Source organism: Hyperolius riggenbachi, chromosome 10, assembly GCF_040937935.1.
Source record: "Hyperolius riggenbachi isolate aHypRig1 chromosome 10, aHypRig1.pri, whole genome shotgun sequence".
NCBI lineage: Eukaryota > Metazoa > Chordata > Amphibia > Anura > Hyperoliidae > Hyperolius > Hyperolius riggenbachi.
In genome coordinates, this window is record NC_090655.1 from 184,959,896 (window position 1) to 185,031,984 (window position 72,089).

General features: G+C 46.8%; 1 protein-coding gene across 1 annotated transcript; it reads right to left on the reverse strand.

Moving 5' to 3' along the window:
- Positions 1 to 7,004: 7,004 nt before the first annotated feature.
- On the reverse strand, positions 7,005 to 56,704 carry LOC137536762 (dual specificity protein phosphatase 13A-like). Its single transcript, XM_068258970.1, has 5 exons — positions 56,664 to 56,704; positions 54,513 to 54,680; positions 10,012 to 10,229; positions 7,183 to 7,435; positions 7,005 to 7,075 (listed from the first exon to the last, which is right to left on the reverse strand). The coding sequence occupies exons 1-4, from the start codon at positions 56,702 to 56,704 to the stop codon at positions 7,218 to 7,220; spliced, it is 645 nt and encodes a 214-aa protein (XP_068115071.1). The 3' UTR covers positions 7,005 to 7,075; positions 7,183 to 7,217.
- Positions 56,705 to 72,089: the final 15,385 nt, after the last annotated feature.

Consider the following 72,089-nt stretch of genomic DNA (forward strand, 5'->3'; position numbering starts at 1 on the left):
GGGGAATCTGTCCATAGGACAACTATTAGTCGTGCACTGCACAAAGTTGGCCTTTACGGAAGAGTGGCAAGAAGAAAGCCATTGTCAACAGAAAAGCATAAGAAGTCCCGCTTGCAGTTTGCCACAAGCCATGTGGGGGACACAGCAAACATGTGGAAGAAGGTGCTCTGGTCCTTGGAGACCAAAATGGAACTTTTTGGCCAAAATGCAAAACGCTATGTGTGGCAGAAAACTAACACTGCACATAAGTCTGTACACACCATCCCCACTGTCAAATATAGTGGTGGCAGCATCATGCTCTGGGGGTGCTTCTCTCCAGCAGGGACAGGGAAGCTGGTCAGAGTTGATGGAGAGATGGATGGAGCCAAATTCAGGGCAATCTTGGAAGAAAACCTTTTGGAGTCTGCAAAATACTTGAGACTGGGGTGGAGGTTCACCTTCCAGCAGGACAACGACCCTAAACATAAAGCCAGGGCAACAATGGAATGGTTTAAAACAAAACATATTCATGTGTTAGAATGGCCCAGACAAAGTCCAGATCTAAATCCAATCGAGAATCTGTGGCAAGATCTAGGTGGAAATTGCAACAACATTTACAAAAATACTTTAAAACTAACATGATCGTTCAGACCTGGTTGCTCATCAGCCAATCATTTTCAGATGCATTTTGCTTCAATCTGGTATAATTTTTTTATCTATATTACCTCCTCGAATGTTAGGGTGTATTCTCTCTAATACTGCAAACTTAATTACCTTTTTATTTCCACCATGATGTTCTATAATATGTCTAGCTATAGCTGATTTTTCACCTTTTTTTTTATCAACGTCATGTAGATGTTCATACATTCGCTCTCTAAGTTCTCTCTTTATCTTACCCACACTATGGCCTCGATTCATAAAAAGCAGTGCGATAAAAACATCTTGTCTGGAAAATACCGCACTCGGTATTTTCCCCGTCTGTGTGCTAATTCATAAAGATTTCCACAGCTGCCCTTGGAGGTCGGTAAATTACCGCAGCCCATTAAGTGGTAGAGTAGAGCAGTGTCTCGATTCTCTCTTTGCCCTGCAGAAATGACTCACACAGACGGCTCTCTCCACTGATGACTCAGACAGATGAGTCACACAGTCTTTCCCTGCCTGCTCAAATGACTCACACAGACGGCTCTCTGGCTCTCTCCACTGATGACTCAGACAGATGAGTCACACAGTCTTGCCCTGCCTGCTCAAATGACTCACACAGACGGCTCTCTGGCTCTCTCCACTGATGACTCAAACAGACTTCGGCTCTCTGCACTTTGCATTCATCAGAGCTGTCAGAGCTGTCGGTAACTTGTTAACGCCTCACTAGAGGTGTCGGTAACTACCGCCAGGTTTACCGCTTGTTGCAGGCTTTATGAATTTACATTTGCTGACAATTTACTGACATGTGTTGGCGATAACTACAGCCAAGTCGGTAATTTATCTCCCTGGTCGGTAATATTAGCTTCTCATACGGTAACAGCCTTTATGAATTGACACTTTGCTAAGTGGTCGGGGAAAGTCTGCTGTTTTCAGCATTACCGCATGAGGTAATGCTTTATGAATCGAGGCCATAGAATGCATTACAAGTGCATATGGCTATTTAGACTACAGCTTCCGTTCCACTATTCGTATAATGTCGCAGATGTAAGATTTGACTTCTAGACTTGACCTCCACAGTATGTCCGCTATGTATAAATTGGCAATAGGGGCAGCCCCCACATCCATATGTCCCTTTGGTCTTACATGGTTCTCCCCGCTGGGCTCCTTGGTAATGACTATTCATAATATAGTTGCCTGTAGTTTTAGCCCTTCTGTATACCACCCGGGAGGTTTGCACCAAGGTCAGCCGCAGCGCAGCAGTGAGTGCCTGCCCAAATGACCTACCTTGCACCTGCCTCCCTCACCCAGCACCCTAACCTGACTTCCTCCACTCAGCACCCTCAACTGCCTCCACTTACCCAGCACCCTCACCTGCCTCCCCCCACTCATCACTTTCGCCCCCCCCCCCTTACCCAGCACCTTCACCTGCCTCCCCCCACCCAGCACCCTGAACTTCCTCCCCCCAAATCAGCTGTTGCTCTGTGTCTGGAGAAGGGCAAAAGTTATGAGCAGGCTGGACATATAGATCAGAGGGGGATACAGAAGGGACTAGGAGAGTGGAGGGAGACACAGAGGTGACATGCAGAGGGGACAATCAGAGAAGAGGGTACAGAGATAAGTGGAGGGGACACAGGTGTCCCCTTCCGCTCGTCACCTTTATCCCCCTATGTTTTCTGTGTTAACGCTGCTCATCACCTCTGTGTCCCCCTCTGCGGCAGCCTCCGCTCTCCGTTTCAACTCCGCTTGTTCCCTCTGTACTCCTCTGCTCCGATTTAACTGTTCATTAAATAATAATTAGTTTGAAGTCTGGGGTACTTTGATGGACCTGAATTGTGATAGCTGGTATTTGGGTTAAAAAAAGTTTAGAAATACTGGCCTAGAGGACACCCACAGAAAAACTGAATAAATATACAAACGCCATGCAGATAGTTTTTTTTTTTTTGTGAGAAATCAAACCTGAGACTATGGTTGGGGCTAGCCATCAGGTAGAGGGAGGGCTCATGTGAAAATAGGGTTAGGTTTAGAGATAGTAAAATATTGGTACAATTTACATATTCTACTAGCAATTCAGATATTCTACTAGCAGCTATCTCCTGCGCCCAAATTACTATGGCGCCCTTTTTACATGTACTCATCACTAGTGATGATCGTAGTGTTAATCACAATGTCACAAAATTTTGTGTTATTTTCGTAAACATGATTACAATCGGAATGAAAAAATCCTATTCATGTAAAATTATGCAACATTTAATGTAATTATGACCATACGAAAAAAGGTTTGTAATTACGGTTGTTTTCATAAGGAAGTTTTCCTAATTCTCACAGAATAGGAAAACTTTTTGGGACAATATGGGTTATGAGTGAGATGTGGCAGCTTCTGTGTGGTAACTAGAGAGTGCAGGCTTCACAAGCCTAGGAAAGGACAGATAATCTCTGATGATTCTGATGCTTTCATTTAGCTAGTTTTATAATAATAAGAAAATGGTAGCCAAGAATGCAATTGGTATGTTGTGGACACATCAAACACTCTGCACTGGGAGATATCAACAATACAAACAGTTTATAGGAATAAAAAAATAGCAACTATCTTCTGGTTAATATAATAGAGACAGTATGAACTAAACAGTTTATTTCTTTTACAGATTTGGAGGGATTTAGTCCACAAATGTCCCGTTTGCACTTGAGTGATTAGCGGGTGATTCCCTTTTTAAAGCGCTAGCGCAGTAGAAAGTATATGGCAGTTTTGCGATTAGCGCCAATCACAAAACATGTGACATGCAGCATTTTGCCGCGATTCTGGATTAATTGTGATACAGTGTTTTAAAAAGCGCTGATAGTGATCGCTCTGAATCGCGGAAGTGTGAGCAATGATTTTTACCGTGCTAATCGCTGTAAAATCACCTGCGCAAAACGGTAGTGCTAAGCGCTACCATTTTGTGATTTATAGTGTGAATGGGACCTTAGGGCTGGTGCACCCTACAAGAGCTTTTTATATGCTAGTGATTTTAAAAAGCTCTTGCTAATGCAATGCTTTGGGGGATTTTTACAAAATCACATCGCTCCAGTGTGGTGTGAACACACACATAGGATAACATTAGCAAGAGCTTTTAAAATCACAAAGCGCTCTTGTTCACACTATAAGAGCTTTTCTAAGCACTTTGTGATTTTAAAAGCTCTTGCTAGTGTTATCCTATGTGTGTGTTCACAGTGGAGCAATGTGATTTTGTAAAAATCCCCAATAGCATTGCATTAGCAAAAGCTTTTCAAAATCACTAGCCCTTAAAAAGCTGTTGTAGTGTGAACAAGGCTGGTGCATACCTCCCAATATTTTCACATCAGAAAGCGTGACACAGGCCACACCCCTAACCACATCCCCAACACACACCCTAGTCACGCCCACCCCCCAAAAATGTAAGAAACATTTTTTTTAATTATTACTCCCTCAAACTAACTAACTAATTAACTGTGGGGAGGAGGGTGAAGATGCCCGTGGGTGGGGAGGAGGCGAAAACAAAATGATCGAGGTGCAAGCTGCGCTGATGTGGGATGCGGGTCGGCATTACATTCCTCACTCTCCTAATGTACCCCTGCTTGCAGAGTAAAGTGCGCAGCGGAGCGGGCTGTCATCTTACCGTCCATCCTTGTGTACCGGCATCTTGCTCTTCTCTGCTTCCTGTGACATCACAGGAAGTAGAGTGAAGCCAGATGCCGGTACACAAGGATCAATGGTAAGATTAGATGACAGCCCGCTCTGCTGCACATTTTACTCTGCAAGCAGGGGGACACTGGGGGGGCACATTAGGAGGAAGGGAGGGAGGAATGTAATGGTGGCCACCCATCCCGCATACCTCATTAGTGCAGCTGGCGCCTTGGTCATTTTTCCCCCCTCTCTGCCCAGCCGGCCGGGACACTGGGGGGGCATAACGGGATAGTGGGAGAGCCCTCCCCAAATCGGGACAGTCCCGCAGAATTCGGGACAGTTGGGGGGTTTGCTGGTGCACACCAAAGGAGCTTTTCTTGAGTGCTTTGTGATTATAAAAGCTCCTGCTAATGTTAGCCATAGTGTCTATTCTCACTGGAATGGTGTGATTTTGTAAAAATCCCCCATAGCATTGCATTAGCAAGAGCTTTTAAATCTCCAGCATTTAAAAAGCTCTTGTAGTGTAGTGTGCACCAGCCCGTAGGGTGAACAAACACTAAAGGACAACTGAAGTGAGAGGGATATGGAGGCTGACATATTTATTTCCTTTTAAACAATACCAGTTGCCTGGAATAACACCAGAAACAAGCATGCAGCTAATCTAGTCAGATCTGACAATAATGTCAGAAACATCTGATCTGCAAATGCTTGTTCTGGTTGTATGGCTAAAGGCAGAGGATCAACAGGAAAGCCAAGCAACTGGTATTGCTTAAAAGGAAATAAATATGGCGGGCCCCCATATCCTTCTCGCTTCAGTTGTCCTTCCAAGAATGCAATAAGCTATAGATAACCTCTTTTTCAAACACTCAGGATTCAGTTTTCACACGTTGGCCTCAATTCTGGGAGTTATGTGAGGTAAGTATTTTTTTTGTAGGTAAGATACCTCATGATGTATTTTCCTCTTTTTTTAGCAATTCTGAAAGATTTTTCTCCATTTCCGAACATGAGGTAAAACATGAGAAATTTCAGCGGTAAGCATGCAGTAAATAAATAATAGTAGTCTTTATTTGCCTTCCGTAAGTTAGGATAGTCTTTGGAAGATGTTTTGGTTTTTTTTGAGTGGGGAAGGTGTATTTGATTATGTAGCAACCTATGAAAAGTATATTTATAGGCATCCCTTATAAAAAAAAATCCAGTAAATATTTGGAGTTTTATTTCTACTATTCTTTTCTATTACACAACCTGAATAGGAAAGACACTAAAACAGCAATAGGAATTCCACTAAAAACAGCAAAATGCATACAAATTTACCTCCAGGTACAGGCAGGTCCAAAACTGATCGGTAAGTTATTTGCTAACATGCCCCCTAATTTCCATGAGAATAGCTATTTTGGTAAATTACCTCATGAATTACCTCATAATTTACCTCATGAGGTAAAGCATGACTAAAACTTACCAGAATTGCTAAATGTTTCATGAGGTAAATTACTTCACATGAGGTAATTTGTTTGAAAACCCTACCAGAATTGAGGCCATTATTATGACTGACCTTTTTGAGTTCTTGCAGGAAATTACACCCACTTCGGGTGCTTTTCCACTTGGTGCTGTCTGGATTGCAGCCGTTCTGCTGATCGCAATCGCAGGGCTTCTTTTTTTATTAGTGTAATTCATTTTTGCTTAAATAGCAATCACAGGCCTGCTAGATTTTCAGTGCAATCGCTTTTCCAAGTGATACATGCTCCCTGTGATTGGTACAAGAGCGGGGTTTTCGGCACCAATAGCAGCATCTGCAGGCATAGGGGGTTACCATTGGAGGGATCATGTGAATGCCCTTTATGGTGATTGGCTTACTGCTCCCCATTGGTTGATGATTAGTGGGAACTCTGCTTCTTTGTCCCACCCAGCATCAAAGCCACTAGCGGAGGGAAACTAGTGGCTGAAATCTGATTGGCTCATGTGCTGCCTGATCACAAGCCATCAGCTGGGCTTTGAACAACGGCATGGTATATATAACTTACATTACACAGCAATGGTACCATCACCCCTACAGTGCAGAACTACTGCACAAACCTGTTTTCTTGTAATTCATTTAGCAACTATGAACTTCTTAATAAAGCTGACAATGCTTCTCTGATGTACTGACTTTAACATATCTGCGGGGAGGCTCAGGACTATAACTTGTCATGAGACAGAATACGGGTACATTCACACTATAAAGCTGGCCACTAACGGTCCAATTTCTAGCGAAAAATCGTTCGAGCGATCGGAAATTCTGATCGGATTGGTTGTAAATAATCTCCATTGGTGGACTTAATCGATTATGAACGAGTGAAAAAAATGTCGCCCGAATGAATTTTCGTCGAACGAAAATTTGGATTTTCTAGGTGGTCGTGATAGATAGGAAGCAATGATTGATTAGTTGATGGTGTAGTGAACGATTTTTCGTCCGATCAGAATTTCTGATCGCTCGAACGATTTTTCGCTAGAAATTGGACCGTTAGTGGCCAGCTTAAGACGCACCACTTTTGGGGGAGAAAAAGTGCATCTTATAGTCCGAAAAATATGGTATGTTTAATGGTATAAGTTAGTGTATTTCCTGACCATCGCATACTTAAAAACGTATGTGGAGTGCAAACCAGTTCACAAGACAGAAATTTCCGATGAGTACAAGATTTACGAGGGACAAAAACATAACAGCCGTTTGCTTTTATCTACCATGCAAGGTATTATTTCTGTGTAATGTGTACTTGCATCTGTCAGATTAATCTCTTCTCTACCTGCAACGCTTGCCATGTGACGCCAGAATGCCTGTAACTGAAATGTGGAAAGTGAGTAAATAAACATTCAGAAAAAAGCTAATTAAATAATAGTAAACATTTGTTTTACACAAAATATTGATTGCAACATAGATGTCAACTAACTTTATCAATATTGATGAAGTGTGTTCCATTCACTACTATTCTTGCCCTTCAGAACATTTATTCCTCGCTGGCTGCAACTTTTCATCAAGGTGTAATAACTGTCGGAGGAAACCTCTGTTGGGGCAGATCCAGCGATTCTCTTGCACCTTTTGTATGGCTTGTGTTAATGAGAACTGGTGTTGAATCATTAGGTAAGCAAGAACCAAAGTGGCTGACCTGCTGACACCAACAGCACAGTGCACCAGTACTCTGTCTGAGAAAAAGAACACAGTATTGTTATCACAGAAACTCCCTAGAGGGTACCTGAATTAACATAAATATGTGAAATGGCCATACCTGGTTGTACATATTAGTACGCCACCTGGTCAGTTCGGTGCAGGGCGAGCCGAATTATTGCTCTTCCTGCTGCCACTAAATCATTAGGCACTTTAAATACTAATCCCCCACCGAGTTGTAGAAACTCGGAGGGAGAAGTAATTCAGGGTCCAGCAAGCCCAGAATTATGCTTACATGGGACGCGAACTATGGCATTGCATCTATTGCTGCGCTGTCATCTAGTGCTACCCACCTCCATAAATGCACCCAGATGACCCGCATACCTGGGGCTTCTACAGTGCTCTCATAAACTCCATGACCCCTCCGTTTTGCCTTCCTCCCCTTGGACTCAGAAATATGCTCCCCAGTTAGAGCAAAAGGCACATGCTCTGTACTCTCTGCATCATGCCTTTACAATCGCGTTGCCGGGAGCATTTGTAATCATGTATCCAAAGAACACTCCTGGCCAAGGCTCCCTCACACAGCCATCAGAGAGCGTGTAGAAAGTGGTATGCAAGTTTCAAGACCAAGGGTAGGCCAGCGAAGCTGAAGGGACATGGAGTTTATCGGGGCACTGAAGGAGCACCAGCAAGGCTGTTTCTGTCTTTTTCTTTTAGCATCGCAGGCAAGAAATCCTGTGACACCAAGCACCCCCCCCCCCCCAAAAAAAAACAAAAAAAAAACACACACACACTCATGCACTGGAGAATAAAAATATGTGCTCACCCCCTTCCTTCACTCCCCCAGCCCAGATAATAAATGCAGAGTATAGCGCAGCAGAAGCTGTGCTCCCACCTCTCCATCAGAGTTCAGCACTGTTACGCATGGTGTTTGCGGTAGCGCAATGCTGCCCTTGTGTTGACTTAGATACATCCGGCACACATCAACGGACCGCAATAAGTCTGAAAGTCTCCATAGACTTTCATTGCTTTAGTGGCCCATTGTGGTAGAATAGGGTAACGCAATACAGGTTTAATCTGCAAGTGTACAAAGGCCCTCATACTGCAGGCAGTGCTTGACTGCAAAAAATAAGCATGTGCATATAAACATATAGAGGTAAGTTACTTCAAACAGACTGTCTAAACACAGTTACTTAGACTAAGGAGGCCCATCAGAAAACCGTTTATTTACATAATCATAAGAGTGAATAACTATTGTAGATCCTGTAATTGAGTTCGTTGTAGTCAACATATTTTGCTTGTTTCCTTTCGATCAGTATTACTTAACATATGATTGCATTTTTTTTTTAAATCCTAGAACAAGAGCCCTGTGGGATACACTTACTGCGTATTTAGAACCTAGGCTTTTAAGTACACTCCAAAATTACTGTAACAAAGCACAGCATACCTATTTACATTTTTTTCTTAATACATAATATGCAAATTATATGATTAATATTTAATGGGCCTGATGCAATTGTCAGACTCGCCAGCGTTAAACCCTGGTGAGTCCGATAATCAGGCGACAATAAAGTCGCCTGATCCAATTGCATTTAGCCCTAGGCAGGGTGTTAAAAAAACTCGCTTGGGCGATGATATTGCCCAGCAATTTCCTTACACCCTATCCTATTGCACTTTGCATGCCTCCGGGAAGCGATGCTTCCCGGCAGACATGAGCATTAGCTTAGACCTGCAAAAAGCAGATCTTAACATGCTAACACACGTCATCGCCACTGCATCTCGGGGTCTACTTTAATAAGGAGACCCCCAGAGCTCCCCGCCGGCCACCGCTAGACAGTGCAACCCCCCATGTAGCTGCAAAGATACTTGGAAGCAATTTCCCTTCCGCCGCTTAACACCCGTCGCAAGTTCCGCCGTGTAATTACAGTGTATGAGTCACTGTAATTACTTTCTCTTTGAATCAGCCGCCGGGGCTCCCCATTGGTTCACAGTCTGAGCCATTTTCATTGGTCCAGACTGTGAACCAATGGAGAGCCCCGGCGGCTGATTCAAAGATGGTTTGCTGGAACTCTGCTATAGAGAAAGTAATTACAGTGACTCATACACTTTAGTTACATGGCGGAACTTGTGTTAAGCAGCGGTAGGGAAATTGCTTCCAAGTATCTTTACAGCTACGTGGGGGGTTGCACAGAGTAGCGGCGGCCGGCGGGGAGCTCTGGGGGTCTTCTTATTAAAGGAGACCTCCAGATGCAGCGGCGCAAGATGGCGGTGGATGTTCGGCGGGTGTGCGCATGTGTGGGGAGCGAGGCCGTGGTTCTGATGGACAACACCACAGGGTAAAATCCCATAGCCTGTGACAAGGGAGCATCACTCAGGCTTTTGCCTGAGTAATGCTCCCTAACGATTGGCCATCGCACGAGTGAAACTGGCAATAGTATTTGCCGGTAATCCTCGTGCGATGGCAAGGTGATAAGTAGCTCGCATCTGCAAGCTACTTATCACCTTGAATAGCATCAAGGCCAATATGCGTTTAGCCAAAATACAAAGCTTGTTGGGAATGCAGCTAAAACATTGTAATTGGTGACAGAAAAGGAATGAACCATATGTATTTTACCTCCTGGAGAGCTCAGTGCTTTGTGAATAAATTCTGAAGCAGAATAGAAATATTTGCTGATGTCAAACTTCGGAGAATCATTGGCCGGAACTCCATGATATGTTATACTGGCACCATAAAAGCCATGGCTGCCCTGAGAATGCCTATTTCCATGCGCTGCATTCAGGATATGTGTGATGCCCAGTTTCCAAACCTCATATCTGTCATTGGCTATGCACCTGCAGGAGGAAAGAAAGGTGATGCATGTCAACATTCCTTCTCAAGTCAGTTATTTCTCATACATATAAACTTAATAAATATCATATTGATGAAAACAGCACATAAAACAGCACATAATGTCAAAGGTTATATTTATACTGTGTATACTTAAGCCCAACTGCTCACAAAAATGTTATCAAATCAAATCAAAGATCGCTTTATTGGCATGACCAAGATTCATGCAGGTATTGCCAAAGCAGGGGGAAAAGGGGGGGCATGGAAGGCGGTTGGGTAGGGGGACAATGGCTACGCAGTCTGTGGACATTTTTAGGTTTACAGTTCCGCTATGCTCCTCTGTCTGTGGCATACTGTGACATAGTGTGCAGCAATTGTCACTGTGGATTCCTCTTCTCCCAGTAAAATATATGTTGTTCTTTCATCTTGTAATGTGAGAAAGTCTGGGAATAGTTCCATCAATTTCTTAAAGTAAGTGTCCCTGGTTGCAGTATATTTGGTGCAGTGCAGCAGGAAGTGCCTTTCATTCTCAAGGGTCTTCTGCTCACAGTGTTGGCATAGTCTCTCCTCCCTGGGTTTGTATGTCTGTCTGTGTCTCCCGGACTCTATTTCGAGGTTGTGAGCACTCAGTCTGTAGACAATCAGGATTTTCCTCTCGAGATTTTTGGAGCTTTTCCAGGTATGGGGCCATTTTATATTCTCTCTGAAGAGACTGGTATATGGTTAGCTTTTGTGTTTAATTTCACGCATCCATTTTTCCACATAGTCCTCTTTGCTCTTGGCTGTGGTGTGTTTTATCTGGACTCTTGTTATGACCCGTGGATCGGGGGTTGGAGGGAGAATAGAGCTGACCACTACTTTCAGTGCACATGGCTTTTCTTGGTCTTCATTGTGCAACATGGCTTTGTAGTGGGGTGGGTCAGAGCTGCTGCTCTGTAGGTGGGCCCAGAAGGACAACACTGTCTTCTGTATCTCAAGCAGTAATTGAAATCTACCTAGCTCAGCTGGGCAGGCATTGTTTGAAGTACTTCGATGGACATGGAGAAGGTGTTTGCAGAACTCCAAGTGGAATATTTCTGTTGGGCTGGATTCCCATTTCGATTGGTCTAGGTAGGTGGTGGGGCCAGGGCCGGACCTAGACTTTTTGCCGCCTGAGGCAAATTTAGGAGAGAGCTGCTGCTGCCGCCGCCCCCCCCCCGTCCGTGAGTGCGAGGGGGCGGCCGCCGAGCCGGAGGGGTAGCGGGCAGGTCGGGGGTATTGGGCCTAGCGGTGGGGAGGGGGGCCGGACCCCCCCCTCCCTCACCTGGGTCCCCCGATCTGCGCTCCTCTCCAGACTGTAATTAGGAAGCTGCTGCCAGATCGTAAGAGGCACGGGCGGGGAGGACTCACCTTATCCGCGTTCCATCGTGCGCTCCACTGACGTCGCTTCCTGCATCGCCGTCCGCTTACAATACACTCGGCGGGTGCCGCCCTTAGAAGTTTGCCGCCTGAGGCAAATGTTTCACCCCGCCTCATGAGCGGGCCGGCCCTGGGTGGGGCCCAAAACTTCACTTCCATACAGTAGGATTAGGGTGATGATACTGTCAAATACTTTCAGCCAGACCTTTACTTGTGGTTTGAGGTGGTACAGTTCTTTCCTGATAGCATAGAACGTTCGGCATGCTTTGGCTTTTAGGGACTCCAAGGCTGACTTAAGGCTTCCTGATTGGTTGATTTCCACACCAAGGTAGGTATACTTATCAGTTCTGCTGATTTCACAGTCATTGAGTGTAAAGGATGGGCTCTGGGCTGACCTGTTTTTCCTCTGGAATACCATGGTTTTGGTTTTCTTTGGATTAATGGGGAGTGCCCATGTTGTGCTAAATTTCTCCAGGATTTTCAGGCTGTCTTGTAGGCCTTCTTCAGTTGCTGACAGCAATAGGAGGTCATCTGCGTACAGTAAGAACTTCACTGTTGTGTCATGTATTGCGAGTCCTGGTGCTGGTGAGGCCTCTAGGGCAGAGGCCAATTTATTGATATATATGTTGAAAAGTGTTGCAGCCCTGTCTTACCCCCCGGCCCTGGGGGAAGAAAGGTGTTCTTTTCCCATTCACTTTCACACTGCACTTATTCCCAGTGTATGAGCTCTTGATGACATCATATGTTTTCCCTCCTATTCCACTCTCTAGGAGTCTCAGGAACAAACCTGGGTGCCACACTGAGTCAAAAGCCTGTTTAAAGTCCACAAAGCAGGCAAATATTTTTATCTTCCTTCATCTGTGTACATGGTGCTTGATAAAGGCCCACACACACATCAGATTTTTTTAAACGACGGGTCGTTTGGACGTCCCGTCGTTCAGTCGTTCGGACACCAAATTGGGCGTGTGTACTGGCGAATCGCTCAAAACTAGTCTTATCAGCTGAACGACGGACTGTACACACGCCCGATTTGGCGTCCGAACGACTGAACGGCAGGACGTCCAAACGACCCATCGTTTAAAAAAATCCGACGTGTGTATGGGCCTTAAGGGTGTGCAGGTTCTAGATATGGTCTGTGGTGCGATGGTTCGGTACAAATCCTGCTTGACTTTTACTGGGAACATTGTGCTGGGTGAGAAAGGTGAGGATTCTCTTATTCAGGATGCTGTTGAACAGTTTTCCCAGTGTGCTGCTCACACAGATGCCTCTGTAGTTGGCTGGGTCATAGCGATCTCCATTTTTGTAAATCGGAGTTATGAGTTCTTCATTCCAGACTTCAGGAAAGTGACCAGAGTACAGGGCCAGATTGAATAGTTTCCATATTGCTGCATGGATTTTTGGGGAGCCAGATATGATCATTTCTGATAGGATTCCATCTGTGCCGCTAGCTTTTTTTCCTTGCATGAGTTGTATCTTCTCTTTTATTTCCTCCAATGTGAAAGGTGTATGTAGTGGGTTTTGAAAAACTTTCACCTTCTCCTCCATGTTCTTTAATTTGTTGATTATTTGTGCGTGTTGTGGGCTGAGTTTGTTTATAGGAATATCTCTGTATAGGTATTTGAAGTATTGTAGCCAGGCTTGGCCATTTTGGATGTGTTGGTTATTTTGTTTGGGTTTTTTGCCAATTTGTTTCCAGGCCTCCCAAAAGGAGTTGTCTTGCAGAGATTCTTCAAGTCGACTTTCAATGTGGTTTTGTTTTTTCTTTTTGAGAGTCACTTTATATTGGCGTTGGATGGTATCATGTGCCTCTCTCAATTCTAAGTTATATTTGGATACCTGTGTTTTTTGTTTGATATTGCACGTAAGTTGTTTCTTAATGACCTGAAATCACTGTCAAACCATTTATTTGTGTTTTTCTTTGATGCTCTCTTTTGGGTGGTCCTTCTTATTTCAGCCATTTTTGCAATGGTGTGTAATATTTGGTTGAGGTCAGGGGTCAAGTCGGGTGTGAACGCAGGTGGACGACGTCCACCTGCTTTTTTCAGAGGGTGGATGACGTCCACCCTAGTATGTGTGGAGAGGGAGCGATCATGGGCACAGCATGGAAGGGGGACATCTTCCCCCCCCCCTCACTTTGGGGCTCCCCCTTCCTCACTCCCCCACCCCTCCCCCCCCAGAGAAAAATTGCGGCTGGCAGTGGGCGGGACTTACCTCCATCTCGTTCCAAGTGCCGGGTAAGTAGTGATGTCGGGTAAATTTGAGCCGGTTCTTTCCTGTGAGTTGAGTGATCCAACTCATCACACTGAACCGAATCAGGTCAGTGGATGAGACAGGAACTGCAGCTGAACACAGTGTGCAGCTGCAGTTCCTGTCCCATCCACTGAACTGATTCGGGGACATATACTGGGGACACCAATACACCTAGCTACATATACTGGGGACACCTATTGTGAGAAAACGCGGAAGAGCCGCCGCGTGTGCTCAGAACAAGGCGGCTGATTCCGCATCTAACGCGGCGGTTTTCACGCGTAGGCCTACATCTGCTAGTATGGCTGAACGCGGAGAAACCGCCGCATGCCCTGATAGCTGTGCGGCTGGTTCCGCGTCCAGCGCGGCGGGTGGTACACAACACATGTCTGGTGTGGCTGGGACTGATAGTCCACACAGGTTCAGAAGGACGCGCGCGCGCGCTGAGAGGCAGAACTTTTATGACAGCCAGAAGGGAGTCAGCTGACCAAGCCGGTCAGCTGACGATTCAACCAGTTCCCATTGGTCCAGCACTTAGGGGAGGCGCTGGAGAGCGCTGTGCTATATATACCGGGTGCTGGTCATTCACTGGTTGTCTGTCGTTGCGATCACTACGTGAAAGCACTCAGACCTTTCTGTCAGAATCTGTGTTACCATTCTGTTATACTTCAGACTAGTTCCAGGGTGTTGATGATCACGGACCTCACACCCAAGATTAGGGACTTGTGTTACCATTCTGTTATACTTCAGACTAGTTCCAGGGTGTTGATGATCACGGACCTCACACCCAAGATTAGGGACTTGTGTTACCATTCTGTTATATGTCAGACTAGTTCCAGGGTGTTGATGATCACGGAGCTCACACCCAAGACTAGGCATTGTTTATTATCTGTTATGACTTTCTGCTTTCCTGACCACTCTTCTGTTCACTGATTCGGTACCTCGCATATCTGATACTCTGTTGCCAGACCCTGCTAGCCTTGGATACCGAATCAGCCTTCTGTCTATGTACTTTATCTGACCGTGTGTTGCCGACCTGGCCTGGCCGACCTCGAGAGCTATCTCTCTCATTAAGAGATAGTCTCCAGATCAGACAGTGACATCCACCATCGGGTGTCACTCACCTTCTGGCCCTTCATACCTCGAGCCTGACTCCACCCCTTGGAGAGTCTCAGGCTGCTGGAAGGCTTCTGTGTCCTCAAGTGCAGTATTGCTACACTGCCTTGGATCACCTGCTCAGCAGGTGCATTACTCAAAGTATTACTGTTACACTAAACACTCATATCACTCAGGTGTCCAGAGGTTAGTAATATATCTGATTATCGGTGATACTGCAGATCATCAATAATCGGATATATATCTGTATTTTTGGTGATACTGAAGATCACCAATAATCAGACCCTCTCTGCGTTACACAGATCGTTACACCTATACACCTAGCTACATATACTGGGGACACCTATACACCTGGCCACATTTTCTGGGGACATCTATACACCTGGCCACCTATTCTGGGGAGATTATACACCTGGCTACCTATTATAGGGACAACTATAGTCATGGCTACTTATACTGGGGACACCTATAGACCTGGCTACCTATGTTGGGGGTACCTATTTTGGGGGAACTGCTGTCAGATTATCTGTATTTTTGAGGAACCACTGTTAAAGGGGAACTTCAGCCTAAACAAACATACTGTCATTAGTTATGTTAATTAGAATAGATAGGTAATATAATATCTTACCCACCCTGTTTTAAAAGAACAGGCAAATGTTTGTGATTCATGGGGGCTGCCATCTTTGTCATGGGGGCAGCCATCTTTTTGGTTGAAAGGAGGTGACAAGGAGCAGGAGACACAGTTCCAACTGTCCTGTGTCCTGATAACCCCTCCCAGCTGCACACGCTAGGCTTCAAATGTCAAATTTAAAATGTAAAAAAAAATAATTTGCACCAAAACAGCAGAACAAGAGCAACAACATCAGAAATCCCATCATGCTTTGCACAGCATCAGGGGAAAAAAGCCCGGGCAGTTTTCTTCTGTGCAGCTAAAAATGAGGCTTGGATAAGAGAAACAAAGTTCTGATGCTGTGAAACTGTTAAAGAAACACCAAGCCTTTTCAGTGCTGCGGAGTCAATTTTTAGTCCGGAGGTTCACTTTAACATATTAAGTGTATTTTGGGGAACAGCTGCCAGAAAATCTAACAGAAAAATCTAACAGAAGAATCTAACAGAAAATTGTATGGTGTATTCCCAGCATAAGGTAGTAGTGTGGTAGACTATGCCATCAGTGACATGGATCCTGCAACCATTCGTGCCTTCATAGTTACCCCACAATCACATCTGTCAGATCACAACCAAATCCTACTACATGAAGGGTGGTAAGATTGGTCTGTGATCTTTCATTTTCAAAAGACTATGGTCTGATGTGTGTATGTGGCCTTAGTCTTATGCGGCCTCCTTAAAGGGGAACTGAAGAGAGAGGTATATGGAGGCTGTCATGTTTATTTCCTTTTAATCAATACCAGTTGCCTGGCAGCCCTGCTGGTCTATTTCTCTGCAGTAGTATCTGATTAAAACCAGAAACAAGCATGCAGCTAGTCTTGTCAGATCAGACTTATAAGTCTGAACCACTGAAACACCTGATCTGCTGCATGCTTGTTCAGGGGCTATGGCTAATAGTATTAGAGGCAGAGGATCAGCAGGGCTGCCAGGCAACTGGTATTGTCTAAAAGGAAATAAACATGACAGCCTCCATATACCTCTCTCTTCAGTTCCCCTTTAAACAGCCTGGAGATAAGGAAGGCTGCTATTCAGCCAACAATAAAGTAAGAGAGCTTTTTAACTTCAGTATTGATATTTGGCTTCCTTCCACACTGTTTAACACAGGGGAACATAGATTAAAATTTGTTGTTTTTGCCTGAGAGTTACTCTTTAAGGCCCGTTCACATTAGCGGTCGCCGTCCGGAATCGCCGTGCCGGAGCCGGACCGCATGCGGAATGGACGCACGGCATAGCAATGAAAGTCTATGCGTCCGTTCACATGCGTCCGTTTCGTCCGGACCAGAGCCGGACCGGATCCGGACTCCGGCATAAGATCCAACATGCGCTATTTTTTGGTCCGGCTCCTCCGGCAGACGTATCCGGAGCGGAGCCTGACTGTTGCATCCGGCCAATACAAACTAATGAGAAACGGAGAGCGCACAACACACTGGCTATAAAAACCGGACGTTCTACCCCACTTCCTATGCTTTTTCTATGGTATAGTGGCCATTTTGGATGGGGACCACATGGGCCCAGCGTTCACAGAGTGGAGCAGCAGCGATTTCATGCTGGAGCTCTTTGGCAGCAACATGTCTGATGATATGTCTGATAACGAGGAGGTGAGGCACTACACAGCAGAAGACCTCATCCTACAGGTGCAGCAGATACCAGCCCTGTGGGACAAGGGGGATGCGGACCACAGCAACGTAAAGAAATGCAGAGACCTGTGGAAAAAAATTGCCAAGCTGTACGTGGAGGGCTTTGAAAACATGAGCCGCAAACAGCAAGCCACAGAGGGTATGTTGACTAGAAGTGTTTGGGGGGGCTTGTGGTTTTGTTTGCTTGTGATGTATTCCACTTTTGCTATTGATTTGTGTCACCCATGTGTTGCCCATCCACCCGTGGCCCACCCACCTGTTCCCCACCCACCTGTACCCCACCTGTGATGTATCCCACCCACCTGTGATGTATCCCACCCACCTGTACCCCACCTGTGATGTATCCCACCCACCTGTACCCCACCTGTGATGTATCCCACCCACCTGTGATGTATCCCACCCACCTGTACCCCACCTGTGATGTATCCCACCCACCTGTGATGTATCCCACCCCCCTGTGATGTATCCCACCCACCTGTACCCCACCTGTGATGTATCCCACCCACCTGTGATGTATCCCACCCACCTGTACCCCACCTGTGATGTATCCCACCCACCTGTACCCCACCTGTGATGTATCCCACCCACCTGTGATGTATCCCACCCACCTGTACCCCACCTGTGATGTATCCCACCCACCTGTGATGTATCCCACCCACCTGTGATGTATCCCACCCACCTGTACCCCACCTGTGATGTATCCCACCCACCTGTGATGTATCCCACCCACCTGTGATGTATCCCACCCACCTGTACCCCACCTGTGATGTACCCCACCTGTGATGTATCCCACCCACCTGTACCCCACCTGTGATGTATGCCACCCACCTGTGATGTATCCCACCCACCTGTACCCCACCTGTGATGTATCCCACCCACCGGTGATGTATCCCACCCACCTGTGATGTATCCCACCCACCTGTACCCCCTCTGTGATGTATCCCACCCACCTGTGATGTATCCCACCCACCTGTGATGTATCCCACCCACCTGTACCCCACCTGTGATGTATCCCACCCACCTGTGATGTACCCCACCTGTGCACATAAAACATACACAATGACCAATTATTAAACAATAATTTATTTTAAAAAATTAACACATTTTAAATCACTTAAAAACTTTAAACTACAAAATATACACATTTCAACAAAACATATTAAAAACCAAATATTCACCCTCGTCCTGGTGGTGTGTTAAAATAAAGTCTCAGTCGGTCCCTGTTCCGCAGTGACACTACCCTTGGCCTGGTTGCATACCTCCTCAGGGGCATTAGTGGAAGCACATTCGGGGGTTCCGGAGTCTCTCTTTCCTCCTGCCGCACAAAGTTGTGGAGGATGCATGCTGCCTTCACCACGACAACTGCGTTGGCCAGTTTCAGCAGCATGGGCGTGTGGAACACCCTCCACTTTGACACCAGGATCCCAAATGTGCACTTCACCATTCTCCTTGCACGGCTCAACCGAGCATTGAAGTGTAGCTGGCTGGCATCAAGTCCCCTGTCTGGGTACGGCCGCATTACATGGTCGGACAGGGCGAAGGCCTCGTCCCCCACAAACACATAGGGGTAGGCCGGTGCCCTTGTCCCAGGCCAGGGTCTGTCACGGGGGAGACGCAGTCTGCCTTCCTCCATCAGCCGGCAAAGGGTCGTACGCTGGAAGATTCCAGAGTCATTGGAACTACCGTACGACCCCACATCCATGTACATAAACTTGTAGTCCGCATCTGCCACTGCCATTAGAACAATGCTAAAGTATTTTTTATAGTTGAAATAATGGCTGCCACTCCCCACGGGTTTCTGAATCCGGATGTGTTTCCCATCCAGTGCGCCAACACAATTAGGAAACTTGCACTCGGTCCAGAAGCCCTGGGCGATCTCCTCCCATTTCTTGGTGTCTGGCACTGGCATGTATCTGGCCCTCAGTCGCGTCCAAATGATCCTCGAAGTCCTCACGACGAAGCCTCCCACCGTGCTCTTGTCACATGTAGCGATGTATAGGTTTGTCCAGTTGCCATGTACCTACAAGAGAAATAATCAAAATCAATTTTTCATGTCGTTACAGGAGAAAGGTTCAAGACAAGGTGGCGCAATATGCGGGATGCCTACGTAAAATTTCTACGCAGGAAAGCAATTGCCGAAAGAAGTGACAGTGGCGGCGGAAAGCGCCCAAAGGACTACCAATTCGCCAAGCAATTAACTTTCCTAAATGCAAGCGTGGAACCTAGACAGTAAGTACCACTACTGTGGGCCGGAACTGAGAACTCATTGTACCAGATAACTACCATGACTTCGGCCATGTATTGCTAAAACTGGCCTCAATTCCCATGGCTTTAGCAAACTTTTCTCAAATGCTTTATCAAACGTTTGCAACCTTTAAAACGGTTGATAAAGTGTTTGATAAGTGTTTGCTAGCTCTGTGTTTTGACGCCACATGCTGTTTGGCAAGCCAATAAATATTGTTTTTATCTACAGGACTGAAGACAATTTGGAGCAAGAGGAACCGACCGAGGAGGCACGCTTCAGCAGTGAGGAGAGCTTGGTGGATGATGAGGTCACCGATGTGACATATTACCCCGAGGAGAGGAGTAGGAGGAGGGAGTCCTTCCCTGTCGAAGCTCTCGACATTGAGGTTGACTTGGGCGAAGAGAGCTGTGATTTGGAGGTTGCAGGACCGAGTGTGGCAGAAGCTGCACCTCCACAATCGACCGGTATGGAAGCTCCAGGGGACCAAGAGCAAAGAGAGGAGCACAGAGAGACTGCAGCACAACCAGCGCGCAGGGCAACCCCTACGCAAGCCAGAGGACGGGAAGATGCTACCACCCCACCACTGAGGCGTCGAAGTGCCCTCCCCCCAACAAGAAGAGAGACAGAGTCCGAGATGTCCGGGGCTGTCTCCGGACTTCTCGGGATTCTGTAGAGCCACCAAACGCTCATAACCCGGCAGTTGCAAGATGGGGACAGGGGCCATATCATGGAGCAGTACAAGGCCCACATCAGTTCACTGCAATGTGAGCTCGAAGCTGTACATGGGCACTACAGGGACGAGCTTAAAATGATGCATGAGATGCACAGAGGAGAAATCGACCAACTGCGTGCGCAGCATTATCAGTCGGTGGGCCAGCTGCAGAACATGATGCAGCAAATGCATCAACAAAGTAAGGAACTGAAATTGCAGGCACACCCGTGTTTTCACACTGTGATGTCTCTACTACCGTATTTGGAAAAGGTGCCTTCCAAAACATGATGGCGTGCCATTCAACTTTGCTGGAGGCGATCAAACAACACATGGACACGCCATTGCTACAACCACCAACTTTTAGACCCCCACAACCTACAGTGGTGCCCCCCTGGCAATCTTCATCACAGATGTACACTGGCTACAGAGGCAGTCAATACGGACCGCCGCTGTCAGGGTCCAGCTCATCCACGACCAGCACCCAAGAAAGTCCGGATTTCCAGGCAGCAACTCCCACCTTCTCTAGTAGTGGTGTCGATACAATTTGAAAAAAACAGTCATATTGTTCCTGGACATGCTCCTCTGAATCCCTCCGAACCTCGGAGGAAGGATACCATCCCAGGGCTTTTTAGCCCAACCTTTTCCCTGCCCCATCTCCTTAAACCAAGGTTCAGAGGTGTTCAGATGACCATGTCAGGGTACTTTTGTTTTTGCTGGACTTGAACTTTAGGGCCTGGTGTCCCCGAAAGACACTACCTGGGTCACAACCTTGTGCCTGTTGCACTGCACCTGTAGTCCTGCACCTGTGCCTTTGGTTCCTCTTGCTCCTTACTTTGTTGTTGTTCCTAACCACTTGCACATGACCCTTGGAACCATGGATGAAGGACACCTTGACTGGTCGGTGAGAGGCCTAGCCTTTTCACTGACCTGTGTCCTTGATCCATGGCTCAGAGGGTCATGTGCCAGTGGTTAGGTTTTGGAAGCACTAATTTAGGGCCTGGTGTCCCCGAAAGACACTACCTGGGTCACGACCTTGTGCCTGTTGCACTAGACCTGTAGTCCTGCACCTCTGCCGTCGGTTCCTCTTGCTCGTCACTTTGTTGTTGTTCCTAACCACTTACACAAGACCCTTGGAACCATGGATGAAGGACACCTTGACTGGTCGGTGAGAGGCCTAGCCTTTTCACTGACCTGTGTCCTTGATCCATGGCTCAGAGGGTCATGTGCCAGCGGTTAGGTTTTTAAAGCACTTTAATTTTAGGGACTGGTGTCCCCAAAAGACACTTGGGCAGCTATGCCCTGCAACTCTTCCCGCACAAAGTTGGTGGTTGGTGTTCCTCAACACTGACCGGGCTATACCATAGAAATGTTATTTAAGTTTTGTCTTCCATGTTGGTAGAATATTTTCATGTTGAAAAGGTTAATAATTGTTTTTTAAAATAAAAAAAAAATTTGTTTTTACATACCTCAGTGTGATGAGTAGTTGTTCTTGTGGTGTGACTGCTCTCCTGAACGTGGTATCCTTCTTCCTTAGGTCATCCTTCACCATCTCCAAGAGGGTATCAAACCTGTCAGGAGATGGAAAGGAAGAAGCTGTAAAGTATGTTGTGGGACAAGGTGTTGGGTGGAGGATGGGGAGGTGTGTTTACAGAGGTTTGGGAGTGTTGTGGAGGGTGGGGATGTAGTGTATAGCTAGGTATACAGGGGTGTGGGGGTCAGGGTGGTGTGTTTAGCTAGGTATACAGGGATGAGGTGTTGTGGGGGTGAGGGTGGGGTGTTTAGGGATGGTGGGGGTTGGTGTATTTAGGCCTAGATACTTACAGGGGAATAGACACCTGAGTGTAGCTGTAGAACTTCTGTGGGTGTCGTCTGAGGTCTCGGTAGAGGGCCTGGAACTCTCCCTTCCTCTGCCTCCTGGCTAGTAAAGGGTGCACCCACCATCTCCTGCGAGGAGCACGCCTTCTCCCCACATAGTAGTAGGTGAACAACAGGAAGGAGAGAATTCCCAGGTAATACGAGTAAAAAATGACTGGATCCATGGTCCCAACTGCAGTCTCTGTATCCACGGATGGTCTCCACACATCCACCTGTCTCCAACAATGACCCCAGAGCTTCTGCTGACCTCCCAGACCCCAGGTATTTATACAGGTTGTTATCTCTTTAAGAAACCGGATCCGGACCGCAACCGTGTTCATACCGCACGGAAAACGGATGCAAACGGACCGGATCCGGATACGAACCGTACGGATCAGGTCCGGTCCGGATCCGGTGCGGTCCGGACATCCGTTCCGGTTTTTACAAAACCGCAAGTGTGAACGGGGCCTAAGGGCTGGTGCACACCAAAAACCGCAAGCAGATCCGCAAAACGCTAGCGTTTTTTGAACCGCTTAGTGTCATTTTGATGGCGCGTTTTTGGGGCGTTTTGCGTTTTTCCTGTAAAGAGGTAGAAAGACCTTAAACAAAGGGTTAAAGTGCAATATATTGATGACACATGTGAAGCACATTGAGCAATTGAAATCAAAAACCCAATATAAAAAGGGTGGGGTCCTTAACAACATTGTGGGTTAGTTCAGGAGAGGTGACACTGTGGTTTGGAGAGAAGAGTGACTTGTTTTTGAAAATGTTTCCTGATGTGCTGTTATTGCTCTGTGTAGCAGCATATATGAGACGTAGGCCAAGGACAAGGAGATACTAGATGCATCCCATGCTACAAGAGCGGCGCCGGAAGGGTCAATTTAGGACTCTATATAGAGATTTGAGGCAACATCCAGACAAGTTTTTTGGCTACACCCGCATGTCTGTGTCCAGGTAAGAATACTTGTCACTTATCTTTATCATGGGGCTAAGTATTTTGGGGAGGAATGAATTTGGATGCACTTTTTGGCCCTTAGTTAACTGTGTTTGACTCACTGGCGAACTCAGGGGGCTATTCCGGGTGTCTGGAACCTCCCCCCTGCACTGAGCTGTGTATTCAGCCAGGGAAGCCCACATAATATAAACAGCCTCATTCTCCCTCCCTTCTTACTTCTGGTGCCTCCCTCCAGCTAATAGAATGAGAGAGGCAGCCGAGCTTCCCTCACAACCCTCACAAGAAGATGCAGCCTGCAGTGAGAGAATGTTGATTATGGAGTCCTGGACTCTCCACAGCACAGAAGTGTCAGACATGATGAAATTAGAGTGCAGGCAAGCTGGTAAATATGCACAGCATGATGCAGAGCTTGCCTGGACTCAGGGTCTGTGGGCAAACATCTGTCTGGTCTCTCCCCATTGTTATAATGACTGCATGTGTGGATAAGGTGTGGATAACAAGCTGAAAAGTTTTTGACAGTCCCTAGACTCCAGGAGGGCTTCTTTCTGACTTGTGTGAGAGACTGACAGGGACAGGAGTCCGATTACAGGCAAGTAGCCTGTGTGATGTGGGGCTTCAATACAGATAAGTTCTCTGCTCCATCTCAGGCTATTCTCAATTTCTCCACTCCTCTCTCTGGGCTAGTGCACGCCAAAATGACAATAGCAATCGCTAGCAATTTGTGAGTGTGATTTTGTGAAGTGATTTTCAGAGCGATTTTTGAATGAATTGCTCAAAAACATGCTACATGCAGTATACCTGCGATTTTGAAAAAATCACAACGCTGCTGTGGGAACACCCACATAGGGTAACATTAGCCAAGCGCTTTTCAAATCACTGTTGATTTGAAAAACGCTCAGAAGCACTCTTGGTGTGCACCAGCCTCCTTCATTCACCTTTGTTTCCCTCTTCCCCTAGAGCTGGCTGTGTGTTCTTGTCTTACAGGAAAGCTAAATAAAAGTGCAATCCTGGTGAGGCAAAATATTATTATTTAGTATTTATATAGCGCCGCCATCTTCCGCAGATGCATATATCCCTGCATCATATGGGTATCGCTTGCGCTATGTGAAACTATGTAGCATATTCCACTGAATTGTCCAAACTCTATCTCCTGTTCCTCTCTTGGGGAGTTGTTCCAGCGCTGTACCCCGTTCACATTTGCTGCTACCAGAAGCCCTCAGAAACACTCGTGTCCTTGAGTACTTCCAAAGATAGGCAGCTCCGTAATACGCCAGCGCACTTTTGTGCATGGGCAGTATGGAGCGACCTGTATTCGGAAGCACTCGGGACATACGTGCTTCTGGACCTTTCAGGAACCCCCCCCCTTAAAAATCCTGCGTTTGCCCCTGTGACTGAAAACAGAAATACAACACTTTAATCAATCAGGTGTATACATGAGCTAACCAAATAACTGTGATACTTGATCCTGGTGTGTTATGTATTCAATGCATAAGGCCTCCATCTCATTTTCCGATTGAAGTAATTACTATAGTATATATCCATAGTTTACCCATAACATTTGGAGCATATTATGACCTTACATACTCCTGGTGCATACTTCATTAAAGTGATTCTGTAACAAAAATTACAACGTTTTTTCTACCATCCTACAAGTTCCTAAACCTATTCTAATGTGTTCTGGCTCACTGCAGCACTTTGTACTATTACAGTCTCTGTAATAAATCAATGTATCTTTCCCCTGTCAGACTTGTCGGCCTGTGTCTGGAAGGCTGCCAAGTTCTTCAGTGCTGGTCTGTTCCTCTATGCACACTCTAGTGTGTGTTTTATTTACATAAGCCAGCAGCTTCTCTGCTATCTTATCAGTAATAGAAGAGAGCTGGATAAAAATCCTCCTCTGTGAAAGTAGCTGGCTGACACATACTGAGGGATTACAAACACCGGCACAGACAGAGCTGTCTGCAGGAACCCTGTAATGTTCAGTGCATGAGAGAAGAAGGGGACAGAAGGTAAACACACAAATGATCTTTTGAGATTCAAAAGGAAAGCTGTATACAGCCTGCTTATGTATGGATGTATTTTCTATGTGTGGACATATTGTACATCAATCTACTTCCTGTTTTGGTGGCCATTTTGTTTGTTTATAAACAAACTTTTTAAAACTGTTTTTGACTACTTTTAATGCGGCGGGGAGCAGCGAAATTGTGACAGAGGGTAATAGGAGATGTCCCCTAACACACTGGTATGTTTACTTTTGTGCGATTTTAACAATACAGATTCTCTTTAAGTATATGACTGTCAGGCAACAATCAGCATATGGGACACAGTAATGAAGCAATGTTTGAACAAAATCTTTAGCTTTAATGTTTTGTTCTTCTGGGCAAATAAGATTTTGGACATGTGTTGTCCATACTTTGCTTTCAGCAACAAAAGTAATATGTCACAAATGAAAAATGTTTCTTTAACAAACAACAGTCGATCTGAACATAAGCATGCTATCTTTTCCAGTTTTGATGTCCTTTTATCCAAACTGAAGGATGCCCTTCAACGACAAGACACAAACTTTCGCCTAGCAATCACACCAACTGAGCGACTCCTCATAACATTGAGGTAATGTAAAATAAGGTCCAAATCTGACCATTTAACAATAAAAAAAAAAAAAAAAACTAGTCATGTTGTGATAGCAAATCACACATACTACCAGGGCCCTGATTGTAAGCATGTATACCTGATTCAGCATTTGTATGAGCCTGGCTGTGCGATGTTAAATCAGTGTACACTGAAGAGTCACTGTGCATAGATGATGTTTGAAATCGCATACCTTGATCAGGGCGCTGAGGTGGAGGCATAGAGTAATGAGGCTGTTGACCATATGGCATGTTTTGCATATGCATTGGTGGGTAATGCGGTGGCTCATAACTACGTTGCATATGGTAAGAGAGTTGTGGGTGTGCATTATATTGGTGACTAGAAGCAGGCAGGTGTGGTTGCTGCAAGTAGTTGTGCACATTGTCATCTGCACGGCTCTCAGGTACTAAGAATCTCCCCAGGGTCTCAGAGATGGCATGTCTGGCTGCCCATTGCTTATCAGGAGGCACTTTTTGTAATAATGGCACCAAACTTAAAAGATACTGTGTGCATGGCTCTTTAAGTTGTTTCATTTCATCCTCTCGCTTCTCCATATGATCAACAGCCTTTTCTATAGAACTAATCAGCTTCTGGTCGTATTCAGCCCTGCTCATACCTCTTCCTATTCTCCTGCCTTGTGTAGCTAGCCTCACACCTCTACTACACCTGAGAGTTGTGCGTGTCCGACTACTCGCTGGGCTGTGTGGTGTGTGATCTGGTGTAATAGAGTCACTGTCTTCCACTGTAGCGGTGTCAACATCCTGTGTAGTGATTTCTTCCACTTCAACATCACTGTTGCTGTTCGGTGGCACCTCTACATCGTCCTCCTCAGGATCAGGTGGTAGGCTATCTTCAGTTCTTTGGTAAGGGAAAAGCACAACATTAGTTCATGGAATAGTGACCATGGATGTCACAGCAAATATATTCGCACAATGCGATGCATTCTTTCATTGCAAAACAATAGCAGTAGCCTGTCTATTTTTCCCATAATTTGTGTACATAGCTTTTAGGCACAGCCCCTGATCAAGCATAGAGCAAAACTGGCCTGAGTAAACTAGCAATGATTTATGTAGATGTGTGTTACAGATGTGTGATGCAGACACTACTGCAGCCAAACATATAAACAGCACTGTCAGGCAACTGTTATGTTGGGTAAGGAACAGTCCAGATTCCTGTCATGTAATAATCACTTTAAACAGGACCTATGCCATCCTTACATTAAGCTACGTCCCCCAATATATTTGGTAGAGTGATGGCAGATGATGCGTTAAACACTACTTAATTGCATTCTGGGGCTACTCCTTCCTTCACTGTTCTATTGGCGAAGTTGACAAACATTGCAATAGGTTAACATTTACGCCATACTTACTCAGGCTGTTCATGATGTTTTCGTAGAAATTCTAATATGCCACAATATTTGTATTTTGTTCGCTGCGAACTTCCAGACCCACTTTTTGATTCATGGTATTGCTTTTCTATCTCCTTTTTGTAACTGTCTCTGACCGACTTCCATCTTGTCTGCAGGAGGCCAACTAGGAATAAAAATAAACATACATGTTATTTCTTTTCTTTTGCAGATTTCTGGCAACAGGGCATTCATATGCAGCACTTCATTACCAATTCCTCATGGGAAGAAGTACAATCCGATACTTAGTTTTGGACACCTGCAAATTGATCTGGAAAGTACTGCAACCGGAATTTATGCCAACTCCTGACGTACCTATGTGGGAGGCTAACATGCAGCTTTTTTGGGAAAAACATGATTTCCCTAACTGCCTTGGAGCAGTGGATGGGAAACATGTCAGACTGGTTATGCCTGCATTCACTGGCAGTCTGTATTACAATTATAAGAAATTCTTTTCACTTGTGCTCATGGCTGTGGTGGATCCTAATTTGAAATTTATCTATGTGGATGTTGGCGCTTACGGAAGTTCCCATGATTCCTCAGTCTTCCAGCACAGTCGATTTGGCTTGAAGCTTCGCACAGGCCAGATGACTTTACCACCACCACGCCCCTGGCCTGACACTCTAGAACCACCTTACCCCTCTGTGTTTGTGGCTGATGAGGCTTTTGCACTGTCTCAACATGTTATGAGACCGTATGCACAGAGAGATATGACTCATAAAGAACTAGTCTTTAATAACCGCCTGACCAAAGCCAGACAAGTAGTAGAATGTGCTTTTGGAATTCTTGCAAACAAATGGCGCATTTATCACACTGCAATAAAAATGCAACCAAAGTATGCTATAACAGTTGTGAAGGCAACATGTATTTTGCATAATTATGTGAGAACACTAGATAGCATGACCATAGAGGAGGAAGAGGGGGATATTTCAAACAGTGCTCTTGTAACGTTACCACCAGCTACTTTACGTGGTCCCATTTCTGCCATTCAAAACAGAGACAAATTAGCTGATCAGTGGTGCTCACCGCCAGGTCGTGATCACGCTTACGCGTGGATTCACGACCATTTTGACGCATTCCGCCTCGGACACGCTAAGCCGTGAATAGATTTTCAACCACGAAAATCTGCTTCGGCTTCGCGTGAATGCGGACAGAAATCCGCATTCACGCTCGTGAAACCTGGCGCTGAAGTCGCGGTTAGCGGAAATGCGTCAAACTATGCGGAAGTGACACATTGCAGGCCAATCAGAGGGCCCCAGCCAGGCCCTAGCAACCAATCACAGGAGGGGAGCTATGCCCTCTCCTCCTGAATATAAAGCGGCGGCCATGATGGAAAAGCTCTGTCCTTGCTAGACTGTGGTGCTGAGAGGATTATCTCCAGGCCATTGTTGTTTGAGCAAGTGCATTTATTGTGTTAAAAACAAAGCGTTTTTTTTTGCTAACACTGCTCTTATACTGTACACAGTTAGCTAGTCAGTGAGTGATTGCTGTAGTTAGTTGTAGTCAGTGTAGTGTAGTGGGAGTGTGGGAGTCTAGTGATTATTTAACTGTGTGTAGTGCAGGCAGGTTCAGTGCTGCAGTGTAGTCAGTGTAGTGGGAGTGGGGATTATCTGTGTGTAGTGCAGGCAGGCAGGTTAGTGCAGCTGCAGTGTTCACTTGTATATTCCAGTGACAGTTATACACTTGTACTATTTGCAGGCAGCCAGTCACACCGCCGGCGCCGCCACTCTCTGCCAGCGGTGTTCATTCATTCTGTCAGTGACCTTGTGCCGTGCCCAGTGCCCACTGCTCGCTCGCTGGCATATAAGCATCTCATTACACACTTGTATATTATTTCAGTGACAGTTATACACTTCACTTGTACTATTTGCAGGCAGCCAGTCACACCGCCGGCACCGCCACTCTCTACCAGCGCTGTTCATTCATTCTGTCAGTGACCTTGTGCCGTGCCCAGTGCCCACTGCTCGCTCGCTGGCATATAAGCATCTCATTACACAGTGTGACATCCTTGTGTGCCCACTGCATCCTTCAGTGACCTAGTTGTATATCCAGTGCCCACTGCTGTGCCCACTGCATCCTTCAGTGACCTAGTTGTATATCCAGTGCCCACTGCTGTGCCCACTGCATCCTTCAGTGACCTTGTACTGTGCCCACTGCATCCTTCAGTGACCTAGTTGTATACCCTGTGCCCACTGCATCCTTCAGTGACCTTGTACTGTGCCCAGTGCCCACTGCATCCTTCAGTGACCTAGTTGTATATCCAGTGCCCACTGCTGTGCCCACTGCATCCTTCAGTGACCTTGTACTGTGCCCACTGCATCCTTCAGTGACCTTGTACTGTGCCCACTGCATCCTTCAGTGACCTAGTTGTATATCCAGTGCCCACTGCTGTGCCCACTGCATCCTTCAGTGACCTTGTACTGTGCCCACTGCATCCTTCAGTGACCTAGTTGTATATCAGTGACCTATCCAGTGCCCACTGCATCCTTCAGTGACCTTGTACTGTGCCCAGTGCCCACTGCATCCTTCAGTGACCAAGTTGTATATCCAGTGCCCACTGCTGTGCCCACTGCATCCTTCAGTGACCTTGTACTGTGCCCACTGCATCCTTCAGTGACCTAGTTGTATATCCAGTGCCCACTGCTGTGCCCACTGCATCCTTCAGTGACCTTGTACTGTGCCCACTGCATCCTTCAGTGACCTAGTTGTATATCCAGTGCCCACTGCTGTGCCCACTGCATCCTTCAGTGACCTTGTACTGTGCCCACTGCATCCTTCAGTGACCTAGTTTTATATCCAGTGCCCACTGCTGTGCCCACTGCATCCTTCAGTGACCTAGTTGTATATCCAGTGCCCACTGCTGTGCCCACTGCATCCTTCAGTGACCTTGTACTGTGCCCACTGCCCACTACATCCTTCAGTGACCTAGTTGTATATCCAGTGCCCACTGCTGTGCCCACTGCATCCTTCAGTGACCTTATACTGTGCCCACTGCATCCTTCAGTGACCTAGTTGTATATCCAGTGCCCACTGCTGTGCCCACTGCATCCTTCAGTGACCTTGTACTGTGCCCAGTGCCCACTGCATCCTTCAGTGACCTAGTTGTATATCCAGTGCCCACTGCTGTGCCCACTGCATCCTTCAGTGACCTAGTTGTATATCCAGTGCCCACTGCTGTGCCCACTGCATCCTTCAGTGACCTTGTACTGTGCCCACTGCATCCTTCAGTGACCTAGTTGTATATCCAGTGCCCACTGCTGTGCCCACTGCATCCTTCAGTGACCTTGTACTGTGCCCAGTGCCCACTGCATCCTTCAGTGACCTAGTTGTATATCCAGTGCTCACTGCTGTGCCCACTGCATCCTTCAGTGACCTAGTTGTATATCCAGTGCCCACTGCTGTGCCCACTACATCCTTCAGTGACCTAGTTGTATATCCAGTGCCCACTGCATCCTTCAGTGACCTTGTACTGTGCCCAGTGCCCACTGCATCCTTCAGTGACCTAGTTGTATATCCAGTGCCCACTGCTGTGCCCACTGCATCCTTCAGTGACCTTGTACTGTGCCCACTGCATCCTTCAGTGACCTAGTTGTATATCCAGTGCCCACTGCTGTGCCCACTGCATCCTTCAGTGACCTAGTTGTATATCCAGTGCCCACTGCTGTGCCCACTGCATCCTTCAGTGACCTTGTACTGTGCCCACTGCATCCTTCAGTGACCTAGTTGTATATCCAGTGCCCACTGCTGTGCCCACTGCATCCTTCAGTGACCTTGTACTGTGCCCACTGCATCCTTCAGTGACCTAGTTGTATATCCAGTGCCCACTGCTGTGCCCACTGCATCCTTCAGTGACCTAGTTGTATATCCAGTGCCCACTGCTGTGCCCACTGCATCCTTCAGTGACCTTGTACTGTGCCCACTGCATCCTTCAGTGACCTAGTTGTATATCCAGCGCCCACTGCTGTGCCCACTGCATCCTTCAGTGACCTTGTACTGTGCCCACTGCATCCTTCAGTGCCGTTGTACTGTGCCTGGTGCATCCTTCAGTGACCTTGTACTGTGCCCACTGCATCCAGTGATTCATTACTAGCAACATGTCTGGCAGGGTTTCGCGGGGTGAGAGAAAAGGGAGTTCAATTGCCTCAGCCACTTCTGGAACTGCTCCACGTCCAGGGAGAGGACGCCCAGCTGTACGTGGTCGTGATGCAGCAGAAAGGGGGGCAGCAAAGCCTGGGCCGAGTCAGCGGACGCCATTGTCCAAATATTTTAAAGTTTCTGGTCCCCATGTGGTGGTTGAGCAAATGGAACCTGACGTACTCATGGACATCATGACTTCCTCCCAGACCTCTACTGTGAGCACCACTCCAAGCAGCAGCCAACGTCCCACGCTTGTTGTGACATCCACCCCAGCACCCACTGGTCAGCAGCCCTCCCAGGATGACAGCGTTCTGTCCCTCAGTCTGGCATCTGGGAACCTGCTGATGCAAGAAGCTCAGGACTTACTGGGGACTGATGTGGCAGAGATTGAGATCAGGCCACAATCACAAGCGTTGTTGAGTTCTGGTGATGAAGAAGAGGGGTCTGTGTCTGGGGATGTAGGGACAGAAGAGGAGGCGGGGGAGTCAGAGGAAGAGCTGGATTATGATGATGCTGCTGATGATGACGAAGTTGTGGACCCTAACTATGCGCAGCCTGCTGAGTCCGGGGAAGAATGGTCAGAGCAGGATGACGAGTCACCTCGGCCTAGGCAAGGATATCGCCATATGTCGGGCAGGGGCATCGGCAGCAGTGGGCGTGGAGGAAGTAGACAGGACACTGCTTCAGCCGGCACCACCACCATGCAACCCCCGGCAACTACTACCACACATTGTTCCGCTGCACCCTCTGCTAGTGGGGGCCGCAGTAAATTAAAGTCACCAGTGTGGGATTGCTTTGAGGAATGTACTGATGACAAAAGGTATGCGGTGTGCAGGTTATGCAGCAAAAGATTGAGCCGTGGGAAAAGTCTGAGCAAGATGGGTACCTCATCCCTCCAGGGCCACCTGAGAAGCCGCCACTGCCGCGAGTATGCGGACTTTAAGAGGAAGCAGGCACTGCTGGCAGGGGTTCCTGAGAGCAGAAGGCCCACCAGCGCAGCAGCATCATCCCTCCCTCAGGGTCGTGAATCCCCCACAGCAGCAGCAGTAGTAGCACGCAAGCGCTCTTCCACCTCGGCTACTCAGGACACAGACATTGTGGCTGGCAGCCATTGCTCGTCTCTCTCCTCTGTCTCCCCTGCATCCCAGCGTCGTCAGACCCTGCTGAGCGACACCTTTCAGGGTCTGACCAAGCCTCTGCCTCCAAGCCACAGGCGGATCCGCAAACTAAATGGCTTGCTGGCCCGGGCCATGGCATCACAGCTGCTTCCCTACTCCCTGGTGCAGGAGGGGAGCGCCATGCGGACGCTGCTCCAATTTGGCATCCCCGAGTGGCAAGTCCCCAGTCGCCACTATTTCAGCAGGAACGCGATCCCAGCACTCCACAGGTTTGCGGTGGAAAACTTGGCCCGTTCCCTGGACTACTCTGTGGGCAAGCGGGTCCACGTGACCATGGACTCGTGGAGTAGCAGATTTGGGACAGGTCGCTACCTGTCCTTTACGGCCCACTGGGTGACACTGATGGAAGGGAGGGAGGACAAGAGCGCATCAGCCCAGCTAGTGGTGCCACCACGCGGGATCGGGGGGATTCAGAAGGGTCCTGTTACGACACTCCCTCTGCACCCGGAAAGCAAGCCCGCCTCGGCAGCAGCAGCGCCAAGCCTCGGCACTGCCAAGCCCTTTTAAAATTGGTGACCCTGGGGAAGGAGAGGCTTACGGCCACCAACGTCCTGGCCGCCCTCAGGAAGCAGGAGCTGAGGTGGCTGACCCCCAGAGGCCTGGAAGTGGGGTATGTGGCAGCCGATAACGGGGCCAACCTGGTGGTAGCAGTGCAGCAGGGAAACCTCCAGCACATCCCCTGCTTGGCCCACGTGCTCAATCTTGTGGTTCAGCGCTTCTTGCGCACCTACCAGGGGATGAGCGAGCTGCTGCAGGATGCCCGGGCGGTGGTACGCTTTTTCCGCCTGTCAGCCACTGCCTCTGCACTCTTGTCCACCTTACAGCAGCAGTATGGAAGGCTACAACACCGGCTGATCATCGACATGCCAGTTCGCTGGAATTCGACTCTGGCCATGTTGGAGCGGCTGTGTCAGCACAGGCTGGCTCTTAGGGCCTACATGCTAGACCCAAGTGTCCCCAGCAACCAGCAAGTCCCCATGATTACTGCCACTCAGTGGACACTGATGCAGCAAGTATGCCTGGTGCTGAGTCCCTTCCTGGAGGCAACCAAGATGGTCAGTGAGGAGCGGGCCTCTGTGTGCCAGTGGGTGCCCTTGGTTTGTCTACTGGAGCAGGCAATGGACAATTTAATTGAGCGTGGGGATGAAGCCCTGAGGCAGTTGGAAGAACAGGAGCAGATGGCAGCACAGTCCAGCTCAGAGGAGGGCTCACAGCAGGTAGTGGAAGAGTTGGAGGTCCCTAACCTGAATGAGGAGGAGGAGGAGGAGCAGAGTGCAGCAGGCGTTGTACGTGGATGGCGGTTTGAGGAGGACAACGACATGGCACAGGAAGAGGACAGGCATGCGTTATGGAACAATGGCGAGGACGAGGAAGATCTTGCTGGTAGGGCCCACTTGTTTCCCATGGCTGTGCACATGTTGCGCTGCCTTCGCAGGGACCCCCGGGTGATCCAGATGCGTTCAAGGGAGGACATCTGGATTACCTTGATGCTTGATCCCCGTCTGAAGGGGAAGCTGGGAGACTTAATGACGCCATCCACCACCGAGCAACGCACAAGGGAGTTGAAGGAGGCCCTTGTGCGCAGACTACTGGAAGCATTCCCCCAGCCTTCCACCCCCACTGTAACTGCTCTGCCAAGCCAGCAAGAGGTGCCTGCCATTGCCACTAGCAGCACAACAACAACCAGCAGCAGCAGCAGCAGCAGCAACTGGCGCCCCGGAGACCTGAAGAGCCTAAGCAAGAGCCTGTATGCCGTGCAGCAGCCCAGAACAGAGGTGCCCGCCACAGCATCCACCACCAACCAGCACAAGCAACGACTGACCACCATGGTGTCTGACTATATGGGGTCATCCAGCGGGCTCAATGACACCGACAGCCCCGTGGACCCCTTGGAGTACTGGGTCAAGAGACTGGACATCTGGAGCGAGCTTTCCCAGTACGCCCTGGAACTCCTATCCTGCCCTCCTTCCAGTGTCCTCTCAGAGAGATGCTTTAGTGCGGCCGGTGGCGTGGTCACAGAGAAGCGCTCTCGGCTCTTCCACGCCTCTGTGGACAAACTCACCTTCCTGAAAATCAACCAGGCTTGGGTGGAAGGTGAGTTCCTGGCCCCTATTGTCGGACACAGGGGGACATGAAGTGGCTGCTGCATGTGCTGTTGTTAACTATGCCTGCCTTTATAAAGACAGTTACTACCTGCCTAGTGCCTACCTTGGTTAATTTTTTGGTGTTATGGTACTACTACCAGTAAGTTGCCATGGTCCTCCTTCTGAGCTGCTGAACTGACCGCCCGCGTTGTCCTCCTGACTCAGTCGCTACTACACTCTGCGTTCACACTTCCCGGGTCACCGGGTGCATTTAATTTTTTGGCCAGCACTATGACGCTGTGCTACTACTACTACCACCAGTATGTTGCCATGGTCCTTCTGTGCTGCTGAACTGACCACCCGCATTGTCCTCCTCCTCCTGACTCAGTCGCTTCCACCAATGTACTCTGTCTGCGTTCACACTGCCCGGGTCACCGGGTGCATTTAATTTTTTGGCCAGCAGTATGACGCTGTGCTACTACTACTACCACCAGTATCTTGCCATGGTCCTTTTGTGCTGCTGCTGCTGAACTGACCGCCCGCATTGTCCTCCTCCTCCTGACTCAGTCGCTTCCCGCTGCTGCACTCTGCGTTCACACTGCCCGGGTCACTGGGTGCATTTAATTTTTTGGCCAGCACTATGACGCTGTGCTGCTACTACTACCACCAGTATGTTGCCATGGTCCTTCTGTGCTGCTGCTGCTGGTGAACTGAACGCCCGCTTTGTCCTCCTCCTCTTCCTGACTCAGTCGCTACCACGGTACCACCAATGCACTCTGTCTGCGTTATCACTGCCCGGGTCACCGGGTGCATTTAATTTTTTGGCCAGCACCAGGGGCGTCGCTAGCCCTGTTTTGGGGGGGGGGGGGGGCACGTGCCCCCAATCTATCCTGGGGTGCCACGGATCTCCGCCCGGCCCCCTCTGGCAGCGGCTCCCTCCAGCCGCCGCCGCCGCGTCACTCAGACCTCAGGATCAGGCGGCGAGCCGGCGACCAATCGTGCGGGCGCTAGGACCCAACGCCCGCACTGATATGCGGAAGTGACATCACTTCCGCATATCGAGCGGGTGCGTCCAGCGCCCGCTCTTACTGGTCGGGTCGCCGCTGATCCTGAGGTGTGCTACAAGGTAAGGGGGGTGGGGGGAGCAGCGGCGGCGGCGGGAAGGGGGGGGGGCTCCCTGGCACTCACTCACTCCCTAAAGGGGCTCCCTGGCACTCACTCGCTCCCTGGCACTCACTCACTCCCTAAAGGGGCTCCCCCTGGCACTCACTCACTCCCTAAAGGGGCTCCCCCTGGCACTCACTCACTCCCTAAAGGGGCTCCCTGGCACTCACTCACTCCCTAAAGGGGCTCCCTGGCACTCACTCACTCCCTAAAGGGGCTCCCCCTGGCACTCACTCACTCCCTAAAGGGGCTCCCCCTGGCACTCACACACTCCCTAAAGGGGCTCCCCCTGGCACTCACACACTCCCTAAAGGGGCTCCCTGGCACTCACTCACTCCCTAAAGGGGCTCCCTGGCACTCACTCACTCCCTAAAGCGGCTCCCTGGCACTCACTCACTCCCTAAAGGGGCTCCCTGGCACACACTCACTCTCTAAACGGCTCCCCCTGGCACTCACTCACTCCCTAAAGGGGCTCCCCCTGGCACTCACTCACTCCCTAAAGGGGCTCCCCCTGGCACTCACTCCCTAAAGGGGCTCCCCCTGGCACTCACTCACTCCCTAAAGGGGCTCCCCCTGGCACTCACTCACTCCCTAAAGGGGCTACCCCTGGCACTCACTCACTCCCTAAAGGGGCTCCCTGGCACTCACTCACTCCCTAAAGGGGCTCCCTGGCACTCACTCACTCCCTAAAGGGGCTCCCCCTGGCACTCACTCACTCCCTAAAGGGGCTCCCTGGCACTCACTCCCTAAAGGGGCTCCCCCTGGCACTCACTCACTCCCTAAAGGGGCTCCCTGGCACTCACTCACTAAAGGGGCTCCCTGGCACTCACTCCCTAAAGCGGCTCCCCTGGCACTCACTCACTCCCTAAAGGGGCTCCCTGGCACTCACTCACTCCCTAAAGGGGCTCCCCCTGGCACTCACTCACTCCCTAAAGGGGCTCCCTGGCACTCACTCCCTAAAGGGGCTCCCCCTGGCACTCACTCACTCCCTAAAGGGGCTCCCTGGCACTCACTCACTCCCTAAAGCGGCTCCCCTGGCACTCACTCACTCCCTAATGGGGCTCCCTGGCACTCACTCCCTAAAGGGGCTCCCCCTGGCACTCACTCACTCCCTAAAGGGGCTCCCTGGCACTCACTCACTCCCTAAAGGGGCTCCCCCTGGCACTCACTCCCTAAAGGGGCTCCCCCTGGCACTCACTCCCTAAAGGGGCTCCCTGGCACTCACTCACTCCCTAAAGGGGCTCCCTGGCACTCACTTACTCCCTAAAGCGGCTCCCTGGCACTCACTCACTCCCTAAAGGGGCTCCCTGGCACTCACTCACTCACTCCCTAAAGGGGCTCCCCCTGGCACTCACTCACTCCCTAAAGGGGCTCCCCCTGGCACTCACTCACTCCCTAAAGGGGCTCCCCCTGGCACTCACTCCCTAAAGGGGCTCCCCCTGGCACTCACTCACTCCCTAAAGGGGCTCCCCCTGGCACTCACTCACTCCCTAAAGGGGCTACCCCTGGCACTCACTCACTCCCTAAAGGGGCTCCCTGGCACTCACTCACTCCCTAAAGGGGCTCCCTGGCACTCACTCACTCCCTAAAGGGGCTCCCTGGCACTCACTCACTCCCTAAAGGGGCTCCCTGGCACTCACTCACTAAAGGGGCTCCCTGGCACTCACTCACTCCCTAAAGCGGCTCCCCTGGCACTCACTCACTCCCTAAAGGGGCTCCCTGGCACTCACTCACTCCCTAAAGGGGCTCCCCCTGGCACTCACTCACTCCCTAAAGGGGCTCCCTGGCACTCACTCCCTAAAGGGGCTCCCCCTGGCACTCACTCCCTAAAGGGGCTCCCTGGCACTCACTCACTCCCTAAAGCGGCTCCCCTGGCACTCACTCACTCCCTAATGGGGCTCCCTGGCACTCACTCCCTAATGGGGCTCCCTGGCACTCACTCCCTAAAGGGGCTCCCCCTGGCACTCACTCACTCCCTAAAGGGGCTACCCCTGGCACTCACTCACTCCCTAAAGGGGCTCCCTGGCACTCACTCACTCCCTAACGGGGCTCCCTGGCACTCACTCACTCCCTAAAGGGGCTCCTGGCACTCACTCACTAAAGGGGCTCCCTGGCACTCACTCCCTAAAGCGGCTCCCCTGGCACTCACTCACTCCCTAAAGGGGCTCCCTGGCACTCACTCCCTAAAGGGGCTCCCCCTGGCACTCACTCACTCCCTAAAGGGGCTCCCCCTGGCACTCACTTACTTCCTAAAGGGGCTCCCCCTGGCACTCACTCCCTAAAGGGGCTCCCCCTGGCACTCACTGACTCCCTAAAGGGGCTCCCTGGCACTCACTCACTCCCTAAAGGGGCTCCCCCTGGCACTCACTCCCTAAAGGGGCTCCCTGTCACTGACTATCGGGGTCCCTGTCACTCACTACCTAACTGGAGGCGCCTGTCACTCACTAGCTAACCTGGGGGTCCCTGTCACTCACTACCTAACGTGGGGGCTACCATATTAAGGGGGGATTCTGCCTATTATGTGAAATGCTGTCTATTTATGTGCCTCATGACTGCTGAATTTGTCTTGTTGGGAGCCTTATGATTTGTTGGGGGCCTCAAGATTGCTGAATTTGTCTTGTTGGGGGCCTCATGATTTGTTGGGGGCCTCATGATTGCTGAATTTCTTGTTGGGGGCCTCATGATTGCTGAATTTGTCTTGTTGGGGGCCTCATGATTTGTTGGGGGCCTCATGATTGCTGAATTTGTCTTGTTGGGGGTCACATGATTGCTAACTGCGAGACTATGGGAAAAGCTGAATCCTTATCATATGAGACAATAGCATTAAACCTACTTTTTTAGCTTCTTAAAACAGAAAATAAAACTGGGAGGTTCTAAAAAATTGAATACATTTTTCAGGAGTAGGATGGATGAAATTGTTTATCTTCACAGTTTATTTTCAACTTGGATTTTCCATAATGTTCATGTATGAGTTAAAACGTTTGTACAGTATTTAGTTTAAATTGCGGTTGCCACTTTGCGATAGATAAGTGACTTTTGGGTTGCAGTTTGGGCACTCGGCCTCCAAAAGGTTCGCCACCACTGTCATAATCTAATGTCCCACCATTGCTAGGTTCATGTAAATTTGTTTCCACCCGGCCGTTACCACACCTATATTCTGGTCCATGGCCCACCCATTTTTCGGTGCGGCACGATAAGCACGCCGCACAACGTGATCCTCATATTTTTGGCATGCTAGCTGCAGTGTGCTGAATTCTGCTGCCTACAGTATGTACAGTATACGCTGTTCTCTAGTGCCTGCACTGTGTGCTGATTTACCTCCAGTGTGTACAGTGTAAGGTGTTACTCTGTGCCTTTACTGATTGTAAACCAGCTATATTGTATGCTGATCCCTGCTACTTTCAGTATGTACAGTATTAGCTGTAAAGCCTGGTACACACATACAATTTTGATTAGCCAATTTTAGCTCTGTTCATAAAATTCATTGTCTGTTGGCCCACTTACTGCACGGGGGTGGTAAAATTGGGGGTCAGTAATTGACCAATCAAAATTGTATGTGCGTATACATCTTTGATCTATGCCTATACTGATTGTAAATTATCCAAATAAAGGACAGGGGGCTCCATCCAATATTTCGATGGGCAGGCCCGTTATCTGTAGCTTACACCGCTGCTAAGTTCATGTACATTTGGCCCCACCCATGGTCACGCCCACTCACCGCATGGCCACGCCCATTTTAATGCACTCTGTCTGCGTTATCACTGCCCGGGTCACCGGGTGCATTTAATTTTTTGGCCAGCACTATGACGCTGTGCTGCTACTACTACCACCAGTATGTTGCCATGGTCCTTCTGTTCTGTGCTACTGAACTGACCGCCCGCATTGTCCTCCTCCTCCTGACTCACTCGCTTCCACCAATGTACTCTGTCTGCGTTCACACTGCCCGGGTCACCGGGTGCATTTAATTTTTTGGCCAGCACTATGACGCTGTGCTGCTACTACTACTACCAGTATGTTGCCGTGGTCCTTCTGTGCTGCTGAACTGACCGCCCGCATAGTCCTTCTCCTGACTCAGTCGCTACCACCACTGCACTCTGCGTTCACACTGCCCGTGTCCACTGACAACTCTGCTGCGATGTCATTGCTAATTGCTGCAAAAAAAAATAAATACAAAAACCTCTCTGGGGCCTTTTTGGCGTCAGCCACTCATCCTCCTCCAGCGGTACCTTCACCGCCAAGTGCCATTGGAACTCGCCTTCCCCTTTTTGATTGCTTAACGCGTATATCCCTTTTTAAAACCACATATTACCAATTAATAGCCCCATTTACAGTGGTGATTTGTCTTTAAAAGCCATTAAAAAAAAAAATGGAATTTTTTATGTTGAAGTTATGTTGCCTCTTATCACCTCGATAATCCATGCAATTTGAGGGATTGTAGCATGTATGGGGGCTTTGTTATTAACGTTAAAAGAAAATCCGCCTCCGGGTGGGAATCCACGCGTGATTACGCCATTCACGGCAGAAAATCCGCGTGGTTGCGTGGACGCGGACGAAAATCTGCATGCGGCAGGGCCGAATGCGGATTTTTTTTTTGCAACCACGCGGATTGCCGAATTCGTGGATGAGGCACATCCGAGCATCCCTGTAGCTTATTATTTTGTGCCATAACTGTAAGAAATAAAAAACCTGCAGGCTGCTATTTACTTACATTACATGATCATCATTATTGTGCAAATAAACATTCTTGAAACCGTGTTGTATGTCTATATCATTCATTACACTCTAAAGTGGCAAATAGCACCCTCTCTAATAATACATGTGAGTACATACACACACATGTACCTGCTGTTTATAATGAGAGATAGCTATAGAGAGAACAGCTTTGCCAGAGACCTGTGATAATGAAATTTCGAATTGTTTAATTACTTATTTAGTGGAGGGATGATGATATATTGTCGGCAAAGTGCTGCATGAAATAAATAAAAAAAAAACATTCTGTACACATATACTTACTCTTAGAATCCTTGCTCTTTTGGCTCAAAGTATTCAATTTTTCTCCAAGAAATTCTTTTGCAATGTTGCTCCAGATTTCATGAGCCCTTTGGTGGTCTTTATATCCAGGCAATGACTTGTCATAAAGTTCTGGGCTGTTTTCTATCTTAATTATGAGGTTTTCAGTGGTAAACCACGTTGCTGCCATCTTGCTCCTGCGCAGTCTAAAATCCCTCATGCAAATCTGCCACACAGGAAGCACACTTTGACCTGGAAGTGCGCATTCTTCTAAAAAACGCATCCGCATCAAAATCCGCTTGATCAAGCGGTTTTACAGGCGTTTAGCGTTTTTCCTATACTTAACATTGGAGGCAGAAACTCATCCGAAATCCAAAAAATGCCTCACCCAGGCATTTTTCGTTTCTGCAAAATGCCTCCTGCTTCGGTGTGCACCACCCCATTGAGATACATTGACCAAGCGGATCCGCAGCCGCAAGCGGATCTGAAAACGCCCAAAAAGCCGCTCGGTGTGCACCAGCCCTGTATGTGGTGTGGCTGTACAAATCCTCCCCAAGTAACTGTGGCACAACTAAGATCTTACTGTATGAAGTGAGAGGCATAGGCTAGCCTATTTATTTCCTTTTAGGCTTCTTGCACACCAAGACGTTGCATTAGGTGGCACGTTAAGGTCGCATAACATGCACCTAACACAACCTATGGTGCTGCAAGAGCCGACGGTAGAGTGAGCCGCGTTAGGCGGCTCGAGTCCTATAATGTCTCCCAGAGTGGCGCTGATTGGCCAGCGGGACCACGTGATGCGGAGCGAGACACTCCGCATCACGTGGTCCCGCCGGCCAATCAGCACCCGCCAGTGCAGTGAATATTAAGTAGCCATGTGCGCGGCTACTGTAGCTGGCTCTCCCCGCCTCCTCTCCGCCCCCCACTGCGCATGTGCAAACAGTCTAACGCGGCTATAGCCGCTCCAACGCCGTAGCATGCTGCACTTTGCACAGAACGTGCAGCGTTACATGTAACGCAACGTGGGCTGTGTGAACAGCCCACTTGTGTTACATTGCTGTGCGTTGGGGGAGCGTTACAGGCGCACTAACGTGCGCCTGTAACGTCTTGGTGTGTAAGCAGCCTTAAGCAATACCAGTTGCCTAGCTATCCTGCTGATCATCTGCCTCTATTACGGGCCCTGAGAGCCATACTCTACACAGTCTTTTCTATGGAGCTGAACTCCACATCAGAAAAAAATCTTTGCAAGATGCTGCACACACAGATGCTGTACAGACACAAAAGATCAGTATCTGTAAAAGATCATACACACATGATTTAACTGACATTCATCTGAAGATCAAGCAATCATCTGCAGATCTGAAAATCCATCCTGGTGGATCTGATCTGCAGATGAATGTCAGTTAAATCATGTGTGTATGATGATCTGCAGATCTCATAGACTATCATTGCAATTTGCAGGAATGGATTTTTGGCAGGAACAGATCTTTTGCAGATACTGATCTTTTGTGTCTGTACAGCATCTGTGTGTGCAGCATCTTGCAAAGATTTTTTTCTGATGTGGAGTTCAGCTCCATAGAAAAGACTGTGTAGAGTATGGCTCTCAGGGCCCGTTTCCACTATCGCGAATCTGCATGCGTTTCCTGCATGCAGATTCGCACAGCCAATACAAGTGGATGGGCCTGTTTCCACTTGTCAGTTTTCCTGAGCGTTTTTCTGTGCAGGATTTTTCTGCACGGCAGAGCCCTCAGAATTCGCCTGCGTGTGGAATGCATGCGAATCGCCGCTAATGTATTTAATAGGGAAATCGCCTGCGGCTTTGGTATGCGAATTTTCATGCGAATTCGCATGCGAATTTGCATGGAAATCAATGGAAATGCACACCGGGACTGCCATGGTTAAATTCGCATACAGCGTCATTCATGCAAATTTTCATGCGATTTTGCATGAAAATTCGCATGCACCCGCGCCCGCATTTTTACCGCGGCGATTCGCACCGCACAAGTGGAAACGGGCCCTCATACTACATGAAGGGTGGTTAGATTGGTCTGTGATCTTTCATTTTCCAAAGACTATAGTCTGATGTGTGTATGCACCTTAAGAAGGCCGCAGGCAGCCTGCAGAGCATGATGGGAAGGTTTTCTTCTTCTCTACTGCCCTCCCTGCACCACCCCTTCATTTCTTTTCTCTATCCCGCCCTAATCACCTGCTGCCGCGATCGGCTGCTAGATTTGGGCGCAGCCTCCCGCGATCGCTTCCCCCCTCCCCCCGCGAGTGTCAGCCCCCCCCCCCCCGCGAGTGGCAGCCGCGATTGGCGGCACCACACACACCCCCCCGGTAGGTGACAGCCGCGATCGGTGGCACCCCTCCCCCCCACGAGTGACAGCCGCAGTCGGCGGCACCCAAGCCCCCGCGAGTGACAGCCGCATTGGGCGGCACCGCACCGCCCCCCCCCTCCCTGCGAGTGACGACCAACAACGCAAGCAAAACGACCGACATCGCAATCGCAAGCAAAACGACTGACTTTGCAATCGCAAACAAAACGACCAACATCACAATCGCAAGCAAAGCGACCGACATCACAATCGCCCATGAAACGACAGGCATCGCAAGCAAAACAACTGACATCGCAATCGGCCGCAAACCGACTGACTTTGCAATCGCAAGTAAAACGACCGTCATCGCAAGCAAAACGACTGAAATCGCAATCGGCCGCAAAACGACCGACATCGCAATCGGCCGCAAACTTCGCAATCGGCCACAAAATGACTGACTTTGCAATCGCAAGCAAAACGACCGACATCGCATTCACAAGCAAAACGACCAACATCGCAATCGCCCGCAAAACGACCGACATCGCAATCGCAAGCAAAACGACTGACTTTGCAATCGCCCGCAAAACGACCGGCATCGCAAGCAAAACGACCGACATCGCAATCGTAAGCAAAACGACTGACATCGCAATCGTAAGCAAAACGACCGACATCACAAGCAAAACGACCGACATCGCAATTGCAAGCAAAACGACTGACATCGCAATCACCCGCAAAACGACCGACATCGCAATCACAAGCAAAACGACCGACATCGCAATCGGCCGCAAAACGACCAATATCGCAATCGCAAGCAAAACGACTGACTTCGCAATCTCGGCCGCAAAACGACTGACTTTGCAATCATCGCAATCGCAAGCAAAACGACTGACATCGCAATCGCCCGCAAAACGACTGACATCGCAACCGCCCGCGCCCCCCCCCCGCAACTGACAACGCAATCGCTCGCTTGGCTCCCCCCCCACCCCAACTGACAGCGAGATCGCATGCAATCCCCCCCCCACATGATCGCTCCCCGCTGAGTGACAGACAATATGCCCCCGTTATGCCTAATACACACGATGCGTTTTCCCGCTCGATCCGCGGGTCGATCGGGATCGATTAGATTATTTCCAACATGCTCGATTCGGATTTCGATCGTTCCTGCCGTCGATTTGGCATAATTAACATGCAAATCGACGGCGGGAACGATCGAAATCCGAATCGGGAATGTTGGAAATAATCGAATCGATCCCGATCGACCCGTGGATCGAACGGGAAAACTCATCTTGTGTACCGAGCATAAGACCAGAGACTGGTAGGAGTGTCTGAGGGCTGGGACTTGGGAGGGCTAACTAATAATTAATCAGGAAGCAGGGTAAGGGAGGATATGACATCACAATTGGCTTCAGACAAGACAGTCAAAGATGGAAGCTGCCATGAAATGTCAGGAGCATCAATATCTGCATATACTATATAAAAATTCTGTGAAATCCAAACGGGGACAGTGAAATGCATATGTAATGTAAGTACAGCCAGTATTTAGCTACTGATATATGTGGTTTTTGTCTCTGAGACCTTATACCTAACAGCTCCTCTTTAAGTCAGCAGAGGGCCTATGAAGCTGTACGGATGGTTTACTTCTGTAGATGGTCTCTGGGATATTTTAGACAATGTAGGGGGTAACCTAATTTGCATGTATAAATACATCCTAGGGAAAGATAAAAGCTTGACATATTAGCTCCAGTTTTGTACAAAGGACAAGGAGGCATGAGCTACGCATGGAGGAAAGCTTTTTAGATTTTACCACCTGTTTAGAAAGTTCTTCAAAAAAAAAAAAAAAGTGGTTAGGAACAGAGATAGTCAATGAAATGCTAATTTATTAATGGCAAATTCTATACACGCAATCCTTTCCTCGCATTTAAAATAGGCTGCTTTTCTTAAGGCTAGTACACACTAGCAATTTTGATTGACCAATGATTGCTCAATTTTACCACCTCCATGTAGTATGAGGGCCAAACAGATTTTCAATTCTATGCAGATTATATAGGTAAATGGTCATACTACATGGAGGTGGTAAAATTGAGCAATCATTGGTCAATCAAAATTGCTAGTGTGTACTAGCCTTTACATTGAAGGACATCCACAGCTAGGACTGCTAGGTGCAGGAAGTTTGATCCAATCAAGGAAATACTGTCTATCCTTATGGCTTTTCTTTGGATTGAAGTGCAGCGGGGCTCAGGAGTTTGAATTTAAAGTGGATCTAAATTCAGAACTTCCTCTCTGCAGTCAGAAAATCTCATATTAATGCAGAGAAATTATCTCCATCTTGCTTTATGTTGATTATCTATGTTTTAAAATGTTCTGCAAATTAATTGAGTGAATTTCAAGATTTTATGATTATAAGCAAAGTTCTTCTTTAATCAGAGTTAGATTGTTGGTTAGAACAGTGTCATTTTCTTCAGTAAGCAGTTTGTTCCCTTTACAAGGTTATGTTTATATTAAGATAGCGCTGGAGAAATGATCTGATTTTACTCAGTTCTTGCTGCAATGCAATGTGCTTAGCAAGGTTTGCCCATCAGAGACTTTTCAGCGCTGCTAGATTTGGGCGCAGCCGACGCTTACAATAGACTACAATAGGAATCAATCCTATTGCAGCGCTCAGCGAGTAAAGTCGGCTCCGTCAGAAGACGGAGCCGAGGTTGGTTAAAAAACACAATAATTCGGCCTCCAGCAATCGCTGGAAGCCGAATTATTTCATTCCCCCACTATCCATGGCGGCCTGGAGGGGGAATAGTAATTAAAACGGCCCAGACTTATGCAGAAGCAGGATCAGCCATATACCGCTGTATCCTGCGCCCAAGTCTACCGGCGCCGATTTCAAATGTACTCTCAGAGATATGCACCGCAGAAGCTAAGCCTGCTATATACTGCTAATATAGTGATCATGTATAGTGATCATAGAGTTAATTATTTATGAGTTGATCAATAATAGACCTATATATTAAGGTAAATAAGTTTGCTTTCTATATAATTTAGCATGATTAAAACAGATGGCTGTTTGTTATGAATACAAAACCAAAACAATAAGCCATGTGATCAAGACATTACAACCTGTGACCACAGGGGGCGGAAAAAATTCATTATTTTTCAGTTTTCGGCCATTATAGTTTTTAAATAATGCATGCTACTATAATTAAAACCCATGAAACGTATTTGCCCATTTGTCCCGGTTATAAAACTGTTTAAATTATGTCCCTATCACAATGTTTGGTGCCAATATTTTATTTGGAAATAAAGGTGCATTTTTTTCAGTTTTGCGTCCATCCCTAATTACAAGCCCATAGTTTATAAAGTAACAGTGTTGTACCCTCCTGACATAAAAATTTAAAAAGTTCAGTCCCTAAGGTAACTATTTATGTATTTTTTTTAATTGTAACTTTTTAATTTTTTTTAATTACAAAAAAAAAAAAAAATGGGGAGTGTGGGAGGTAATGAGTTAATTTTTTGTGTATAAGTAATAAATTTGTATGTGAAAAATGCTTTAGGGTGTAGTTTTTCTATTTGGCCACAAGATGGCAACAGTAACTTTTTGTTTAATATGACCTCCAAGCGTCCTTCCGGACACTTGGAGGAAGTACTTGGAGGCTGGGTAAGTTTTTTTTTTTTTTTTTTCACAATGATCGCGCTGCTTATTGGCAAAGCAGTGGATCATTGCGGGGCTTAGATCAATTACGGGATTTTCCCGTTCATTGATCTCCGGGCGAGCGGCAGGTGGCGTGTTTATGAGCGGGAGTGCGTGCTAGAGCGAGCGGGAGCGCGGGCAGCGGCGGGAGCGCGGAAAGTACGGATTTCTCCGTCCCTGGGGGTTAAAGGATGGAAAAAGGGATTGAGAAATTCGAACGGGCGGGGGTAAAGTGGTTAAAATGTCGCAAAATTTCATGATTGTACCAGTTAAAAATAGGTTTGAATTTTGTGTGTCACCATAAAATCCCTTAACAGACGCCATCTTAGAAACTTTACAATACCAAGCCCTGGCAGACTGGTATATTTTATCATTGAGCCTGAAACACTACTAAGATTGACTGAGGCCTAGAGACTCTACCTTCCACTGTGATTCTAGAACACAAGAGAGGTAATATGCATCTTAGTGAATTTATTGACAATAGCTTAATTAAACGTTAAAGATTTGTCATTTCACACTTCAGCAGATTTAAGTTTTTTTTAGATAACTTTTTTATGCTATACTTCATATACAATCAGTAAGCATCACTATTTAAATGCAATTGCAAGCTTAGGGACAGCTACCTGGCTTTGTTTTTATGAAGATATATCAACTTAAAGTTCTTTATACAAGAATAGAACTTTCTCTCTCTCTCTCTCTCTCTCTCTCTCTATATATATATATATATATATATATATATATATATATATATATATATATATATATATATATATATATAGGGCAGGACGGTGGCGTAGTGGTTTCTCTCTCGCCTTGCAGCGCTGGGTCCCTGGTTCGAATCCCAGCCAGGGCACTATCTGCAAAGAGTTTGTATGTTCTCTCCGTGTCTGCGTGGGTTTCCTCCGGGCACTCCGGTTTCCTCCCACATTCCAAAAACATACAGATAAGTTAATTGGCTCCCTCTAAAAAAAATTGGCCCTAGACTACAGTACTTACACTACATAATATAGACATATGGCAATGGTAGGGATTAGATTGTGAGCTTCTTTGAGGGACAGTTAGTGACAAGATATATATATATACACTGTACAGCGCTGCGTAATATGTCGGCGCTATATAAATACTAAATAATAATAATAAATAATAATATATACCATTTTTAAGGATAAAGCTATATTTGTGTGTATCATACACTGTACAATCTCGAGATAACAATTATCGATGGAGGATACAATCTGCAGAAGAAGAGTTGCTATATTGATATGGACTTGTTTCACTAAAGGAACTTTGAAAATGTATGTTGGATGATGGACAACAACTGGAGAGATGTATATTCCTGTATATATGCTTTATCTATTTATTTATCTATATCTATATATCTGTATCTGTATCTATATATATATATATATATATATATATATATATATATATATATATATATATATATATATATATATATATATATATATATATACATATATATATACAGTGGAGGAAATAATTATTTGACCCCTCACTGATTTTGTAAGTTTGTCCAATGACAAAGAAATGAAAAGTCTCAGAACAGTATAATTTCAATGGTAGGTTTATTTTAACAGTGGCAGATAGCACATCAAAAGGAAAAATCGAAAAAACAACCTTAAATAAAAGATAGCAACTGATTTGCATTTCATTGAGTGAAATAAGTTTTTGAACCCTCTAACAATAAAAGACTTAATACGTAGTGGAAAAACCCTTGTTTGCAAGCACAGAGGTCAAACGTTTCTTGTAATTGATGACCAAGTTTGCACACCTTTTAGGAGGAATGTTGGTCCACTCCTCTTTGCAGATCATCTCTAAATCCCTAAGGTTTCGAGGCTGTCTCTGTGCAACTCTGAGCTTGAGCTCCCTCCATAGGTTTTCTATTGGATTAAGGTCCGGAGACTGACTAGGCCACTCCATGACCTTAATGTGCTTCTTCTTGAGCCACTCCTTTGTTGCCTTTGCTGTATGTTTTGGGTCATTGTCGTGCTGGAACACCCATCCACGACCCATTTTCAGTTTCCTGGCAGAGGGAAGGAGGTTGTCGTTCAGGATTTCACGATACATGGCTCCGTCCATTTTCCCGTTAATGCGATTAAGTTGTCCTGTGCCCTTAGCAGAAAAACACCCCCAAAGCAAAATGTTTCCACCCCCATGCTTGACGGTGGGGACGGTGTTTTGGGGGTCATAGGCAGCATTTTTCTTCCTCCAAACACAGCGAGTTGAGTTAATGCCAAAGAGCTCTATTTTGGTCTCATCAGACCACAGCACTTTCTCCCAGTCACTCACAGAATCATTCAGGTGTTCATTGGCAAACTTCAGACGGGCCTGCACATGTGCTTTCTCGAGATGGGGGACCTTGCGAGCCCTGCAGGATTTTAATCCATTGTGGTGTAATGTGTTTCCAATGGTTTTCTTGGTGACTGTGGTCCCTGCTAATTTGAGGTCATTCACTAACTCCTCCCGTGTAGTTCTAGGATGCTTTTTCACCTTTCTCAGAACCATTGACACCCCACGAGGTGAGATCTTGCGTGGAGCCCCAGAGCGAGGTCGATTGATGGTCATTTTGTGCTCCTTCCAGTTTCGAACAATCGCACCAACGGTTGTCACCTTCTCTCCCGCGTACGTTAAAAAGGGGCGCTGGGAAAAAAGGGCGCCAGGTTTTTAACGATAAGCATAGATAACGTTTAAAAATGTATTGTACTGTATTTCGTTTAAAATTAATGTTTTTTAAAGTTATAAATCATTAAATAATGTGCATTAAATCGGCAATTGTAAAAACGTTAATCTTTCGTTTAAATACTGAAACGTATAATAACGTTTAAAAATTTTTTTTACTAAGTAACCCTCCCTGTACCTACCCCTAACCCCTAGACCCCCCTGTTGATGCCTAAACCTAAGACCCCCCCTGTTGGTGCATAAGTAACCCTCCCTGTACCTACCCCTAACCCCTAGACCCCCCTGTTAGTGCCTAAACCTAAGACCCCCCCTGTTGGTGCCTAAACCTAAGACCCCCCTGTTGGTGCCTAAACCTAAGACCCCCCTGTTGGTGCCTAAACCTAAGACCCCCCTGTTGGTGCCTAAACCTAAGACCCCCCTGTTGGTGCCTAAACCTAAGACCCCCTGTTGGTGCCTAAACCTAAGACCCCCCTGTTGGTGCCTAAACCTAAGACCCCCCTGTTGGTGCCTAAACCTAAGACCCCCCTGTTGGTGCCTAAACCTAAGACCCCCCTGTTGGTTTTTTCGTTTAAAAATGTAAAAAAAAAAAAAATTGTACTGTTTTTCGTTTAAAAATAATGTTTGAAAAAAAATATTGTACTGTTTTTCGTTTAAAAATAATATTTAAAAATGTATAAATCATTAAATAATGTGTAATCATGAGAAGCAGTAATAAAACATTAAGTCTCCGGGCGCCGCTTTTAAAACGTTATTTTTCACCGGCGCCCTTTTTTCCTATCGGGCGCCCATTAAACGATATTTATTATAGGAGTGAATGGCGGCGCCCGATTTGTCCACTAGCCTCAGGCGCCCGAATTTACTGTTTCCTTCTCTCCCAGCTTCTTGCTAATGGTTTTGTAGCCCATTCCAGCCTTGTGCAGGTCTACAATTTTGTCTCTGACATCCTTGGACAGCTCTTTGGTCTTTCCCATGTTGGAGAGTTTGGAGTCTGCTTGATTGATTGATTGATTCTGTGGACAGGTGTTTTTTATACAGGTGACTAGTTAAGACAGGTGTCCTTAATGAGGGTGACTAATTGAGTAGAAGTGTCTAACCACTCTGAGGGAGCCAGAACTCTTAATGGTTGGTAGGGGTTCAAAAACTTATTTCACTCAATGAAATGCAAATCAGTTGCTATCTTTTATTTAAGGTTATTTTTTCGATTTTCCTTTTGATGTGCTATCTGCCACTGTTAAAATAAACCTACCATTGAAATGATACTGTTCTGAGACTTTTCATTTCTTTGTCATTGGACAAACGTACAAAATCAGTGAGGGGTCAAATAATTATTTTCTCCACTGTATATCTCTCTCTATCTATCTATCTATCTATCTATCTATCTATCTATCTATCTATCTATCTATCTATCTATCTATATATATATATATATATATATATATATATATAGAGAGAGATATAATTTTATAAAATTCAACAGATGAGTGTTGCATATTTTTTCCAGAGGTAAACCTGTTAACCTATAAATATTCTGTTTATAGTGAGCTACGCACCCACTGCTGACAAATCTTGATTATGACGACTTTTTGGCTTGCCCTTTAAGTAGTTGATAATCATTTAAGGTAGATATCGATAAGATATTTGACAGATGGCACCCCAGATGGGAATTGAACTCACAATCCCTGGCTTAAGCCGCATCTACACACGTAGATGCGGCCGCGATGCTCCTTATCAATCGAGCCGCTGATGCGGCTAGATTGATAAGATCCAACAGGACGGATCTTGCTTCCGCCGATTCCCTGCTCGCTCCCCGCGAGGGGACAATGGCAGGGAATCGAGCGGAAGATAAGCGGCGCCGGCGGGGACAAGCGGGGAATCGAATGCGGCGCACGCACGGCGAGCGGGGACGCGGCAGGCATGCGCGGGTACGCGGAAGAGGCGATCCGGCGGCTAATCGAGCCGCCGGGTCGCAGCCTCATCTACGCGTGTAGATGAGGCTTAAAGAGACTCCGTAACAAAAATTGCATCCTGTTTTTTATCATCCTACAAGTTCCAAAAGCTATTCTAATGTGTTCTGGCTAACTGCAGCACTTTATACTATCACTGTCTCTGCAATAAATCAATGTATCTTTCCCCTGTCAGACTTGTCGGCCTGTGTCTGGAAGGCTGCCAAGTTCTTCAGTGTTGTGGTTCTGCTATGAACTCACCCTTCCAGGCCCCTCTCTGCACACTGCCTGTGTGTTATTTAGATTAGAGCAGCTTCTCTCTTCTCTCTTATCTTTTACAAGCTGGATAAATCGTCCTCTGAGCTGGCTGGGCTTTCACATACTGAGGAATTACAAACAAGGGCAAAGCTGTTTTCAGGAAGAAAAGAGCAGCCTGAAACTTCAGTGCATGGGGGAAAGAAACACACAAATGATCTCTTGAGATTCAAAAGGAATGCTGTATACAGCCTGCTTGTGTATGGATGTATTGTTTTATGTGTGGACATACTGTACATCAACCTACTTCCTGTTTTTGTTTACAAACAAACTTTTTAAAACTGTTTTTAACCACTTTTAATGCGGCGAGGAGCGGCGAAATTGTGACAAAGGGTAATAGGAGATGTCCCCTAACGCACTGGTATGTTTACTTTTGTGTGATTTTAACAATACAGATTCTCTTTAAGGCTTCTAAAAGAATAGGCACATCTTGATAACCTTTATGGGAAAAATCCCTTCATTACAATTTACGGAAATCACCCAAAAAACCCTGAAGTTTTAAATGGATAGTCACATTGCAGAGAGCAGTGTGATCATGCGCAATTGTTCATTTATCATGCGTTCCATGCGCGTGATCATGCGCAAATGTTCGTTTATCATGCAGAGTAATGCTTTATGCGCGCGATCGCGTGATAACTGCTGTGATAGCACTTATCACGCTTTTGTGAATCAAGCCCATAGGGTTAAGTCTGTCTTTTCCTGTACAGGCAGAGCTCTTAGTGCTCTCTTGGTGCTCTTATTCACAGCTACCGATACAGCTAATTACACACCGATGTAGCTAAACAAACAAACACAACTCAGTGGAGTGGATTTCTACAGTATTTATATATGGAATTAAACCTTTTCATAGTGTGCTGTGCAAGAGTTTGGATCCCCTTTGATGGACGCATTTTTTTTCAGCTTAGAAAACTTCTTTCAAAGTTTAAAAATTCACATCTCTGCTATCACACAACCAAAATTTTATAGAGATCTAATCAAATTACATAAAGAGGGTAGGAGGCACCCAGAAGTAGATAAAACTAGTTAAAAACTGCTAAAAATAGAAAAGTAGAGGTGGCTTACCTCAATATAAACAAGTTCATCTGTATATGAACAGGCAGCGTGTTTCATGGGTCTGCACCCACTTTCTCAGGCCGAATAAAGTGCCAGAGTTGTATCAGAGCCAGGTATGGAGCGCTCTTTACACATTACTTTACATTTTTCAACATTGAATTTCATGTTCCATTTATGTGCCCATATAGCCATCTTATCCAGTTCCTTTTGCAATATGTCACTATCTTCCTGAGAGTTGAGGATTCTTTACAATTTGGAATCCTCAGCAAAAATTGCAATATTGCTGTCTACTTAATCCTATTGGGGACCGCCGCAGGTTGAATCAACGTCTGGCAGGTGGCGGTACCCTTCTGACCGAACGTTCATTCAACGTCCGCGCTAAACCACCACGCCCGACGCGATCGTGCGCACCCGGAGGGGTAGATTAAGCTGTCATATGACAGCTGGCATCTCCCCCTAGTGATCAGCAGCCATCGCGTATGGCTGCTGATCACGTGATCACTACGATCGCCCTCGGATCGTAGTGATCACTCTGACAGCGGCGGCGGCAGGGGGGAAAAGAAGAGGATCCACTCACCTTCCTGCCGTTCCAGCGACGATCGGCGCCTCCCCTCTGCTCTGGCTGGCATCTCTGCTCCGTCTGACGTCAGCGCCGGGTCCCGGCTTGATGACGTCATCAAGCCGCGACCCGACCTGAGCGTCATTTGGAGCGGATATGCCGGCCGGAGAAGAGGTGGCTTCTGCGGCTCATCGCTGGAGCCTGGAAGGTAAGTGATGGCTGCCAGCTACAGGGGGGACACTTGCCACCATGAGGGGGGACACTGCCCAGCCAGCCACAGAGGGGATCCGGCCGCCCGACCCCCCCAAACGCGCGCACCCCCCTCCACCGCAAAATGCCCTAGTCCTTAAGGGGGTTAGGCGGCCAGTCCCGAAGTGGTTCATCTACTAGGTCATTAATAAATAAATTAAAGAGTACTGGACCCAGTACTGACCCCTGTGGGAACACAGTCTCCCATTTTAAATATTATCCATTGACCACAACTCTTTGCTTTCTGTCCATTAGCCAGTTCCCTATCTATGCACACAGACTCTTCCCTAGAAGTTGCATCCTCAACTTTTGCACCAGACTGTTGTGGGGAACAGTATCGAAGACCTTTGCAAAGTCCAAGTATATCACATCTACAGCATTCTCAGTATCCACATTAGCATTCACCATGTCATAAAAGCAGAGCATGCTTTTCAAACAGGACCTGTCCTAAGTAAACCCATGCTGATGCTGAGAAATAAGATTATTCTCTGCTATGAAGTCTTGTATAGCATCTCTTAGTAACCCCTTCTAGCTAGAGGCAGTCAATAAAATGCTAATAACGCAAAACTGATGCAGATTTTATGCTAATTTATGGAAATTGTACAAACTCAAAATTATTAGTACATTAGTCTCATTTATCCGGCACAGGTGGGGATTGCCTAAGGACGTATATATGTGTTCATGCCAGCTGCTTGAGAAGTCAAGGAACCAGCATTAAACTTACCACTAACGTTCCCCCCAATGGCAAGCAGTGTGGTGCGCAGCAGCCGCAATCACTTAAGAAACCTCCTGACACTGGTCTGCTTCAGTCCTGTTCCTCTCAGCGGCTTTCCGGCATCTTTCGTACATGGCTCCAATGTGTCTTGTGTCCCGATGCGGGTCAGGTGACACACCATGGAGCCATACAAGGATGCCGCAAACCCTCTGGGAGCTACAGTAATGAAGAAGACTGGTGTCTCAGAATATTCATGCTGTTTGGTAACAACTCAAATATAGATACTGTGCTAAATGTATTCGGTAAGCTTAATACAATACTCACAAGTCTCCCAAGAATAAGTTGGGCCAGACTTCATTGACATGATGAGAAGACAAGGAATGTTTGCTATATAAGAGTCTTTGCAGCTCTGCAATTGTAGGACGTATTTCTGCTTGAGTCGCCTTATCTTTAGATGGTGATGTGCAACTGTTTGCTTCCTCTGCCATAACACTGTACGGAGGAAAGGCAGGAGCTTTAAAAAGTCTGTGTGACATTAATACTGTATGTGACAGGTGACTGAACTGAAATGTTAAAGGAACAGCGTTCATTCCGTTCAATACATTATAAACAACTTTAACTTACATGTAAGTAAAATAAGATGAATGTTGGAAAAGAAAACATGTAAATGAACTGCAATGATCTGACTGAAATTTAATTTGAGAACAAAGGAACTTAACACACAGACCATTTGTATCGCACTTTTCTCCTGGTGGACTCAAAGTGCCAGAGCTGCAGCCACTAGGACAGTGATGGCTAACCTTTCAGAGGCCGAGTGCCCAAATTGCGACCTAACATCGACTTATTTATCTCCGAGTGCCAATGGAGGGGGAGGGGGGATGGGGGCGTGGCCATGATATTGGATGGGCGGAGCTAACGTAATGATGTAACAGCGAGGCATAAGAAAGCAGTGTTTCCGCCATGATGTGGTGAAACGAGGATTCGCATCATGGGTGTGCAGAAACTATGATGCTATTTATACCCGCCATAACCCCAAAGCAGCAAATATAGCCAACTATGACCATTAAGGGCTTATTCACACTATGTGCTGCGCTGTCAGTTTTGACGCAACGCACATAATGTAAGATTCATATGGTAACATGAAAGTCAATAGACTTCCATGTTACCATTCACACTACAGGTGTGCGTTCCCATGCGTGTAACGCATCTGGGAACATTTTAACGCACAACGCATACGTTTCCCCGATGGGTACAGCTGCCGACGTCCACATTTAGCGCACCACAACGTGCATTCAGTGCGATCACTGTGCGTTGGCAGCGCATGCATGAAATCGCATTCGTGCATACGTTCTGTAGTGTGAATGAGCCCTTAATAATAAATGCAGCAACAGTTACCCCAGACACCAGAAAATAAACGCAATGTGTGCAACATTTCAGCAGAAAATCATGCAATGTGGGCCACATTTCACCAGAAAACAAAAGCAGTGGGCCACATTTCACCAGAAAACAAACGCAGCGGGCCACATTTCACCAAAAAACAAACGCAGCGGGCCACATTTCACCAGAAAACAAACGCAGTGCGCCACATTTCATCAGAAAACAAACGCAGTGGGCCACATTTCATCAGAAAACAAACGCAGTGGCCCACATTTCATCAGAAAACAAACGCAGTGGGCCACATTTCACCAGAAAACAAACGCAGCGGGCCACATTTCACCAGAAAACAAACGCAGCGGGCCACATTTCACCAGAAAACAAACGCAGCGGGCCACATTTCACCAGAAAACAAACGCAGTGCGCCACATTTCATCAGAAAACAAACGCAGTGGGCCACATTTCATCAGAAAACAAATGCAGTGGGCCACATTTCATCAGAAAACAAACGCAGTGGGCCACATTTCATCAGAAAACAAACGCAGTGGGCCACATTTCATCAGAAAACAAACGCAGTGGGCCACATTTCATCAGAAAACAAACGCAGTGGGCCACATTTCATCAGAAAACAAACGCAGTGGGCCACATTTCACCAGAAAACAAACGCAGCGGGCCACATTTCACCAGAAAACAAACGCAGTGGGCCACATTTCACCAGAAAACAAACGCAGTGGGCCACATTTCACCAGAAAACAAACGCAGCGGGCCACATTTCACCAGAAAACAAACGCAGTGGGCCACATTTCACCAGAAAACAAACGCAGTGGGCCACATTTCACCAGAAAACAAACGCAGCGGGCCACATTTCACCAGAAAACAAACGCAGTGGGCCACATTTCACCAGAAAATAAACGCAGTGGGCCACATTTCACCAGAAAACAAACGCAGCGGGCCACATTTCACCAGAAAACAAACGCAGTTTCACCAGAAAACCAACACAGTGGGCAGCATTTCACAGGACATAAGCATGTGACAAAACATTTTAGCAGAAAATAACACAGTGGTCCGCATTTCACCTGCAAAAACAAGTAATGTACTCACCTGATAGAAGTCTTCTCTTTCGGCTGGGCTCTGGCGCGCATCTCCCTCGGACGTTCCTTCTGCAGTGACAGTCTCCCGCGCTGCCGCTGACAGGCAGAGTGCAGGGCTACGGGAAGATGCCGCCCGAAGCCCTGTACTGGAGACACAAATAGTCTCCTGTACAGGGCTTCGGCAGCCATCTTGCCGTAGCCCTGGTCTGCTTCCCGGGAGACTGCGGGCTATGAACTGGATTAGGCTACGCGTGCCATAGGTTCGCCACCGCTGATATAGATGCACTCTCAGCTGTACTTTGTATAGCTGAGAACAAAAAGCATCTTTAAATTTTGGCTCCAAGGCTCCCCATTGGTTCCTTATCGACCAATGGGGATCCTCCTGATCCCCATTGATCTGTTAAGGAACCAATGGGGACCATTGGAGCTAAAATTTAAAGATGCTTTTTGATCTTAGCTATACTAAGTATAGCTAAGAGCAGTGCGGCGGTGGCGGCGGGTGTGGCGGCGGGGCGGCGGAGATCTTCAATCAAGATGTAAAAGAAGGTCGCAAGATGGAGGATACTGTCGTGGGACCTAATTGGCGTGGGATTTTTTTCTTAAAGGTACAGGTAAGTATTTCTGGTTAATTTAGAACAAGGACTTTTCTCGTTGTTGCGTTTTTATTTCATTTAACCCTTTATGGAAATGGGTAAGGGGTGCACCACTATACTCATTTCTCCTGGGAGGGGGGCAGGCATCTGGGTTCCCCTTCTTAAAGGGGACTCCCAGATGCCACCATGAACCCCCCCCCCCCCAGGGAGTCGTCGCCCCCACCTCCTCCTGGGGCACCGGAGGTGGAGAAGAGCCCCTTGTCCATGGATTGGACAAGGGCTCCGGGGGGGAGGGGAAGGCTTGGCTGCCCCTCCCCCCGAAGCCCCCCCATACCATGGACCATGCGGGCTGGTATAGCTCAGGGTGCGAAGCCCCAGTCGGCCGGGGCTCCGCATTCTGGCTATCCCAGCCTGCATAGGGGACAAGGGGTTACAGAGGCTCGGGAGGGGGGACCCCACATCATTTTTTTCAAAAAATTTCCCATTCTCTGAACATATCCCAAAAATTTAAATTAAAAAAAAAAAACAATTAAAATGTTTCAATTTTTTTTTTTAAATAATGTTTCCCAGTATCTTTTTAACATATCCTGCAAATTTGGTGTTGCTAGGATTTAAGGCGACTTTGCTATTAACTGCTAAAGTCGGCGAGAATTGTTTCCGCCACGGAAATGTCATTACGCGATTTAAATAGATACATTTTCCTCTTTGAAGATTTAAAATCGATTTTCTCGAAAACTATAAGGTCTTTTTGAAAAAAAAAAATTTCCTCTTGTTCACAATTTTCTTCTTAACATTCCCTGCAAATTTGGTGTTTTTAACTTTTAAGGGGGCTTTGCTATTAAACATTAAAGAGGAGCTGTTAGGTATAAGGTCTCAGAGAAAATAAACACATATATCAGTAGCTAAAGATTGGCTGTACTTACATTACATATGCATTTCACTGTCCACGTTTGGATTTCACAGAATTTGTATATAGTATATGCAGAGATAGATGCTCCTGACAGCTCATGGCAGGCTCCATGTTTTTCTGTCAAATGTGTCGTCATGTCCTGCCTGCTTCCTGATCACAGATAAGCTCGTACTTGAACAACACAGTGTGCAGTGAATATTAATGAGCCATGTGGCTAGGAACAATAGCTGACTCCTGCAGTGTACTCTGCCTGGAGATTTATCAGTGCTACGCGCTGGACTGATTACAAGCTGCTGTAACGTCTCATTAGCAGCCGAGGGGAGGGCCCCAGAATGCTTTGCAGTATAGTATGCGGCTTGCGTCCTCTTGGGTTTTAACAGCCTTGCTGATAAGCACACATCAAAGGTAACTGAGATTTTTATCTTCACTAATGGCTTTTGGGCTTCCTTCTAAACTGTTTAACACAGGAGAATAGAGGTTTAAATTAGCTTCTGCAGCCTGACAGTTACTCTTTAAAGCCAGCGGGCAGATATTTTCCAAACGGCAGCAAAGCAGGGGTTAAAACGATAAATATCGTTCAGGCAGGACAAAAAAAAAGTTTTAAAACGATAATTTTCGTTTTTAAAGGTCTGCACTATTTTAACCTTTAAAACGATAAATATCGTTTTAAACATATATCGGGCAGAAGGGGGCACCATTATTTTGCCGGCGCCATTTTTCACTGGACGCCTAAATTAGTCACTCAGTCTACAGCCCTGTCTGGTATTATTCCGGCTTTGGCAGCACTCTTATCGGATTGCCCCTCGCAACAGCTACACTCAGTGCAAGATGCCTCGGAATCCATTAGCATCATTTAGTGTAATCCTCTACCCCTATCGGCAGTGCCTAGCATGATTACCTCACCAACACCCAGCGCGATCCACCTACTCTCCTCCCCAGCGAGCAGCACCCAGCATGATCCTCCCTGTCCATTCTTGCCTAATAGCACACACCATCACCCTCTTTCCCCACCCGTCGTGACCTTAATATCCCACCCGGCTACATTTTCATGCCACCCGGCTGGAAAAAAATTCTGGGGAGAACACTGGGAAGGAGGCAGTGGCGTATCTGGGTAAGAAAGTGCCTATGGCAAATACTGAAATTGCGCCCCCCCCCCCCCCACCACCACCACCTTTGCAAAGTATTATATCCCTGTAAAAAAAAACCACAGCCAGGTGCCCCAAGAAGAAAATTTTAAGAGAATGGCATGTGGCCAGCTACTTTCCTGGGGCCTCTTCCAGTCCCCAGAAGTTCTTCTGGTCCCTCGCTGTCAATCATTCCGCGCTGCTCCATCAGCCGCTCTGCTCCTCCGAAAGCTGCCTGTGCGGTCATGTGCCTTCTCCATCGCACTTCCATGGCTGGGAGCATGATGTGCGCAGTAAGTAAAAATTGCTACTGTGCATGTGCAGAACACACCCAGCCACAGGAGCATGATTGAAGAGGCACAGGGCAGGGCATGTGTAGTGGCTCACGACTTTTGGAGGTAGACAGTGACAGAACGGATGAGTGCAGAATGACAGTGAGGGCACAAAACGACTTTGAGTGGCTGGAAGAAGCCTCAAGTAAGCTAAACTAGCCAGATTCATTGCACTTAAAAGTACATTTAAAGGGAGGATAACAGATAGAAAGAGGGGGGGAGTGAAGCAGAGAGAGGGGAGAGTGGGATGGGGGAATGGAATAGAGTGGGAAGTGTGGGAAAGTAGACAGTGGACACATAAGAGATGGCACAAAAAAAGAGGGTAAAAACAAGAAGGGGGCAGAGGAAAAGGAACAGGAGGGAAACACTGGGTTGAAATGGAGGAATCTCTTCCCCAGTCCTGTTTGCTGTACTGTGCAGAATAGAGAGGGCAGACAGAGGATAGGACATGCTAGGAGGGAGAGAGAGAGAGAGATGATAGAACAGCCAAGGCAAATAATTATCTTATCTAAATTGTCTGGAGCTCCTTTACTCTGCTCCGGTGCCTTCACAACCTTGTCTTCACACATGGCTGTCAGCGTCACTGTGACTGTCTCATGTCTGTAAAAGCAGTGGCTGGCTGCTTTCAGATTTAGACGATTTCTCTCTGCCTATCTAAGTAGTGTGCACTGACTCACTAACTTAGGCTGCGGCAGCTACAGCTCCGACTGTTCCCCTCTGCTCTCCCACCCCCATCAGCCCCAGTGGCGGCAGCAGCAGGGCTCCAATTAGGAGGGAGATACGAGGGTTGCCACGTGGATGAAGCAATCAGCAGGGAGGTAACTGTGTACAGTAACGCGCCAGCGGCCAGCTAAATACTCGGCATGGGAAGGAGCCAGGATGTGCAGAAAACGGGACCTTGCTGGGAGGGAAGGAGGGGAGATGAACGGATTACTTATGCGCCCGCTTGGGGGCGAGTGACAAGGGCGCCTATAGCAGGTGCCCCATGTGCATGCCTCCAGATACGCGTCTGGAAGGAGGGAGGCGCTAGTGGAGGGGAGTGAGCCGCCCCTCCATCAGGCGCCTGTAGGCGCGTGCCTACCTTGCCTAATGGTAAATCCGGCCCTGGTTTTCGGTGATGTGTATCTAATGCTGAAATCCAATCTATGCCTGTGCTCATATGTATTTACAAAGCAAGACAGTACCTAAGGCAATGCAGATTCTAGGAGAAAAAAAAGTAAGGGAGGAAATTACATCAGGATTGGCTTTAGTCAGAGGAAAGCAAGTTGTCAAAGGCCAGGAACTAAATTCTCTTTATTTACTATATATAATTCACTGGAATCAAAAAGTGGATAGTACAATACATCTGTATAAGTAAAACAAGTTGTTTTCTATTTATATACAGTATGTGTTTTTTTTTCTGGCACAGTATGGCTGACCTTGCGCTTTAAAGAGGAACGGTCGTGAAAATCTTAGAATTTAAAACACATACAAATCAGAAGTACATTTCTTCCAGAGTAAAATGACTTTTCTCCTATGTTGTTGTCACGTACAGTAGGTAGTAGAAATCTGACCTTACCGACAGGTTTTGGGTTAGTCCATCTCTTCATGGGGGATTCTCAGCATGGCCTTTATTCTTTATAAAGACATTACTTGAAAAAAATGTATACAGTTATGCTGGACAGCCTTCCTCACCGTACACTTTTTTTTGGCAGTTGGTTGGAGCAACTGCCATTCTCTAAGTGCTTTTATAAATAACTAGGCCTAAAACCCATTTAAAAATGGGCACTATGCTATGTCCCCCTCCCCCTGCACTGGTGTCCCTCTTATCGGCCCCCATACATCGTGCGATGCTCATCCACGCGCACGCCGCGTGCGCACCCACCCCTTTGGGACCCGTCCTCCTCTGCCGCGCGTCATCCCCCCCCCCCCCCAGTTCTCGGCAATGTCTCTGGTCTCTGCGTCCCTCAGTGCACTGATACACAAACATGGAATGCAGGGACACTTGTGTTTTATTGTATAGGATGAAAACCCTAAGAGCCCCCTATGATAAGATGGGCTAGTCCAAAATCTCTGTTGGTAATGTCAGATTTGAGATTTCTACTACTTACTGTAAGTGACTGCAACATAGGAGAAGAGTAATGTATGGCTCATTTAACTCCGAAAAAAACATACTTCTTTTTTGAATATGTATTTTAAAATTTAAGATTTTTGCAAAAGAGGTCCTTTAAAGGGAACTTGAAGCGAGTGAAATTATTAAAATAAACACATGACGTAGCTGCAAATGAATATTACATACTAACCTCACAGTCAGTTCCTCTCAGAAGCTCACCATTTTCTTCTTACAGTGATCCCTTCCAGTTCTGACAATATTTAGTCAGAACTGAAATATACCAGTTGGTGTCAGTTATATATCAGCAGCTGTCAGTTACAACTGGATGTGCAAGGTAATGTCCATGTTTCCCTATGGCTCAAGTGGGCGATGTTACAGTTTAACAGTGTGCTGACCAGGAAGCTTTTATGGGGTAATGGTCAACTTTCAAAATGGAGGACGGAGAAATCCATCGATCACAGTGGACAAATGGGACGCAGGAGAGGAGAAAGAGATTGAGGAGTATACTACGTGGGAGGTGAGTATGACCTGTGTATGGTTATTTTGATTTTTGATTTTCAGTTCAGGTTCTCTTTAAGTAAAGAAGGCATAGTTTGCAACACCCCACACTAAGAAGGAATCAGCACTGCAATAATTTATAAGACAAGTATTTAAAATAGGCATGTAGCTGCGCTGATTCATAACGGAATGAATACGGCCGCCTCTGTATACCTATCATTTCAAGTTCCATTTAAGCTATATTTTTTGCTGACTGCTTCAGCATGTGTAAGGTCTGGCGTGGATACTGGAAAAACCTGGACGATATTCCTAATCGCCATGAGAGGGCAATATTACCTCAGAATCCATAGATGACAACAGAGCAAAAAAAACATTACTGGGAAGTTTGTATGTTCTGACAATTAGACAGTTCGGATACTTGAAAATCTAAATTTACTCTGCTTAATTTAAGGCTTGGAGAAGGAAATATATTTTAGGAGATGAGTGTAACAACAATCAATCCTTCTTAGTGAATATAATATAAATATATCATTTAATGTAATCTTCACTGCGAGTTAGTAATGCATGGAGGAGATAGTTGGATGGCACTAGTCTTGAAATGTATTAAGAAAAGTCTAACTCGAAACATAAATAGCAATAGATAAAAATAGCACTAACTATGCAGATACTATTTAAGAGAACGAAGCCTGAAAGAACAGATAATATCTTGTGCAGGTTACTCCTTGAATATATCTGAATATTAAACTTTGTAATATGCAGAATAATAGATGTATTTTAGGGTTGGTTCACACCTTTAGAAGCAGTGCTATGTGTTTACACCCCTGGGAAGTGCACAATGTGCAATGCCACTTTTCCCCTCCATGTGTTGCGATTCTGTTTTTTCAGAGAACGGAAAAATATCCTTAAGACTACTTTTACAATGGGGGGTTGCATTAAAGTGGGTTAGAACTGCAATTACAAAACTTGTGTACCTATTGCTAGGTACAAGTGTAGTTATTGTAAGAGGTTTGGCAAACAATTTTCTTTCTAAATAGCTAAATTCATATTTTATTTCTCTCCCTCCGGTGCCCGTATTATTAAGTCTGTGACGAACTATTGAAATGCACACCTCTGATAAAAGGTCACTCTCCCCACCTCCTCGCAGAGCCTGTAACTTTAAAGTGGTCTGAAGCTCTGACATAACATTCAATAAAAGTGTGTTTTCCTACTTTTTATTACTCATACAGTTATCATCTTTGCTTTTGTGCACAAGTAATATTGTCTGTCTACAAATTACAAGTTTCAAAAGCGTAGTTTACCTTGCCCTGAAAGCTGCCATCTTCTAGTGATCTGGTATGCTTGAAGCACAGAGCGCTTCTCACAGAATGTTTTCAGTTGTTTACACACAAATGTCACAACATTGGAATATAAACAAAGATACTGTTATCTCCCGTTTGGATGCGGATTTCAAGCTGAATAGCATTTCCATGGCAGGACAAGGTGCTGTTTAAAGGGAACCTAAACTGAGATGGATATGAATTTTTTCTTTTAAAATAATACCAGTTGCCTGACTCTCCTGCTGATCCTGTGTCTTTAATACTTTTAGCCACAGCCCCTCAACAAGCATGCAGATCAGGTGCTCTGACTGAAGTCAGACTGGATTAGCTGCATGCTTGTTTTAGGTGTGTGATTCAGCCACTACTGCAGCTAAGGAGATCAGCAGGACTGCCAAGCAAATGGTATTGTTGAAAAAGAAACATCTATATGCCTCTCAGTTTAGGTTCCCTTTAACTGTTTAGAAGACGTTATGCTACAATTTCTTTTCTGGGATAGTAGCTTTAAAGCTGTAAGGAATCTTAGAGCACAGTAGAAATGCTGACTTTCAGACCACTTGAAACGTCCTTACGTTGGGCAAATTGGGGCGCCTGCAAACACCCCCCCCCCGGCCGCCCCTTGCTGCCTAGTCACAGCAGGCAGCCCAGCTTCAGACCTCCGATCAGCCGGCGACCAGTGAGTGCAGGCGCTAGGACCTCGCAGACACCACACTGATATGTAGAAGTGACATTACTTCCGCATATGCATTGTGGTGTCCACGGAGTACCGTGTGCCCGTTCTAACTGGTCGCTGGCTGATTTTGAGGTCTAACGCTGGGCTGCTGCTGTCACTACAGTGAGTGCTGAGACCCTGTCAGAACCTACAATCACAGGGCTCCTGTCGCTACTTAAACTGGGGGGCACATATTACTACGTAAACTGGGGATCCCTGTCACTACCTAAACTGGGGGCACCTTTCACTACATACACTGGGGGGCACCTGTCACTACCTAAACTGGGGGGCACCTGTCACTACAGAAAACTGGGGGGCCCTGTCACTACCTAAACTGGGAGCCCTGTCACTACATAAACTGGGAGGCACCTGTCACTACCTAAACTGGGGGGGCACCTGTCCCTACCTAAACTAGGGGGTACATGTCACTACATACACTGGGGGGCCCTGTCACTACCTAAACTGGGGGGCACCCATGTCGGAGGCACTCTCAATCTAATTCCTACTATAGTCCTAGTCTAATATCTCACCATTGCTAAGTTCATGTAAATTTGGCTCCATCCATGACCACACCCACATTCTGGTCCATGACCACACCCATTTTTCGGTGCACAACATGCCCCCCAATTCTTGGTGCGGTGCACCGTACCACTACCCCCCCCCCTCCTTTTTTTTGCCAACCTCCCTGGAACATTTTCTGCGGACGCCCATGAAAACTCAGGAGAAAAGTTAATAGGATATGGGCCAAGGTGTAACATTGTCTGGTATGTATAGATGTATGGTCTGGTATGTATAGATGTATTCTGACCAGGGGCGGCGCCAGGGGGGGTGCTTTGGGGTGCTGAAGCACCCCCTAAAATTCTCCAAGCACCCTATTAGCACCCCCTGGCGTGAACTGACTGTAACAATCCCTGGAGAAGCAGCTGTGGGCAGTCTGGATGCCTCTGCAGCTGCTTCGGTTTCACTGTCAGGCAGGTCTACCGTCCCTCCGGCATCTAGCACGCCGAGGAGGGGACTGTCAGTGGCTCACAGAGTAGCTTTGTCACGCGCACACAGTGGATGGATGAGGCGATTTCTTTAGCAGTCAAGATTGATCGTCGAGTCCGTTATCAAAGACAGACTCGAGCTAGACCGCCAAGAAAGCACTCTTATATTCCTTTTTCTGCTCCTTCTCCTCCTCAGGATGAACCGATGCAAATCGGACAATCTAAGCTTTTGGAGGTTGAGAAAAACAGGAGACGTACTGAAAGACTTTGTCTGTATTGTGCTGAGAAGGGTCATATGGTACAAAATTGTCCCAGGAAGGCGGAAAACTCTATCGCCTAGGTGTAGCTGGAGGTACTACCCTAGGCGATTCTGTCTTACCTCTAAAAAATAATCGCTTACTGCTCCCGTGTTCTATCACCTGGGAGGATCAAGTCCGGTCCACCCAGGCATTTATAGAGTAGACTCGGGTTCTGCAGCTAATTTTATGGATTATGATTTTGCTGTCAAGTTTGGCTTTCCTTTCGTTTCCTTGGGACGTCAGATTGTGGTTACTGCAGTGGATGATTCACCACTACAGGGCAAACAACCTCTCTCTTACAATCCTGTATTATTGTGTCAGATTGGAGTTTTGCATAGAGAACAAATACAATTCTTTGTAGATGGCTACCTCCACAGTGATTCTTGGTATGCCGTGGCTTCAAAAACATTCCCCTCAGATCGACTGGAGTTCCAGACAACTGTTGAGCTGGTCCTCTTTTTGCCATCATCATTGTATGGAAAAAGTCACCATTTGTGCTACCAAGGTTCATGTGGAGGGGTTGCCTACTCAGTATTCAGACTTTTCTGATGTTTTCTGTCCCAAAGCGGCAGATAAACTTCCTCCTTATCGAAGTTTTGACTGCCCCATTGAGTTGAGATCAGGTTGTATGCCTCCCAGAGACCATTTGTATAACCTTTCTGGGCCAGAGAAACTTGCTATGCTGGAGTATATTAAAGAAAACTTGGCCAAAGGGTTAATCCGTCCTTTTAGGTCCCCGGCCGGGGCAGGCTTCTTTTTTGTAAAAAAGAAGGATGGGCGACTTCGGCCTTGTATCGATTACAGACAGTTGAACAAAATTACTGTAAAGAATCGTTATCCCCTCCCTCTGATTGATGACTTGTTCTCTCAAATTACTGATGCCAGTATTTTCACCAAGCTTGATCTCAGATAAGCATACAACCTGGTTCGCATTAGAGAGGGTGACGAGTGGAAGACGGCATTCAACACACCCGACGGGCACTATGAGTACCTGGTGATGCCCTTCAGGTTGTGCAACGCACCTGCCATCTTCCAAGAACTGATTAATGAAGTTTTTAGAGAGGTTCTGGGGCGGTTCGTCCTTGTATACTTAGATGACATACTCATTTTCTCATCTAGTATTTCTGAGCACAGGGAGCATGTGAAATATGTACTAAAGAAACTACGACAAAATTCCTTGTATGCCAAACTTGAGAAATGTCTTTTTGAAGTTTCTGAGGTTCCCTTCCTGGGGTACATAATTTCCACTGCCGGACTCTCTATGGACCCCAAGAAGGTTTCTGCTGTCTTGGAGTGGCCACAGCCTTTAGGGTTGAAGGCACTCCAGCGATTAATTGGTTTTGCCAACTATTACAGGAAGTTTATTAAAAGATTTTCTGCTGTAGTGTCACCCCTCACAGAACTTACCAAAAAGGGAGCAGATACTTACAATTGGTCAGCAGAAGCACAATCTGCATTCTCAACACTTAAGAAATTGTTCTGCTCTGCTCCCATTTTGAGACATGTGGATATCACGCTCCCTTTAGCACAGTCTAGCACGCAGAGGAGGGGACTGTCAGTGGCTCTGTATGCGGGAAGGAGGCGCGTCAGCTGACCGGCTGGTCGGCTGACGTCAGCGGAGACTTTCGGCGTCTCCGATTGGCTGATGAGCGGAGGCGTGGCCGAGGGGTCTCCTCCGCTTCTTAAGCGCCGTGGTTTCACTTGCAACGTGTCTGCTGTTGCGAATGCTACGTGTTAGCACTCAGACCCTTTGATAGATCCGGTGTGCTTTGATCCGGGAGGAAACCGGGAATTTCACACAGACTAGGATTATTATTGTTATTTGATATATATATTGCTTGATACCTGTGTATGACTCTGGCTCTCTCTTCTGACTTCCCTTTCGCTGAACGCCTTTGTACTATAGCCATCTGATCCTGTTGCTAACTCTGCCTGTATTACCTTGATCCTCTTGCCTGCCGATACTGTACTGTATCTTCCTGTCTGTTGCCAAACTGATCTGTCTGACTACTCTACTCACCAGTGAGCCCTTGTCACTGGTGAGGTTATTACTATTAGTGCCCACCAGCTCCTCTGGTGAGGACTTCTGTTTTGATAGTCTCCACCAACACCTCTGGTGAGAACTATTACATTGTTATCATACACCAGCTCCTCTGGTGAGAACTATTGCATTTGTTATCATTCACCAGCTCCTCTGGTAATAGCTCCTGCACTGATAAGTGCTCACCAGCTCCTCTGGTGAGGCTTTCTTTACTGATAGTACTCACGAGCTCCTCTGGTGAGCTATCTGCATTACTGTTGCACCAAGCACGTTACACCTGTTACACCTTTTCTATTTGTTGTCACGGCAACTTCTGATGTACCAGCATTATAGGTGATTCTGCAGATCATCTTATAATCAGGTATACATCTGCATTATTGGTGATACTGCAGATCACCTAATAATCAGAATTCTGCCTTTTGCTGACACAAATCGTTACACTGACTTTCGGCATCTAATAGACGCCGTGGTCAGTTCACCGGCAGCAGCAGCCTGCAGCTCCAGCAGCGGCAGAGCAGGGCTACGGGAAAATGGCGTCCGAAGCCCTGCTCTGGAAACTTCTAGTCTGCAGTGCAGGGCTTTGGGCGCATTTTCCCGTAGCCCTGCTCAGCGCTGGAGTTTCAGTTGCTGGCTGCAGAGGATCGTGGGAGCTGTGCGCCGGACGGAGGTCGGGCGGAACAGGAGTTCCTCAGGTAAGTAAATAGTTTTTTTCTATTACAGACAGGCAACCAGCCAGGTGTATGTTCTAGTCAAATCTGCTGACATGATTGCATGTATTTTCTGGGCAAATATGCGGACATGATTACATGTATTTTCTGGTCAAATCTGCCGACATGCTTGAGCATGTTTTCTGGTCAAATCTGCCACATGATTGAAAGTGTTTTTTGGTCAAATCTGCCAACAGGATTGAACATATTTTCTGGGCAAATCTGCCGACATGATTGAACATGTTTTCTGGTCAAATCTGCCACATGATTGAAAGTGTTTTTTGGTCAAATCTGCCAACAGGATTGAACATATTTTCTGGGCAAATCTGCCGACATGATTGAACATGTTTTCTGGTCAAATCTGCCACATGATTGAAAGTGGTGTTTGGTCAAATCTGCCAGTAGGATTGAACGTATTTTCTGGGCAAATCTGCTCACATTACGTGTATTTTCTTGAGAAAACCTGCACAATTATGTGAATTTTCTGGGGAAAGGGTCACCAAAACTTGGGCCCACTGTCTTTGTGTTGCACTTTTAAAGGAAACCCGAGGTGAGAATAATATTGAGGCTGCCATATTTATCTCTTTTTAAGCAATACCAGTTGTCTGGCTGCTGTGCTGGTCCTCTGCCTCTAATTCTTTCAACCATAGACCTTGAACAAGCATGCAGCAGGTCAGGGGTTTCTAAAAATATTGTCAGAACTGACAAGATTAGCTGCATGCTAGTTTCTGGTGTAAATCAGTTCACTACTGCAGCCAAATAGATCAGCAGGGCTGCCAGGCAACTAGTATTGTTTAAAAGGAAATAAATATGGCAGACTCCATATCACTCTCACCTCGAGTTCACTTTAAATTACAGTTAGCTCCGCCCTCATCCGATCATGGCCACGGCCAATTTTTTGCCACTGCGCGCTTCGCACACCGCAGGTTGTAGCCACACCCACTGAAGCGCGACGCAGGTCATCTGCTACCCCGGAAATTGGTCCAGCACCTGCATAGCACCCCCTAAACAAAAATCCTGGAGCCACCACTAATTCTGACTAACAATGTCCTTGAACATTGGCAGTGAAAGAGGGGGCCTGGCCTTATCTGAAGCAGTAGGGAAAACAGGGAAGACTCAGCCAGAGCAGAATGATGGCTATTGCTGCAGTCTTCTCTGATGAAGCAGGTTACTTTAGCTCCCGGTGCTCAGCACAGAAGTTGGGTGCCGTTATAGCACTAGTGCAATGCTGCGCACCTGCGCAAACCCCAAATTACATCTCCCTCCGATTTGCTACAACTCAGAGGGGAAATAGCATTTAACGCCACTGGGGATTTGAGTGGGGCAGGGTTAGCCGTCAATCAGCTCGCCCTGAACCCAGCTTACTGGCAATGTTACTATACATACGCTTCTCTGTCTCTGAGGCTGTACTGAGGTTTATCAAATTAGGGAAGTCAGAGGGTATACACAAATGAGTTGAATTCACCAAGTCTGATTTAGAGCGTGTGCCTTGAAGCAGTCTTTATTCTGGTACATGGAAAAGAAAACTGGTAACTTGATCTGATCTGAGGTGAAAGGTTTACTTCAGGTATGCCCCATTTCTTAATCAGTGATAGGAAGACCTATATTTTTTTTTAAATGTATTCAGTGTTGTCTAATTGATTTCTGGATAGGTAATCAGCCTTGAAATTGTCTGGGACACTTATGCTGGGAATACACGGTTCGTTTTTGCCTTCGTTTAAACCTTCGTTTCGATTGTGCCTTTTGTCCTTTTCGATCCCGAAATAATCGGTCATACGGTTAATATCACCACCCACGGTTTCGTTTTTTTTTTCGATTCTGATGGTTTCGTTTTTCCAATGATCGAAGGCTGCAAAGAAACGAAACGAAAATCCCTTTTTACAGGGACGGACTAGCATAAACGAATATATAATCGATCTGAACAGCCATCAAGCCTACCAATGGCTCGATTAGATGGATAAAGAGAGATAATATCAAACATGTTCGATCACTAGTCGTTCGTTTTTGGGGTCTATTAATCGAAACTATAATGAGATTATGACTATTTTCACATACGTTTTCAACACTCGATTCGTTTACCGAACGAATCGAAGGTTTAAACGAAGGCAAAAACGAACCGTGTATTCCCAGCATTACTGACCATATACAATGGTGGTAGTGTTGCCAACCTCGGAAATACATTTTTACTGACAAAGCACAAATAATTTACTGACAGAACACTTTTTTTTACTGACGTCTAATATTATTGAAATTAAATGAAAGATATCACACATGCGCCCCACGTGCAATACACCGGCAACCACGTACTCGAACGAGGAAGAAGAGTGCAGTGGCGGACACCGGACAGGTGAAGTATTAATGCACGGCATCTGGTTGGGCGGACTTTGATACATTTACATTTGGGGGATCCTACTAGGGGGTTTCCTTCACATTTGTTCTCAATTATCACAGCCCTTACCGCTGCACACCTTATCGAGCATACCAACCTGAGATTTTCCAGCATGTCCGGTTGTTACATGCGATAGATAAATTGGTTTGATTGTCAACTAGGCATGCTCTTGATGACACCGATTTTTGTAATATCAATAATAATTGTCTTATCTGATGGTTGATCGGCCGCCAAGTCTACAGATGTATGGACACCTTTAGCTACAGCAGTGTACATCCCAGAGTGATACATGAACTGATAAGCGGTAAGTGCTGTGATCTAAGAAAGAGAGAGGGTTTTTTTACTGACACCACAATTTTTTTTATGGACTTTACTGACAGTCCAGATTTGTTGACTTTTTTACTGACTGTCAGTAAATTTACTGACGGTTGGCAACACTGTGGTGGTATAGTATTTCCTCTGTATAAATCACTTGTGAGGTCACATCTGGACCATTGTAGTCCCTTACACACTCCAATGAGTTCTGGGTCACCATGAGCTTGCTGGTTAGTCTGTACCTCTCGGTTTACAAGCCCTACTCCATAGAGCCAAATTAATCCATGCCATGCACTGATGAGGATCAAACAATCCGAAACAGTCTGTATGCATGTTGGATTATTATGGCTCTGTACAATTTAACAAGCTGACACATCATTGCATTCCAGCGGTTCTGGAGGTGTGTTTAGCTTCTAAGGGTACAATGGTTAATTTGCATATATTCAGCAGTGGTGCTCTGGGAGACATCTCGAGCTCACTCCAACCTGAATTATCGCAAATTCTTTCTGTTTTAGGAAAGCAATTTTTTGTTTTTCTTAACATCTTAGTAAGGGGGCTTTTAGGACCATTGTAGTCCCTTACACACTCCAATGAGTTCTGGGTCACCATGAGCTTGCTGGTTAGTCTGTACATCTGGAGTATGGGATACAGTTTTGGGCACTACAATATAGTAAGGACATTGACATTGTAGAACAGCTGCAAAGACTAGCAACTAAGTTACTTACAGGCATGGATGGTCTCACTTACCAAGAAAGTATAGACAAACTGGACATTTAGCTTGGAAAAAAAAATATTGGTGGCCTAAGTAACATACATAAATACATCCAAGGGCTTTGCCAATGAGCTTTTAATACTTAAATCTTTACAAAGGACAAGAGGACATGAGCTAGCTGCACATGGAGGAAAGGAGCTTTTACCATCTACAGTGTATTTAGGAAAGGGGTTTTCATAGAAAGCGTGGTTAAAGGGACTCCGAGCTCACCCAAAAAAAGAAAGTTGTACTCACCAGGGGCTTTCTCCAGCCCAGTGCTGGTCGGGAGGTCCCACGCCGGCGTCCTGGCTCCTCTCCTTCTCCCCGCTCCGGAATGGCTGACAGGCCGCAGCCCGGGCGACACTCTCCCGAGT

Bases quoted from the DNA above. Each gene is read 5' to 3' on its own strand.
- LOC137536762 (XM_068258970.1), bottom strand. From the start codon at position 56,704: ATGCGCGCCAGAGCCCAGCCGAAAGAGAAGACTTCTATCAG. The intron at 54,681-56,663 runs GTGAGTACATTA...TCCTCCGTACAG, and splicing joins AAAGAGAAGACTTCTATCAG to TGTTATGGCAGAGGAAGCAA. The intron at 7,436-10,011 runs GTAAAATACATA...TCTTTTTCTCAG, and splicing joins AGCACTGAGCTCTCCAGGAG to ACAGAGTACTGGTGCACTGT.